Source organism: Hippocampus bargibanti, linkage group LG13, assembly GCF_051943395.1.
Source record: "Hippocampus bargibanti isolate YZ-2025 linkage group LG13, ASM5194339v1, whole genome shotgun sequence".
NCBI lineage: Eukaryota > Metazoa > Chordata > Actinopteri > Syngnathiformes > Syngnathidae > Hippocampus > Hippocampus bargibanti.
This window is the reverse complement of record NC_142746.1, coordinates 18,360,545-18,424,095: the sequence shown is the minus strand read 5'-3', so window position 1 is coordinate 18,424,095 and position 63,551 is coordinate 18,360,545. Positions and strand designations below refer to the sequence as shown.

The following is a 63,551-nucleotide window of genomic DNA, read 5'->3' as shown; positions in this document are numbered from 1 at the left end:
TAAAATACCCAAAACATGCAGTATGATATTTTTTATTCAAATGCAAAACACCAATAAAAATGACTTAAAGTGTCCAAAATCTGCAAAAGAATTGAGCTGCGAATTGGGCATTTTCAGAAAGTCCCGCCCCCAATTCGTTACGGCACGCCAAAGACGTCTTGCATTGCTGGAGAATCAAAACAATGGCTTCAGATTCGGAGAATATGCTTTCTTGTTACACATCCAGTTATGAATATGATTCAAATAGTTCTGAAGAGGAAAGCATACATGTTTGCAATCGATTAAAGCATTCATTCAGTGCCATTTTGAGGCAACATTGGGGGGAAATGTATCACCATAAAAGAGGCAGAAAATGGCGACCAAGCTCCTGTGAGGAATTAATCAGCCCGTTTCCACAGGCTAATAAATTCCTTACATGGAGCTTGGTCGACCTCTTCTGGCTCTTTTTGGTGCAACACGAGGTTTTCAGACCAAACAAGCATTATCGTGATGGAAGGACTGCTACAATGTGTCCTTTTTTCAGTCAGGGGCGTTCCTTCAGTGACGTCACGTACGGACTTGTCACCAACTCAAAAACAAGACTTCCGGAATATTCAGTGCGAGTCTTAAAAGGTAAAATATAGCTATACGCGGTGGAATCTTTGTTAAATACGCTGAGTAGAAGTCATTTGAAGCCATTTTACAAATTATGGACACAACTTGTCCAGAGACGTCGGTTGTCCTTGAATGGTGATGAATTCAAACACAACTCAAAAGGTGCCAGATGTCTTTTTGTTGTAAAATGGTTAGACTACTTTCACAATTATTGTTTTTTTTTTTACACTACTACTCACAATAATCCCAATTGTTATTGTTTTTGTTATTACGATTAAGGCAAAAAAAATGAAAACAATAATATAGATTTTTTTTGTACACTACTACCCCTATTAATTCCCATAATTAAAATAAAAATGAAAATAGAAAATGAAAACAATGAGCTTATTTTTTTCTGTACACTCCTACTCATAATTGAATTTGGATTGGATTTGCCTTTATTAGTGTCGCAGTGGAGAAATTTACATTTCACAGCATAATAATTCCAATAATAAAAACCAATAATCAAAATAAATAATGAAAAAAAATGCGATGATTATTTTTTCTGTACACTCTTACGTATAATAATTCCAATAATAAAAACAAATAATCAAAATAAATAATGAAAAAAAATGCTAGGATGTTTTTTTTCTGTACGTGTATTAGTGCACGTTGCTATCCTTTTAATAGCATGTCGGGCATGGAAAAATATTCAATTATTTTATACATTTCAATCATCCTTTTTATAATGATGCTCATATTTTTTCATGCAACATGATGCATGAAGAAGCAGTAAAATATGTAAGAAAGGGTTATTGATAGGGAATTTTCATCTGTACTTTCCAATCAAACCACCAGATGGAAGTGGATCCCACAATGTTGTGCACAAGTAGTTAATTAACAACTACCCAATACACTAGTAGGCCATGTGGCCATAGTTGCCTCATTCTGATCTCTGTCCTTTCTGTTAATCTCTGAGAATTGCCACGTCCTGCGACACCGCTTTGTCATGTGATTCAATGGAGTCGATTTTTGGATGTGGATGTTTGGCAGACTGTGTCGATGCGGTTGCAATACTCGGGCTTCTTGGTCATGGCTGTTGACCGAAGGGGGTTTAGTAATTTGTTTCAGCACCGTGGACAGCAGCTTTTTTTTTTCACACTGATGATCGCCAGTGAAGTTCATCATCTATCCATTTTGTGTAACGCTTGTGCTCACAGAGGTCAAGGGTCAACTGAAGACTAGTCGAGTTAAGTACACTCTAAATTGGTTGCCACTTAATGTATATGATTTACAATCGAGACAGTTAGTCGATAAGGTATGTGTACGTTTTTGACTCAAGCACTCCTGATAAAACAGATGCATACTTAGGGAATACATGCAAACTCCACAAAGGAAGAATTGAGTCAAAATTCAAACTGGAAGCTCAGAACTATGTGGTGGATATTCTAACTGTAATCCATTGAATGGACACCATTCATATTACTGTTAGCAGTAGAGCACCGTATTTTCCAGTGTACTGTATACGGTGCACTGGAGTATAAGGTGCAAGGAATTATGCATTTTTTTTAACTTTTTCCATATATAATGCACACTGCATTATGAATGAAAAAAGATTTCCAAATATAATATATATAATATATTGATAGAGATTAGACAGAATTAGAAGTTATATTTAAAAGTTTCATGCTTAGCTGGCCAACCAAACAATAGGCCCACAGTTAAGGCGCAGATGGCCACAGTGAATCTGAGTGAAACAGACACAATCCAGTTAAACTGCCATCTTCGTCTAGGAGATCTGGCCTTGGACAGAATTTAGGACTTGGGAATCTACTTCGTCACAGGAGGACTTGAAATTCCCTCACAGGAAGAGCTCATTACCCAGGTTACAAATGTATCAGTTCATGGAATAGCCAACCAATTAAAATACCTATGTTTTATTGCTTATAGCTGCTGGTGCTTATAACATGCAGTGGTGTGGTATTATAATCAAGAAAACTATGTTTTACGAATGTATCACTTTACTTTGCATATATACTCTCAATAAATAGCTTGGCAGAAGGCTGCAAAATTCAGGCGTCTGTCATGAATGGCTACGTCTCCTGCCGGCAGTAAAAGACATTTTTTAATTTTTTTTTTAATTGTATTTTTTTTTAATTTCCAAATATAAGGCACACCATATTACAAGGCGCTACTTCTTCTTCAGGGGGGAAATGGAGTCGGTGCCTGCTAAAAGTAGTAGCGAGACCTGTTTTGGCTCAATATTACTTTATATATATGGCATACCTGCGTATAAGGCACAGAGTCATCTTTTGAAGAAAATAAAGGCTTTTGGGTACGCCTTATACACCAGAAAATACGGTAGTATTAGCCTTTGTAGTAAAACGTTCCTGCTGACATGATGACATTAAATGTTTTCTTTTTACCATTGACACAAAATATATTGATCCACAAGAATGAGTTTCAATGAATCCAGTCATTCTGTTTGCAACATGTATTTCTTTTTAACTAATCTGACAAAAGATTTAATAACGTAATAACGTATAACATTAAACATTTAAACATGGTAATAATGACACGAATTATTTTTTTGTTTGTTGTCACACTTAAAGTGTGTTAGCCGTGCTGCTATTTTTAAAATATATATAATATATATAAATACAATACAACTTCTATTATTATTATTATTATTATTATTATTATTATTATTATTATATAAAAACGACAGTGTGAAAAATAGAACATTGGACATTCCTTTGTTCTTTTTTTTAATTTGCACATATGTTTCCATGAGCCCTTAAACCACAGGTGTCAAAGTCAAGGCCCGCGGGCCAAATCCGGCCCGCCACATCATTTTTTTCGGCCCGCGAAAGCAAATCAAACTTGTGAAATTCCATGATGATTGCTAAAATCTGAGCCAAAATTTCATATTTTTGGATGTCAACCACAATAAAAGCCATTATTCTTGACTTCAGATTTGAAAACGAGTTATTCATTAATTTGCTGTGTGCTCTATATGTAATATTTGAAGGGATTTAAACATTCTAATGGGTTCCCCAAATTCATAACGGCCCTCGAGAGGAAACCATAACTACAATGTGGCCCGCGGCAAAAAATGACTTTGACACCCCTGCCTTAAACCTTACATTTCATGTTTTTTGAATTCCACATGTAGATGCTGTGAGGTGACTGCTGGAATAGCAGAGACAGTAGTCTCTGTCAGTAGCTACCAAAGAAAGCGCCTACGTGCAAATAAAGCTCAGTCTTCACATCGGTTCCTTTTTCTGCGTGACTGACAGTTCAATTGCTCATCGCGTGTGAGCGAGAATGAAGGTCGGGAAGGAGTTGGCAGGTAGGTGTGTACAGGTGATGATTTACACTCTCACCAAAGGTAAAGTTACACTGTAACGTTTTTCTGACCCTATTGGGCTTTTTTTCCCCTTTTCCCCCCCTTTTTTTTCTCCTTTTTTTGGGTTATTTGCAGAGGTCTGAAATGATCATTATCACTTGAATCAGGTATGTTGGAGTAGTGTGGGATCGAAAACAGGCTTTCGAGGAACCCGAGTTCCCTACCCCTGTTATAGTGAATAGAGCCATCTCTTTCTTTGATTTCTGTCAGGCCTTTAGCGGAAGCATACATGACCTCTAATTACTTTCTCAGCTTATCTCGCCGCGAACTTGTGAAATACTACCGGAGCCTCCTATTTGAAACATGTAATGTAGTCACGCATATGTGCTTCATCATCCATTTGTCAGCACTGACAACTTCACTGAACACGGCTATACGCCTCTGGGGAGAGCACACAAAAAGGTTGTGATGACATAGCTTCACTTTTGACAAATGAAGCCATATTTATACAATATACTCTACGTTTTAAAAATTTGAAATAGAATGAGGTACGTTTTTCATTCCACCTTCAGTGAGTTTTTTGATCACAGGATAAATATTTGTACTTATTTATTTATGTATTTATCTACTTATCTATTTATCTGATTATCTATCTATTTATTAATTTATGCATGTATATATTTATCTATGTATTTATTCATGTATTTATTCAGTTAGTTAGTCATGTATCTATTCATCTATTTATTTATTCATTTATCTACTCATATTTATGTATTTATTTATTTATTTATTGTTTGTATTAATTTATTTCTTCATTTATTTCTTCATTTATTTATTCATTCTTTTATCTATCCATTTTTATTTATTTATTTTTATTTATTATGCTTTATGTATGTATGTATGTATTTATTTATTTATTTATTTATTTATTTATTTATTTATTTATTTATTTATTAATTGATTGATTGATTGATTTGTTTAGTCATTTATTTATTCATTTATGCAATAGAATGAGGTACGTTTTTCACTCCACCTTCAGTGAGTTTTTTGGTCACAGGATAAATATTTGTATTTATTTATTTATTTATTTATTTATTTATTTATTTATTTATTCATTTATTCATTTATTTAATTAGTCATGTATCTATTCGTCTATTTATTGATACATTTATCGATATTTATTTTAGTTTATTTATTTATTTATTTAGGTATTTTTAAATTAATTAGTCATGTATCTATTTGTGTGTTTATTGATACATTTATCTTATTTATTTTACTTTCTTCCTTTCTTCCTTTCTTCCTTTCTTCCTTTATTTATTTATTATTTATTTATTTATTTATTTATTTATTTATTTATTTATCCATCCATTTTAATTTATGTATTGATTGATTTTTATTTATTATGCTTTATTTTTTTTTCACTCGTCATGAAAAAAAAGCAGCACATGACACTTTGAATTGTATTTATTTATTGTTATTTATTTTGCTGTATTTATTTATTTATGTATTTATTTAGTTTTATTTATTTATTTGTGTGTGTAGGCATGTATTTATTTATTACTATAATCGCTACTTTTTTCCCAAATTAATTTGTGAATAACCATCATACTTTTTCTTTTTTTTTAAGTCATCATATAAAACAAAACAAGATTTTTAATGGCTGATGTAGTCTTCCAAGACATTATTTTTTTGTGCACTGCGATCTTTTGCATTTGCTCTTCTAAGAGAGGAATCAACGTACCGCGGTGTGGAAAAAGAATTCCCCATAGGTTATGTTTACGGGTAAAGTACTTTGCTCCGACTTCGGCCACCTCATTACGCCTCAGTGATGGTCCAACGACTTGCACTCCCTCTCACACCACTGCATTATTTTGTTCTTTACTGAAAGAACTGCTGCCTCTCCAAGTTCTATCGATGGGTGCTAATGAGAATCTCGATGACCTTGTAGATGAACTGAGCATTCATTGAGGAACCTCTTTGGACTTTTTTTTCGTTTCGTTTTGTTTTGTTTTTGTCTGGACCAAGTGCGACTGAGGCCCTTGCCAAAGCGTAACCAGCAGCCCGTGAAGGCATCTCCCCTCGATTCTCACACTGAAAGGGTATTTTTTCTCTTGAATTCCAAATGGACGTTCAGGCCAGACTTTTTTTTTTGTTTTACTGGAGGGAAATCTTTTCAATCCAGTTGAACTCTTGCTACTTCTTTGCAAAGAATAGGGGGGGCTTAATAAGAGTGTAACCGCATGACTGCGCATTTCGAATCAATGCCAGTTATAAAGGCTTCTCTGCTGCTGTCTGACAACAATTATCATCTGCGTCATTGTTTTAATTGAAGTGGATATATATATATATATATATATATATATATATATATATATATATATATATATATATATATATATATATATATATATATATATATATATATATATATATATATAATGTGCTAATGTCGCTAATTGCTAGACGCGCTACACTCTCAACTCAACTGAACTGTATTTATATAGTACTTCAAAACGTTATAATTAAATATAAAGATAAATGTAAAGATGAAAATATGCTACTCAATTCTGTGTATTTATTGAATTAGTGACATGCAGTGTATCAGCCAACGAGTTATCTAGCTAGCTAGCTATTAGCTATAGATCTATCTAGGTGGGTTTCTATCTAGCTAGCTATCTATTTACTCGCTATTAGCTAGCTGGATGGATTTTCTCTGAATTTGAGTTATTCCGGGTTGCTAGCTATCTATTAGCTATCTACTTGCTGGCTAGCTAGCTTTCTGTCTATTGGCTTCCGGGTTGAGTGAACACTGGCGCGTGTGGCTGCCGCTGCTCACCCACAGAAAAACTTCATCCTGTGACCGTAGCATTTTGAAAGGCGCTTATAAATAAAATGTATTCTTATTCTTATTCTTATTCTATAACATAATTGAAGTGGCTTCATGGACATATCACACACACACACACACACACACACATATATATATATATATATATATATATATATATATATATATATATATATATATATATATATATATATATATATATATAGTGAGACCTCAACTTACGAACTTAATTGGTTCCCAGACAGAGTGTGCAAGGCGAAAAGTGTGTATCTCAAAAAAAAAAATTCCCATAGGAAACCATTAAAATGGGAATAATCTGTTCCCGGGTTTCCATAAAATAGAGTAGAGGAGAGTCACCTTCCATAAGGACTGTTGGTAACTTAACCTCTGGTGCTGTTCGGTCGTGTGCTTCCGCCGAAGATCATTCCGCCAGCCGTGGTGGGTGTGTATTGTGAAAATAGTGCTTATTATAAGGTTTAATTTTCATAAATTTGATGTTTGTAAGACGAAAAGTTTGTAAATTAAGGTGTTTGTAAGTTGAGGTCTCACTGTATATACTCCAAACAATCAGATCATTAAGCTAAACAATATCATTTGGCAAGGATATTACAAATTTCCCGATTGTGGGACTATTAAAGGCCTTCTGATTCTGATATAAGAGGAGGTTTGTGCTGTTTGTCTTCACCCCCGACCTTCATTAAGGTCCTGCAGTTTTTTTATGACTTCCCATGGTTTATGTCATCACCCCAAAGTTCATTTGCAGCTCAATAGCTCAAACGATCTCAGCCATCAGTATCATTTCACCATCTTTGGTCCAGATTGTGTATTCATGGATGGAGAAACCCAAACAAATGCAGTGTTTATCCTCTGAACTGTGACTTATTTTGCCAGTCAAGTGAAAACAAAGGGTGTATAAAATGCTCAGCCACAACAGTGGGATGATCTGATTTGGAGGCACAAGGAATTGAATGTTACAGGAGGAGAGCACAGTCTGATAATATGTCTCCATGTATTCCCACTTTCTGGAAATTGATGTCATATTACAGTTATTTTTAAGCGTCATTGTTTTATTTTCCTCCTTATTGACGTCGCCCGCCTGAGGAATACGAATTTCTGCATTTCAGAAGTCTCAATGACATCATCACGGTGAAGTTTGGCTGAATGTTACAGAGATACATATTTGCACTGTATTTTCTCATTTTGACCATCTTTTTTTGTGCATTTTTTTTTTAATTGGCTGTGTTGATTTGTTTGCTTGTTTTTTCATTCGTTTCAGAGAATAATTCCTCACATACAAGGTTTCAAGGAAGTATTTCAGGAACTTGGTGTTGTGATGTGTTGTGTTTTTCCCCTCGCAAGTCTTCCTCTGTGGTTTGTTCTACAACTTAAAAAAAAAATGAAATGTGCGAAAAGGTGCAGAAGGTCCCGGAAGATGAAATATGTTAGATTTGTTCTGTGAGAACCAATATGAATAATGTGAATCTACTTTTCTTTAAATTTGGCTTTTGGTGTTGTTCATGGAACAGTTTGATACGCCAATACGAGGCCTTGAAGTTCTCCAATTGCACAAAAACATATCAACATCACACCTGTGTGCGCCTCCATATGCGTTGTTGACCAAATTGAAGTATTCCTGTCGGATGTGTCGCCGACTGACTCACGTTGAATTCAGTAGCAGTGTTGACAGCTCTAAATGAGAGTAAAAATGCATGAAAGTTCCCATTCTTGGACTGTGTTTGTGTACACTTAAAGGCACAAAGGCAGACATGCTCTAATAACCCTGAGAGAATTCTAATTACATCCTAGTGTCCCTCGCTCAGCCCAGGATTGACAGCGTGACCTCAAACTGCTGGCTCGTCTGACAATGAGAGCCTGTTAGACTCGCCCGATGGTGTAATATGTTGCATGCACCAAAAACTCTCCGACATTGTCCGTTTGATGTCTTTGTGCGCGCTGCGCTCGGCATTGTGCTATAGGATTGTTTTGTGTCAATGATTGAAGTTTCAGACAGGAAGAAAAAAAAAAGCGGAGTTGTCATGGCCATTTGAGAGGTGAGAGCTGACCCCGTCACTCAGGATTACTTATATCTCAGCAAGGCTTTGATAAATGCTGACAGTCCCATATAGCTTTTACAAACTGGTGGAAAAATACCGGGCAGTACTTTTCGTTTTTCTGTCTTTGGTGTGCGTTTGGGGCAAAGGGATGGAAACAATTGCAAATGTACTTTTTTTTTTACTTTTGGCATCAGTTGCTGAGGGGGATATGCTAAGCTTTTAGTTCAGGGGTGTCAAAGTCATTTTTTTGCAGCGGGCCACATTGTAGTTATGGTTTCCTCTCGAGGGCCGTTATGAATTTGGGGAACCCATTAGAATGTTTAAATCCCTTCAAAGATTACATATAGAGCACACGGCAAATTAATGAATAACTCGTTTTCAAATCTGAAGTCAAGAATAATGACTTTTATTGTGGTTGACATCCAAAAATATGAAATTTTGGCTCATATTTTAGCAATCATCATGGAATTTAACAAGTTTGATTTGCTTTCGCGGGCCGAAAAAAATGATGTGGCGGGCCGGATTTGGCCCGCGGGCCTTGACTTCGACACCTGTGTTTTAGTTTGAGGCTAAATGTTAAGGGTGAATGCACGTGTGTGTTGTTTGTTTCAATCTGCAGCTTGGTTTCATATTTTGCATTCTTTGTGTGGGGACATCAGTGTTATTGTCGGACAGATGTACAATGTATAGAATGTAACCAGCATTTTTTTTCCCACTTATCATGGTCTGAAATCAAATAATATTTTTTTTGCTTACCCACAATGCAAAGGGACTCTTAACTCATTTACTGCCATCCCCAAATTTATTCGGGAATTGAAAATATGACGTGGAGCGCCATTTCCAAATTTATTCTGGTTTTCTTTTTCTTGCGGGGGTGTCGATAAAGCGCTGATAAGACCTCCAGCAATGTTTTTTCCCTTCCACGAGGGGGCAGCATTTCCCTTTTTTACATGTTAGCGCTTTGTTTCAGATTTAGCTGTTGTTAAAGCGCTATATAAACCAATATGTATGTATTGCATTGTATTTTCTACAGCCGCCCTCATTTCAAGATCTAACTCCAGACCCATATAATTTAGGAATTAACTCTTTTTTTTATGATGAAAGAATGTTTTTATGCCACATTGAATGGTTACATAGTCCTAAAACTCAATATTCTATGGGTCCTGCAATTCGAGTGTGATAGAGATTAGACAGAATAAGAAGTTATCATATTTAAAAGTTTCATGCTGTTATATGCTTAGTCAACGTGTGTGACTCGAATACACAATTGAAGCACAGACAACCTGGGGTCAATCTGAGGTCAACAGACATGGCAAGTTAAACTGTCATCTTCATCTAGGAGATCTGGCCTTGGACAGAATTTAGGACTTGGGAAACTCCTTTATCACCGAAGCAATTTCCGACTTGAAACTCCTTCACATGAAGAGCTCATTAGCCAGGTTACAAATTTAACAGTTCATGGAAGAAACAATGTTTTATTGCTTACAGTTGTTCACGCTTAGAACCCCCAGGGGCGTGGTATTCTAATTAAGATAACAATGTTTTACTAATGTATCACATAAATTTGCATATACTCTCAATAAATAGCTTGGCAGAGGGCTGCAGAATTCAGGCGTCTGTCATGAATTGCTACGTCTCCCGCCGGCAGTAAAGACAATCTTTCTGGGTTCGAGTCTTTGTCCACAGTGTCCGATCGAACATCTCTGACAAAGTGACAATGACAAAAACCCTGGTACTGGAGTGGACACATTTTTGCACATTGTCTGGCAGTGAATGAGTTAATAGTTTTTTTTTCATCGAGTACAGTACAAAGAAGACTTTCAGTCTCAATAAAAAAAAAAAACAACATGAAATGCTTAAAAAAATTATATAGACATTGCTAACACAACAGCAGCCAATCTCAAATAGAGTTGATGCAATATTGTTTTTTTTTTTTGGATATTTTTTACTCGGAAGAATTGTGTCATGAGATGACATGAAGGTCCCCAAAACTCTGTGATTCTGCGATTAATGACGTCAAGAAGGGTAGTAAGGCTAACAGACAATTCTTTCTCATTTATAAAAAAGTCTTACTCAGGCTCAGGCCACTTTTTTAGTTCATCCCATGAGAAATGGGAGAAAAAAATAAAATAAAATAAAATAAAAAAACAAGTGCTCCATTTACATTGAGGAGGATTTATGAATGAAGAATAGCATTTCCATTCATAAAGATCTCGATGTTCCCAGTCTGCATGGCTGTTTTACATAAGCTACAAACAAAATTTGAAGTTTACATTCCCGTAAGCAAGTAATGAATTGTGCTAAATACACCAAACTGGACTGACGAGGTTTTAGTCTGAGATGCACGTAATGCCCTGTAATTTTCCAAGTCTTTGCAGGCAAACACCGTTTTTCGGGGATTTTTTTTTTTCCAATTACGTATACCTAACCTGTTTTCATGTGTTCTAAATAGCATGACTCCACCTCAACTTCAGTCGATTCGGAGGATGATTGTTGAGCGGTAAGATGAGCTGTCGGCGTGCTATTGTTACATCACAATCGTTGCATGCGGACGCTGTTCCGCACAAACTATGTTGCATGTGGCTTGTCACGAAAGCTCATGCAAGGGAGTGGAGAGTATGCAGAGGTACTGCAATACAGTGAGACCTCAACTTACAAACACCTTATCTTACAAACTTTTCGTGTTACAAACATCAAATTTATGAAAATTAAACCTTATAATAAGCACTAACAAGTAGCTACGTACAAATGGCTGCCTTTACAGCAGGTCCTGTATTTTGTTTTTCTACTTTTTCCTTTCCTTTCCTCTTACTTTCATCACTTTGCTGCTGTGAATTGTAAATTTCTCCACTGCAAGACTAATAAAGGCTAATCCGATGCAATCCAATGGAAAATTTGTTGAGCAATTAGCAATTTGAAGATACTGTAGTCATCTTCATTTTTTTTTTTTTTTTTTTTTACGTGTACTTACCTCCTCCTTTTTTTCCGTTCCTCTGGACATAGTTACCAACCATTGTTTTCATTTGTTTACTTGTTGCTAAATGCCATCAACAAGTGATACTATTCTTCCTGCGCTATTGCTTTCATGCAAGTTGTCACACAAGGTGGTGTCAGCTAAATACTGTCTGGTAAACTGGGTCTACACTGAGTGAAAACAAAGTACTTCTATGACTATGATATTTGGCATAAATTGGGAAATCAGAATTATAAGTCAACTGTTTAGAAAGTTAACCACAAGAAGGAAAACAATATTTTATTTTATTATTATTATTAATATTTCATTTCATTTTTTTATGCGATTGAAAGTGATGATCTGAAGGAAGGAACTGGAAGAGGTGGTGAGCAGTATGTGGAGGGTCCAAGACAATTTTGCCTTGCCCTTGTCTTCCGAAAAATTGGTGGGATTGAAAGGTAGAAATGTTTGTCCTTTTGAAAAATAATTATTTTGTCATCATTCTCCCGTGCTTTCCCTATTTGTTGCTTTTTACGACATTATCATGAAAATGAAACAAATCCTGAATTTCCTGGAGATTCGGCTTAATTATAGACTTACAACAAAAAAGGTGATGTCTTGAGAAAGACAATAGAGCGGCAGTATAAGGCAATAAGACACAAACATAATAATTTATATATATAAATACCAATAGAATACAATGATTTGGCACCATTATCTTCAAAATATAATCTACAAAGACAGGATATTATTTATTTTTTGCACATTATCAACTTTTAATTTTATGGCTGCAAAGCATGCCAAATAAAAAGGCTGAAAGGTGGAAAAATAAGACTGGGAATGTTGAGAATGCTCATCAAACACCTCACAACTTAATTGAAACATTGTATAATTTCCTATTTTTCCTAAATGTAAACTTCAAAAGGGATCCTCTCACTAATCCCAAATGCACTACTGTCCGACAGCTCACCCCGCATTCCCCGTGCTGGTTCATTGGCTGGTCAGGAGAATTCAGGTATATCGGAAAGGGGCGGGGGGGCTTTCACAAGTCTTACATAAGAATGTCATTGGAGGAAAAAGCATTGTAACCACTAAAAGAGGCACCATCTTGCCTAACATCATGTTGTTTTCGTTTGTGTGGGCATGCCTGCTCGTGTGTACGTGCTCATGTGTACGTGCATAAGTATCCGTAAGAGGCATAGCTTGACGGGAGCAAAGACGTCACGGATGAATTATCTTTCCATTCCAGAAGAAGTTTATCTTTGAAATATATTTATAGAAACCAAAGACAGAGATGTGCCAGTGATTACCAACCGCGGAGAGATGACGACAGATGGCGGCCCTAAAAATGTATCCACTATCTATCATTTAAGTAGTCTTAAAATCACAAGTTAATATTATATCATCTTGACGTGTCTATCGATGCCAGTAAAATAATAACTTATGGGTGTCTTTGAATATTTTTGTAGTAAGCAAATGTGTTTTATGTTATCGGCCCTGAAGTGAAAAATGGGTGCCAGAGTAAAAGTTGGGAAGCACGTAGTCATGAATAGCCAAAATAAACACATCAAATGGGCTCTCAAAAAAAGTGATATTCACTCATTCGTAACCAAAACATAATTGTGGCCGTTTTCTGTTCAGTGGTCCTTGAATTCATTACAAATCCAGCTTTGTAACGTGTTTATTGGTAATTAAAGTAAAAAAAGAACAACGCCTTTAATAATTCAACGTATTTGGGTGATTCATGGCTACCTGAGAAATGGTTCATGACTATCTTGCCACCCACCAAGATAAAAGTAATAACGTTCAGTGTGTGCGGCACAAGCAGCATGTGTGGCAAACATGTCTGATAAGCTCCCTGGCTCGGCCGTGACCCTGCGCACGAAAGAAGATACGTAATTGGATAATGGCAATTCAAGCTTCTTATCGCCATCAAGGGGTTGTAAAATGAAAGTGCAATTTAGTTTAAAAAAAACTACAATTCCCAGGTGAACTAGCGTCCATACTATCACAGTACTTCCGTACTTTCTGGAATACTTCCGTGCTCTCTTTCTTACCTCGCAATGGACGGTCACTCTGTAAAAGCTATATTATTTGACTTGGACAACACGCTCATTGAAACAAATCGGGCAGGCCATTTCGCTTTACAAAAGGTGGTATTCTTTTGCTCAAAGTGTATTTTTGTTTCATTGTCAAATGACGATCAAGTTGACATGTTTGGGATCGGATGGGTTGCGTTCAAATTCAATGGGGAACACATAACCATCGCGGTATCCTCGGCTGCTAAATAATTAAATTCGTACTACTTAATTTTGTTCCCAATCATGAAGATGCGCTTTAGCATTCTTATTCAGATTGGCTGTTATTTTGTTTAAATATACCGGTTCTAGTGCATTGTTACATAGATAATTTAGTTTCCCAGTTTATCAAGTGGTGGTGCTTTTTATGTTAATTACAACACCACGTGATCGAGATTCTGTGGACCGATAATGATTCTCGTATGGAGGTCGAATTGTATGTTATTGTATTATTTTTAACATAGTAAAGTAAAGTGAAGCAAAACTTGACAGCTTCCGCTGTTGTTAAAGCGCTATGTAAAACAACATGTATTGTATTGTATTTATTTTAAAATAGCTAGCCCACACTTACACAGTATTCTGGGAAAATGGTAAAAATATTCACAATTTAACTTTGAGTCCCCCAAACAAACATTTCTGGACACTTTTTTTGTGGTGTACTAGCACATTGTAATTAAAATGGTGTGTGTGACTTTTACAGACCTATGAACTTTTGAAGACCTCCTTGGCTATTGACGATGACATCATCACCGATATTTGTGATAAGTTCAAGCAGAAACTTATGCGTGAGAAGTTTGATCCTGCTGATGGCAAATCTATAGATGAGGTCCGAGTGGGTCACTGGGAAGACAGCATTAAGGAAAGTGTGGAGGGCCCTTTGTCGCCTACCCTGGCAGCTCAGTGCTACTATCTGTGGAAAAATAGTCGATTGGATCTGCTTAGTTTGTCCCCTGAGATATCAAGTCTTCTGAAACAACTTCGTAGGAAATACAAGCTCCTGCTCTTGACCAACGGCAATACCCAAACACAAAGGGAGAAAGTAGAGGCAGTCGGTTGTGAAAGCTTTTTTGATCGGATTGTCGTCGGGGGGGATCATGTCGAGCAGAAACCCTTCCCCTCCATCTTCAAATTGTGTTTTGACTTGCTGCAGGTGGAACCGCAGGATTGCATCATGGTGGGAGACTCACTGGATACTGACATCCAGGGAGGGTTTGATGCTAAAGTACGTGCGACTGTTTGGATTAACAGTGCAGGTGTTGCTCTACCTGTTGGTTCAGTGACACCTGACTATACGCTTTCTACCGTGTTGCAGTTGGAAGATGTTTTGACACGACTAAATCAGGGACAAATGCTGTCATAAACATGTGATGGAGAATAAGAAGTTATCATATTTAAAAGTTTCATGCTGTTATATGCTTAGTGAGCATGTATGACTTGAATACACAATTGAAGCACAGACAACCTGGGGTCAATTGAGGTCGACAGACACATCTTGTTAAACTTTCATCTTCATCTAGGAGATCTGGCCTTGGACAGAATTTAGGACTTAGGATACTCCTTTATCACCGGAGTAATTTTAGACTTCACAGGAAGAGCTCATTAGCCAGGTTACGAATTTATCAGTTCCTGGAGAAGACAATGTTTTATTGCTTACAACTGTTTGTGCTTAGAACTCAAGAGGTGTGGTATTCTAATCAAGAAAACAATGTTTTACTAATGTATCACTTTAATTTGCATATACTCTCAATAAATAGCCTGGCAGAGGGCTGCAGAATTCAGGCGTCTGTCATGAATGGCTATGTCTCCTGCCGGCAGTAAAAGACAATCTCTCTGGGTTCGAGCCTTTATCCACAGTGGGCTTTCTTATTTTGTCAAGGTTGTTGTGAAATATGAGAATAAAATGCGTACCTACTGCGATAAATGTCTGTGTCTTTGTCTAATACGGTCAGCGAGTGGATATCAAGTTAACATCACATATTTGGAACTGTCGCGGCTTGGAATTGAAGCGGATTTACGTGGGACAGGAGATGTGAGACAATCTTTTCGTCAATGAATGCTACAGCTTCGTGTTTGCTTTCAACATTTAGCTTGTAGCAGTTGTGCGCATTTCTCCCTGATCCACTGGTGAAAAAGACGCTTTGATCCTAACTAGAACTGCTTCATACAACAAAGATGGTGCAGAAAGTGACTGCCTGTATCTTTTGTATGGTGTCACGTTATTAGTTTTGTTGTTGTTTTGACTTCAAGATGGCGACGCGAGAGTGGCTCCCTTCACAGAAGGTCCTCTAATATGTTTTCTACTTCTTCCTTTCCTTTCCTCAATCACTTTGCTGGACTGAAATCTAAATTTCTCAACTGCAAGACGAATAAATCCTAATCCAATCCAATCATTCCTAGATTGTTAAAAATGACAACGCACACACACACACACCTCTCACTTGTAAGCGTCATCATGGATTATGACGTCACGTTCATGATCACATGGCATGACATCATAGAGTGGTTATGGTGCTGGATGTGATCTTCTTGACATAAGGAAACAGTACTAAATGGGGTTTTTTTATTTAGTATTTTATTTTTTTATTTAGATATTTTTGATATAATAAAAAAAATGGCAATGGGTGTCAACTCAAACTCATCAACTGAAGCTGGTAAGTGATTGTGCTTGTCTCATCCATTGTCAACATCTTTTTTACTGACATTCTGTAACTGACACTGTAATAGATGTGTCTATTGCCATTTGCAGATCAGAAGAAAAAATCAAAATCATTTGAAAAGCTACAGTCCGACATCCTGAGTAGTAAAACAAGTACCTACCTGGTTAAGGACTTAATTGGGGAAGGAAGCTTTGGTAAAGTTGCCCATTGTGTAAACTTGGACACATCGCAGAGCGTAGCTCTCAAAGTCCTTAAAACCAAGTCAAATCTGATATCCAAAATGGAGGTATAATACCCGACATTCGCAAATAGTGATTATCTAATTCAGTGTTGCGAGGTCTCACAATTGTTTTATTTTCTCCGCAGATCAAAATGCTCGAGATTGTCAGTGTCCTGGACCCCGTAAAAAAGAGCATTGTGAAGTTCATTGAAAACTTTGAGCATGAAGGGTATACTTGTTTGGCTTTTGAAATGCTAGACATGAGCCTTTTCGATTTTGTTGTCAAGAAACGGAAGAAGCCATTGTCTGTCAGTGAGATACGGCCGATTGCGCATCAGGTAAAGTGATCATTTAATCATATCAATGATATACTAAATATTGCGTTTCTTAATTGTTTTTTTTCAATTTGGACAATTTAAAAATGTCCCTTTGAAATTGTGATGTGTCCAAGGATTGCATCTGTGTTTATTTCCTCCTCTTACCGTGAAGTTGCTCACAGCCTTTGAGGCCCTGAAAGGTATCCGAATCATTCACGCAGACCTGAAGCCTGATAACATCATGCTGGTGAACCATTCATGTGAACCCTTCAGGGTTAAATTAATAGATTTTGGCTGCTCCCTCCAGAGCTCTGCGGTGACCATTGGAATGACCATACAGCCTATGGGATATCGGTAGGTTTCATTACTCTCAGTTTGTTTCCATTTAACCTCAAAGGTTGACTGCGTTCATGGTTGATTTGGCCTGTGGTGGACTGTCAAATCCTGCAAATCCTTCCCTGCTAGCCTAAAAATATCAGAATCGCGGACTGATGTTAATTATATTTTGTCCATGAATTCTTATTAAAAAATTCCAACTTGTCTTTCAGCTTCCTTTCATTACTTTTCTCCTGCTGCGCTGCTTCCAGATGTGTGTTTTCGTATTTAAGCATTTAACCAATCACATTTTCAGCCATCAGTTGTTACCAGGGTCAGAAATCTACCTGGACGCCTTCACAATCAATTCTGCGGGCCCAAATGTGTCCATCAAACTTTTGCTCTAACGAATCAGATTTCGTGTTGACAATCCAAAAGGGGCACCAACGCCGTTTTACAGGCGCTGGTCAACGTCAGTTTTCGCACACTATGATTGGCTACTCACTAGCCAAATCATATTTTGTGAAAACTGCTCTGATCACAAGCCGCTAGTGACAAGAACATACTGGCCAGAGCTAGCACACTGTATCGGTAGCTAGCTGCATAAGCAAATATATTTTGTTGATTTAATAGCAGTTTTGTCAACCCACAAAGGCTGAAGGAGAAGGAATGGATTTGGTTGGAGATTTACTGTTAAAGCCATTTTCAAGACAGACTTTTAAAGAAAAAAATGGACATCTTTAAGAAAGGCCGGACAGTTATTTTGGACAGTTATTTCCTGGCTAATGGCACCCTCCAGTGGACTTGTAGTAAATCACACACTTTTTTCAGTCTGGATTGATTCAGAGGTAGCACTACTGAAGGCCTAGCATTTTTATTATACAGTAAAGTGTATTGTTTTCATTACAATACAATAGCACATTTATTATACGTAAAATAAGGTATATTTTGGGTAGCTTTACGGCTTATTTAGTAGAAAATCATGTTTTATGGGGACCTGGGAACGGATTATTCTGATTTTAATGGTTTCCTATGGGAAATTAATTTTTGGGATACACACTTTTCACCTTACACACTGTCTGGGAACCAATTAAGTTCATAAGCCAAGGTATCACTGTATTCCATTCCAGGGTCAACCAAATTAATTCCGCGAGTTCCCATGAGACTAATGATTAGCGTTACAATTGAGTAGGAGAGTTTCCCAGGTGATTTTAGGCAAGAAGCTAGCCCACCACGATGTAATGATTTGTATTGATGCATTTCGTTTGACACTGAATCATTATTTACAGTGTCGCATTGACTTGGTGTGCATCTAACTTTTGAGGTTCCAATGGATGTGCCTGTAAACAAATGGTTAAAAATGAGATTCAAATGTACGTGTTTCTGTTGGTCCTGCAAACAGAGCACCCGAGGTCACCCTCGGCCTCCCAATCTCTGAGCAAGTGGACATGTGGGGTCTTGGCTGTGCTCTCACATTCTTGCACATTGGCCATCATCTTTTTGCAACCAATTGCGAGTATCAGATGGTAAAAAAACACAGAATATGTCACCTGTTATAACTGACATCCTGTAAAGCTATGAAATAAGAGAATGCCAGATGACATTGAACATGTTTTGTCCGTCAAGATGAAAACCATCATACAAATACGAGGACAGCCAGCCGACTCGCTCCTCATAGCAGGCAAATACAGCCAGAAGTACTTCACCCACTTAAACTTTGAACAGTGGAAGCTAAAGGTAGTAATTCAAAACCGTCTTGAATTTTAAACATCAGTTTAAAAAACGTTTTTTTTGTCCTAGACTCCAAATGAATATAAGCTGACAAACGGAGAAGAGACAAAAACATGGAAGATACGACTAAAGTCTCTAGATGCCTTAAGAACTGTAAGTGGTCCACTTTTGAGAAGAAAAATCTATAACTACTTGAATTTCAAGAACTCTTTTCCAAAATGCTGAATGAATCCATATTGATGATTCTTACTCATGATAAGAAAATTGACCACCATATTTAACAAATACGAAGCTGTAATTTTAGTCTATTCAAAGAATTAATTGCCTCTGTTTGAAAATGTTCGATAAAACATACCAGTATCCTCACACATTAGAAAGACACAACCGGGTCCATTTTTATCAATAAGCTGTTCTCGTTTTAGAAAAGAGCTCTTCATACTGTAGTCCATAACTGGATCAGCCATCTTTGTTTGACACTCAGCAGAGCCAAGGGGATGCAAAAGAGGTGCTCAGCGAATTTGAAGATCATAATGAATTTGTTAGCTTCCTAAAAAGCCTTCTAAACATTCAAGCTGAGAGAAGAATTGCTCCGGCGGAGGCGCTCAAACATCGCTATGTCTCTATGGCTCATCTGGTTCATGAGAGTCACACCAGCTCGTAGTAAGTCAATTTATCGTATTTCATGAGGTGAACCTTGTAAGGCCAAATACTGTTATCATGGCTGCTCTTGGTGTGGACTTTATTCGCTTTCACCTAACTCTGTGTATGCGAATCTTTTTATCGTTGTGACAATTAATCATTGTTCTCATCCACCCTGTCCTACAAGACTATATTACTTCAACATGACAAGGAGGTCTCTGTACTTTAAGGTAGTGGTGGTTAAATGAAGCTTTCATTAAAAAAAAAAAAAAAACTTGTGCTATATTTTTTTTCTTACACTTCATGTTTCTCTTGGTTTGAAAATCAAGACTAGTGCAATGGAAATGTATTCCTGTTCTACTGCATTTTAAAGGACAACCGAGGTCTCGGGACAAGTTGTGTCCATAATATGTAAAATGGCTTCAAATGACTTCTACTGAGCATATTTTACAAAGACTCCACCGCATATAGCTATATTTTACATTTTAAGACTCGCGCTGAATATTCCGGAAGTCTTGTTTTTGAGTTGGTGACGAGTCCATACGTGACGTCATGAAAGGACCGACAAAAAGACATTGTAGCAGTCCTTCATCACGTCAATGTATTTTGCTGTACTGTTTGTCTGAAAACCTTGATGTTGCACCCAAAAGCCGCCAGAAGAGGGCATCCAAGCTCCATGGAAGGAATTTATCAGCCTGTGGAAACGGGCTGATTCATTCCTCACGGGAGCTGGTCGCCATTTTTGGTTGCGACATTCCCCCCTGCCCGTTTGCCTCAAAATAACACCGAAAAATTTCATTTATCGATTGCAAACTTGTATGCTTTCCTCTTCAGAACTATTTGAATCATATTCATAACTGGATGTGTAACAAGAAAGCATATTCTCCGAATCTGAAGCTATTGTTTTGATTGACGTCAAGAACTGGGGCGGGACTTTCTGAAAATGCCCAATTCACAGCTCAATTTTTTGCAGATTTTGGACACTTTAAGTCATTTTTATTGGTGTTTTGCATTTGACTAAAAATATCATACTGCGTATTTTGGGTATTTTAGATGCTATAAAACGTTTTTCTGATGTCAGTTAAGAAACAAAAAAGTGACGTCAAATGCCACAAATTATGGACACAACTTGTCCGGAGATGTCGGTTGTCCTTTAAAAGCTTTCGCAATTTGAGTTAACTCACCACACTCCCTTGTTTTGAATCAATACTTTAATAAACTTTTTATTGTGTATTTATTTATTTTTATTATTAGTAGTATTATTTCCCATACAAAATATTCAACCAGAGTACATATGAACAAAGAGCAACCTCGAAGAACAAATATGGAAAATCAATCATGTTGAATGACAGAGGCAACAAAATACGCAATTACCTGTTGTGACCTCTCTGCCTCAAATGGTCATTGTTAATGTTTCATCATTGAAATACTATGTTGTTTGTGTGCAAGTTGCATTAATAACTGGCTGCTCTTTTTCAGTGTGGACAACGCTTTTGACCAGATGCTGGTATGCCCGATTGAAGGCTTTGAAGAGGAGCTCATTTCAGACAGCGAGGATGAGGACAAACCTTCATACAACTTTATTTTGCACTCGTCGTGTTCCTCTGACGGAACAGCAGGCATGGGACGTTGGAGCAGTAGCAATTCATTAAACAAAACAGCAAGAGACAATGGACAAAATAAAGAGAAGGCACTGGAGTCGGTACAGGCTAATAGACAAAACGACCAGAATGAGGAACAGAAGCACAACACTGAGAACATGCCGGTTTTTGTGTGCAGTGGTTGTGGAAACCTGTTTAGGAAGTAAATATTGACAACAGACTCATGAAGAAGAAAGCACGTACAGTACACACTTTTCAGATTCCCACGGATGAACAAATTCCCACTGCCACCATTTCTTTTCCACTGTTTTTTTTATTTCCTCACTCAACATTTTCCATAGAGCCCTTAAAATTTAAGATTTATTTAAACCTTAAATACATCATTGTTTTTCGACGGGGGCAGGTCATATCAAGAGAATATGATGGGTCTCAAATCTCAAACATGCACAGTGTACCACATGATGTCGCTATCTGAAGACGGGTCCACCGGCTTAGTTCGGAAAGGGATCAGGTCAAAGCCCCCGTACCGCTCAGTAGCCAGATCGCGCCTGTGAATAGCCGTTGCAAGACAGCCTGAGCAAGCCTCCCGCTTTTACCCCAAAAATACACATCATGGCCGTTTACTTACATTAAGAAATTTCGTTTTTTTTTTGTGGAGAACAGAATACAGACGTGTAGTTCTCAAACGATCCGGCTTGAAATGAACGACTGGAGCCGCTTTAGGAGCCGGTCTTTCTCCCCTTCGGTTAAAACCGCACGTGATTGGTCAGAATCCATGGTAGAAGAGAGATGGGAGGAGTTTCCACACTCCGTGGACAGACAAAAGACAAAAAAATGGCAATCTTCGCGAACCGGGATGCTGCTTTTTTTCTTTTTTTTAATATTCACATTCAGAGATTGCACAATTTTGTTGACAGTTTTGAGATGGGTCTTTGTTTTTGTACTTGATATATTTTTGTAGCACTGTACTCCATGTTGAGTATGTTCGGAAGAATATGAAATGTAAAAAAATGATATATATTATATTTTTTACATTAGTAAATCGTTTTGTATTTTATTATACATTTTTGGGGAGTAAATTAATTAAAACAACGAAAAACTGGAGCGCCATTTGGAGGTCGAAGGAGCAGGAATTCCCATCACGAAATAGAAAAACGGAAACCAATCGTGCGCATGCGTAAATGGTATTCCCACCTTTCCCGCCTTTTTCTGGCGTTTAAAAACCCCGGAAAAAGAGCACCACCCGGAAGTACCGCAGAGCCGAAATACAGGTATGTAATTAATGTTTCTCACGTTTCTCATGTCGAAAGATGTCAAAATTGCACTGTGTTGTAAAGTTGGATTGAGTTGTATCACATGTGTACATTGCTTTGGTGTATTCTGTTACACCGTTTCGTGCATAAGCTTTTTTTTACATTGTCGCCTTTGCTGCTCGCTTCTGCTGTTTGCATTGCTGTCTTGTCATTTGTGTTCGATTGCATTTGGATTGAGTTGTATCACATATGTACATTGCTACGGTGTATTCTGTTACACCGTTTCGTGCATAAGCTTTTTTTTGACATCGTCGCCTTTGCTGCTCGCTTCTGCTGTTTGCATCTGCTGTCTTGTCATTTGTGTTCGATTGTTGCATTTGGGTTCTGCTTTTTGCATTGTTCATTGAGTTGAGAAAATGTGGACGCAGCCAACAGCGTTTGGTTGGCTCTTTCGATTTTGTTGTGTCAAAAAGCGTTGTTGAAATGATACGAAGAAAGCATTTTTTCACTTGAATCTGATACCTCCGCCGTGAGGTCGACGCGCTAGCCACTGTGCCTTGCTTACTCTGTTGTGATTTTGCATTTTGTGTTTGAAATGTGATACGGTGAGTGGTCATTGAACGCTCACCGATTTGTGCTGCTATGCATTTTAAATGTCTTATTTTATTTTGTGGTTGCATCAGTACTGTTTGATTCATGTTCTGTGTATTGTTTTTTCTTCATGATTTGATATAAATGACCGACTTTCTATATATTTATTTTGTGGTTGCATCATTGCTGTTTGATTCGTGTTCTGTGTATTGTTGATTTCTTCATGATTTGCTACAAATGAATGAAAATACTCAAAGGCATGCCGTTTTTTATCACTGTGTATACACTTCAAGTGATCTCTTTTTTGCATTGAAGGTTTATTAATTTTGTATTTATCCTGTATTGATTTTGTCTTGTTTTTTTGTGGTAATTATTTGACTAATATTGCTACTGGGTGGTCGTAATACTTAATTCTTAATTAATACATATTAAAAAATACATTTTTATTTCAAGTGCCTTTTAAAGCTCCAGAGGGCACTTTACGGTCAAAGACAAGCATAGATACAACTATCACTAAAATATAATTAGAAATAGAAACAAAAGATAAAGCTACACAGCAAATATTATTTTTATTGTTGGATTCTTCCGATTTGCCGATTGTCATACAAGTGGAACGGAAAACGTTTTTTTTTCAAGCCTGACGTGGAGGTAAGTGCTCGGCATGGAGGTAGGTGCTAGTGTGTAGATACTTATTAAAAGTATCTTATTGTTGCACACACTGTTGGTGGTGCATCAGTAAAGGTAAGTTAAACAGTTTTCAATCATTCATGTCTGCTGGAACCGTTTCAGACGAGCTTGAAAAATGACGAGTTAACAAACGCGAAGTGTTTTGGAATTCATGCAAGCTAGAACCGTTTCCTAGGAACTTGAAAAATTACAAGCTAACAAACGCTGTGTGTTTTTGGAGGTTTTGAAAAAGCTATTATACGCGTTCCAATGTACAAATGTCAATGTGTGGAAACCCTTGCCTTCATTCTGGACTCCTTTGTCCAGAATTTGAGGGTGTTTGGCCATCTCTATGGCTCTATTTGAAACCACAAATGTGGAAACTCTTGCCTTCATTTTTGACTCCACGGTCAATGAAGGTCTTGCCAGCTGGATGGCCTTTTTTCCCCCTCCGTGAGCCGTCACCTTACCGTGGTGGAGGGGTTTGCGTGTCCCAATGATCCCAGGAGCTAAGTTGTCTGTGGCTTTGTGCCACTGGCAAACGGGTCCGATGTGAGGGACCAGACTAAGAACGGCTCAATAGACTTGTTATGTTGGATAAGATCAAAGTTTATTTTGCCCGGATGCAGGACGCCCCCTCCCTCCCTCACACCCGGACCCCCAACATCATCCTCGTGGGCAATAAGAGTGACCTGACCTGGTGTGATTCAGACAAGTCTCAGTCGATGGTAAGTCACAAACGTGAACCTGAAAGCAAATTTAATAAGATGCATCTTTTTCTATCTAATACCCTTTTCTCTTGTTTCTCTTCTCATGTATTTTTTTGTCTTTTCTCTCTTTCGCTCAATCTTTTTCTACCCTTTTTACTTTCTCAATTTCTTTCTATATTTTTTTCTATTGCTCTTCTAGATTTTTCTCTTTGTCTATATTTTCCCCTCTTTTTCTACCCTTTTCTACAATTTTCATGGTTTTTCTCAATTTCTATTTTCCTTTTTTTCTCTTGCTCTTCTATATTTTTCTCTTTTTCTATATTTTCCTTTTTCTACCATTTTCACTGTTTTTCTCAATTTATTTCTTTTCTATTTTCTCTCTTTTTCTCTTGCTCTTCTAGATTTTTCTCTTCTGTTTTCCTTCTTTTACTATCCTTTTCGCAGTTTTTCTAAATTTCTCTTTCTCCTTTCTTTTTTCTCGCTCTAGATTTTTCTACATTTTCCCTTTTTCTCACCTTTTCACTGTTTGTCTCAATTTCTTTTCCATTTTCTCTTTTCTGTCTTCTCTCTTCCTTTATCCTTTTCTACCCTTATCACTGTTTTTCTCAATTTCTTTTTCTACCATTTTCACTTACAGTGTTCTCTTTTTTTCTCTATCTTCTACCCTTTTCTCTTTTTCGCAAATTTTCACTTGTTTCTCTTCTACCTTTCTATTTTCTCTGAATCTTCTATCTTTCTCTTTTTGTGTTTCTTTTTTTCTCTTTTGTATTCTCTGTTTTCTCCTTTATTTTTCTACTTTTTCCCTTGTCTTAGATGGCATTAGGGTATTTTTTTTAAGATTTGTTGAATGAGACAGAGTTAAGCGGGGCTCACGTTTTTATTCTGGAATACAGTTTGACACACAACCATGCAACATTTGAGGAATCACGTCAGCAAACAAACACTTCTGTAACGCTCAGTTTCACCTCAGCTCATTGACTAATTCAGATCGGAGCACACAATTTTACAATATATTTCACATACAGCATTTCATCTTTGGTTGGGATGAAGTTAGATCAAAACGGTGAAACAAACAGGAAATTATGATGTACAAAAACAATTAAGGTTTTGTTGACCAAGAAATGGACCAATTTAAGGAGAGACAAACGCTTTTTCAAACAAAACGCACCCAAAATCACCTCAGACAGCTTTTGCCCTTGTGGTTTAGGGAAAACAATTTTTTTTACAAAAATAGAACAAACAATAAATCTACTGTTACATTATTTACCTACATGCTAGCAAAATAACACAAAAAACTAATTACATAACAGCCCTTTCATCTTTTCAGCTACAACCGGCCCATTCTAATGAACACGGGATCGCTTATATTTTGTAATTCATAAATAAATCTGGGCAGTCGAGTGCTCATCCTGCAGACCCAATCTCTATTTTTCACAATAAATGATAATACTACGCAGGGAGTTAAAATTAAAAACACATTTTAACGGAGGACAAACAATAACTAAGAAAATACCAGAAGCAAACATTCCACACTAAAATAGATTATGAAATGAATAAGATTATGTTCAGGCTAATTACTAATATGTCTTAAGGGACATAAATAAGAACTCAGTTGGTGAGATAACCGACACTGTTCAATTGAATTGGAACCAGTGTGAATACTGTCGTTCACTGGATAAAGTTGCAGTAACCAATGTGCATCTCCCAACACACTGGTAGAGAAATTGGTGGGTCGATTACATTAGCAGTTTCACGACTGGAGATTTAAGGCACAAGTTTAATCTTGATCATCTTGTTTTCTCAAATAAATAGAGTAGACCATCTGCAGATTGAAAACACACATGCGTGAAAGATGATGGACGATAAATGCTGAAATTACAATTGATGGCATTTGCTTCTCCTTCAGGTGACGACAAGGAGGCGGTGATTGTGCTTAAAGTCGAGTAAAAGGACCAATGTGAAGCGGTCCTCTCAGTTTGGGTGAGGCGCAAACGTTTGTTGAGAACAGGGAGGATGGAGAGGAAGAATAAGGCGAAGACGATGAACAGTCACCGCTATTGTTCAGCGGAAAGACACTGGAAATGGCTACATCCACGATGCCTTGACACAGTTCAGGATACAGTTTCCTACAGGTGAAACATTAACACAAGACAGTGTCAGTAGGTGTATACCGGGACAGTGATACCTTGGCTTTCGAACCTAATTGCTTCCCAGACAAAGTGTGTATCCCAAAAATTAATTTCCCATAGGAAACCATTAAAATGAGAATAATCTGTTCCCAGGTTCCCATAAAACATACTTTTCTAATTTTCTGAGCCTTAAAACTACACAAAATATACCTTATTTTATGTATAATAAATGTGCTATGTTATTATAATTAAATAAACTGTACTGTATAATAGTCATTTTATTTACCTTTGTGATGGTCGTTGATAGAATGGAGTGGCCGGTTTCATCAGCATTAAACACTTGATGAGGAACGTAACCTTCTTCTTTCAGCATCTTGAGGAATGATCCCTTGTAGGTGCTTTCTCTGTGATAATTTTATCTAGTTCCTCATCAATTGTGTTCTGTTCAGCTGGGTTGATAGCTTTTTGCATCAAGTATACAGGTGGCTTGTGCGGGTTGTTTGTGGAGCTTGATTGATGGGATATTTTAACCTTGCACTCTGCCTTTGAACTATCAAAGTTGAAACTATCTCACTGTCGTCTGCCTGTCTCTTTGCATTGTATTTTGGACGGCCCACCCTCATTTTAAGTTCATATAACTCCAGACCCATGTATTTAGTAATTAACTTTTTCTTCTTGATGAAAGAAAAGATTCTAAAGTTTCTTACGCTGCTTTGAATGTTTATGTACTCCTAAAACTCAATATTCTGTGGGTCCTGGAATTCAAGTGACAGTGACAAAAACCCTGGCACTGGAGCGGACACATTTTTGGCAGTAAATAAGTTAATTACCGTGACACTGGCTGAAATGTGTGTTTTTTCAAATATGTTTTTCTACTGACTGTGCACAGGCCGGCGCTCCGTTGATTTCAATGAGCCACACTTTGAAGTTAACGTCCACCATGAAGTCGAATCCAAACAGCTGGAAGCTCTGGTAGGAAAGATGCTTGGTGCTGATTGATGGTTCAATGCATGACAGACAGCTCCTGCACAAGCACACAATCAAATGTTTTCAGGTTCTATTCAGAAATCGGCTTTATGGGCAAATTGTGGATGGTTAAATCCAGTCTAAAATATAACACATTGTTTCATTTAATAATAATAATAATGTTTCTTTTCCAAACGCCTTTCAGAACACCCAAGGACACTTTACAATTAAAAGAACAATACACATAACAATAAAATAATGTAAAAGTAATAATTCAATGTATTTTTTAACCCATCTAAAACATTAAATTAAAGCAGTTTGTTTCCCCAATCCCTTTCCAAATTGACCTCATGTCCGAACACAAAATTAGCCACTTAACGATTTGTGCAATGAACAGCCGCCAGCATTTTCCACTCCGTATCCAAAGCACAGTGTGCAACGAACCAAAGGTTACAAAACATGTGTTTTTGTGGGCCAATGCCATCGTGGAATAATAGGAGGAAGTTACAACCACTGCTGTACATGTGCAAAAAGGACTTCTATATGAATTACTGAGTCTCAGAAGGGCCGGTTTACTTTTGAAGATAATCTGTAATGTGAGCACGATCTTCGGATTTTAGGTAGAATCAAAATCGGAAAGCCTTTAATAGTCTTTATATCGTCCCACAATGGGGAAATTTGCAGTCCACAGCAGCAATTTGAAAGTGGAAAAAAAACAAAAACTATTCTGATGTGTGATGACTCTTCTTTCATCAGAAAAAAATAATTAATTCCTAAATTATATGGGTCTGGAGTTATATGATCTTGAAATGAGGGTGGTTGTCCAAAATACAATGCAATACATACATATTGGTTGATATAGCAACAGCTGAATCTGGAGCAAAGCGCTAATATGGAAAAAGGGAAATGTGTGTCCCCTTGTGGAAGGGAAAAAAACATTTTCATAGGCCATGGCCAGCACTTTATTGGCACCCAAGCATGAACAAACAAAACCCGAACGAATTCAGAAATGGCACTCTACGTCATATTTTCAATTCCCAAATAGATTTATGAATGGCAGTGAATGAGTTAAAGATACATTTATTACACTTGGCCACAATTCTTTGTTTCTAAATATCTTTTCAGCTGTTTTGTCAGTTATTTTATTTATTTAAAAAGCAATCTGGACCTACTTGATGATTTGCTTGATCTGAGGCAATATGGTGGACTCCAGGGCGACGCTGTGAGTTTTGAGCAGGTACACACGAAACTCGTCAAAGAACATCTCGTTGCCTTCCTCATACCGACCGTAGTTCTGTGAATGCTCTTTCTGGATACAGTGATTGGTCAGGTGGCTTGTCATGTTTTGAAGATCAGAGCTGTTATACGACTCAGAAGAAGTCCGCAGCACACCTTCCCGATACAAATAGATGTTGTAATGGTGATCCACAAGAACCCAGCTCCTGGTAAAAAAAACATAAACTGTTAATGTAGAGCAATGTCAACTTTCTTTGCAAGCTTCTCCAAAATATAAAAGACATGCCTGATGTCAAATTTGCGATGTCCAGGCTGGAGAAGTAAAGGTTTCTCCAGGTACTTCTGAATAACATGAACCTGTCCTTGATTGTCGATGTACTGCAGTAGTTGGTTTGCATCGTGTGATATCAGAATACCAGCACCTTTTGGAAGAAATTGTATTGTTTTAAAGATGCATGTCAATATAGAAAGTTTCTTGATGTCTGCTTTAAAGGACAACCGACACCCCGGACAAGTTGTTTCCATAATTTGTAAAATCACTTCAAATGACTTCTACTGAGCGTATTTTACAACGATTCCACCACATATAACCATATTTTACGTTTTAAGACTCGCGCTGAATATTCAGGAAGTCTTGTTTTCGAGTTGATGATGATGCCTGACGTGACGTCACGGAGGGAACGCCCCTGACCAAGAAAGCGACACACAATGCATTTTGGGTACTTTGTTTGGTCTGAAAACTTCGTGTTGATGGCGAAATTGGAAGGAAAACTACATAAATAACGCGATGGTGAATCGTTGTGTGTTGCACCAAGACTACTATTTGACACTAGTCGACACAAATTCCCAGCAGATAAATCAGCCCATTTCCATCGGAGCTTGGCCGCCATCTTGTGCATTTTCTGGGCGCTACATTGGTGTCCAGACGCCTCAAAATGAGACGGAAGGACTTCTTTAATCGATTGCAAACATTTATGCTTTCCTCTTCAGAACTATTTGAATCATATTCATAACTGGATGAGTCACAAGAAAGCATCTTCTCCGAATCTGAAGCCATTGTTTTGATTCTAGAGCAAGAGAAGACATCCTGGCGTGACGTCACGAACAAGGGGGCGGGACCTTCTGAAACTGGGCATCTCCGGTGTCATTTGGAAGTACTTTTGGGACAATTTAACTCATTTTATTGGTGTTTTGCATTTGACTAAAAATATCAGCCTGCGTGTTTTGGGTATTTTAGATGCTATAAAACGCTTTTCTGATGTCAGTTAGGAAACAAAAATGGTGTCGGTTGTCCTTTAAGGTCAATGTTCTTTGCCTTCACGACTGTTAAGATGCCATGTGCTCAGGTAAGAATGATCAATCCAGTTGTATCAGACAAAAGTGTAATATTCTACCTTTAGCTCCAGCAGATGACTTGGCTATCCACACAGTCCCCTCCCCACTTTCTTTTTTGTTATGATAAGATGCCAAGAAAACTTCTCGCTCATCCGTCTTGGGATTGCTCTTCAAATGACTGAGACCATTTGTCGCAGGGAGCCACAGGAGTGTTGAGGTTGGTGGGATAGATGATGTACGATTCCGGGAACCAGTTAGATGCATCAGAGAGCTCTGGGCTGGTCTTTATTAGCCTGATGATTTTAAAAGTGGTTGATGGTTTGCTAATGTCAACATTTGAATAATTCATTGGTGGAATAAAACGTTTTGCTATAAAGGCAATTGAAACAAAAAGATACATACTTGACCAAAGACGCCTTTCTGCAAAGCTTGTCTGCCCCTCTATAGTAATTGACCAGCTGGACCAGACCTGGTTCATGACCTACAGTTCCAGAACAAAAAAAAAACAAACATATTTGAATGTTAACAAACTGCACAGTAAGTGCTGCAAGAATCCACACGACGCCCAGGGCTTGTTTCTCTGCAGTCACTGCAGCTGTCTCGTTCTGAGTGGGTGGACACCAAATGTAGCGCACGCAGACACTGTTTTCATAAAAATAGCAAAAATGGAGCAAACATACATTACCTAGACGCCCATATGGTAATCTATTCCGTTCTCCAAGCATCAAATTGAATCTGGGGTTATCTCTTTTCAGCCTCTTCCACTGGCCAGTAGAAAGGAGGATTTTAGAAACTTCTGCATAAACGGTGCTGTTGTCGTCCCGGGTAACAAAAGTGTACATCTGAGAAGCCATAATCCCACGTCGGATGGTATTACGAATATCGTTGAAAATTATTTGAAGCAAAACAACTTTCCTTGCTGGAGAGTAACTTGTCTGAGAGACAGCAGCACACAGAGGGTCAAGTGTTATCTCCTCTGACCGGACCGGGCCATGGTGACGATGAGTCAGGCATATCCTGTCCAAACGTCTACTTCACAACGAAATCAGAAGATCTATACCAAATCCAGGCATGTCGCCACTATGTTACAACGAATTATTAACAGTGAATATGCAAAGAGGCCTTAACAGAGACCAACCCAGCAGTGTCCGGTACCACACAAGGGTGTGACTGGGACCAGACAGCAGTTCCAGACTTTCCAACATGGGCCGAAAAGCTGTCAGCATCCGGTTTTGGCTCACGTGGATTGCTGCTAATTTGTCTGAAGTAATTTAAAATATGATATGAACAAACTACATAGCTACTTAACGTATAGACAATCAACAATAATATTTATTTACCTAACAACGACATGCGTTCCGAGTCTAATGATATCGCCAGCTGTCGCAAAATTACGAGTCCCTCGGTCACTGTAGTTTTTGCTTGAATTTAAAAACACGTTAATTGTTTTTTTTAAATCGGATATATGATAATAAATGAACTAAAAGGTTGTATATATCATTTATATACATATTTGACGTCTTTCTAAAAGCACATTCTTTGTTAGTACGTGTAAAAGTGGTGTTTAACGTCATTATGCACTTCATTTCCCAGAATGCAAAGCGAAAGAGGAAACGCACATTGACCAGTTGGGCTTTATACACTTTCCAACACAAGATGGCACTCCAGGGTTCATAATCGTTGCTGGCACAGTCGAAACTTTTTGACTAAAAGTGATTCGCTAAGTGTGCAAAATTCAGCGTTGAAAATAATTAATAATTGAATTTTTTTTGTGTGTGTGTGTGTGAATGACCGGAAATACAACGGTTAATTATTCACATTCAGGTATGTCGAATTTCTTCGATGTGATGTTTAAAGCGTGTTATCAGCGTGATTGTGTTTTAATGTATTTAAGTAACTCTTCTTTTTTTGGCTTCTTGCAGTCCGCTGCCAACATTTTTTTAGAAACGGTAAGAACACCTGTCTTTCTTCGACCGCAACGTAGTCACAGTGAAGCCGAGCCAAGCGTTCCGTTGGCTTCGTCATATTTCCGCGTCATAGTTGACGGGAGACCTTTAGTTGTTTCTTTGTCTCCGTCTCTATCCTGTTAAGTGTTTTCATTGTGTCACTTGACGGCTTGCTAAACCTTGTTTCGACATTTGATAACAATGCTCTGTGTTGTGTTTGTTTGCACTGTGCTCTGAGTGTAAACAAAACCCTGAAAACAGTGTGCACACCCTGCCAATGCAAGCGCCACTGCCGCCTATTGTATTGGAGGTGCAATTGCACTTTATTCTCGGACATTAAAATAAAATAAACAAATAAATACACAGATAAATAAATAAAATACAATTAAAAAAGCATGTTCCCCTAGATCAATCGACCCCCCGTGCCCCACTATTTGAAAGCACAATTGTAAATGTTCACTGAATGGTAGTGGCGGGGTGTTCAAGACAACCGGAAGTGATACTTACAGGAAGCAAATGCCGGTACAAATAGTTAAGCATTCACACGTTTTAAACTTTACGTTTCATATGACGAATACTTGCTGGTGTGGTGTTTATTCTAAGTAATCACAGATTGGAGGCATACCGCCAAAAGTAAGTGGGGTGCTTTTTTTGGTCATTTTGCGTTGCATACCTTGATGTTCACTGTGTTTACTTTGTAAGCTGACGGTTGCATCCGAGCGTGAACTAGGTGTCACGTCAGTCCACAGTCTACTGTTGAAGTCAATTTTCGAACCCCAATTTATATAACCTGTCAAAAAATAGCTTGTGAAATAAGAACGAAAGGAAACAGTAACTCAAATAAAACTGTATAGTGCCTCTTTGCAATTGTTTTATGATGATACTCGTGCAGCGTGTTCTACCGGAAATGTGTGTTGTCTGTACTTGGCAATAAAGATGATTCTGACTCTGATGAAATAGACTGTTAAATTGTCAAACTTGTTACATAAAATCAATTAAGTTGGACCATTATTTGTGACCTAAAGGAGAATTTGACATTGCGTTTACACTATCATAACGCTGTAGATTACCTGGAGCCATATTTTTTTCTTTGCTGAGGTGTTGCATTTTTCATCACTTAAACCCCATCATCTCGACCAGGCTGGAACAACCCAGGCATGAGTGGCACGCACCTGGACGAATGGCAGAGGAGGTCCTTTGACATTTCATCTGGCAATTATACACCTGAACAGATGGCCGATGCCTACCGGGCCCACATCCTCTCCATTCAGTATGCATGGGCAAGTTCCAACCTTTCTGAGGCCGCCACGGGTAGCCTGCTCAGGACCTACTCGGAGCGCTATGCTGCAGTGCTCGACTCAGATGAACCCCGCACGGGGCTGAACAACTATGCAGAGAGCGCGCTTCATCTGGCTCGTAATCAGAAGAATCACAGCGCCAAATGGGAATCGTCCCTCACCTTGGAGCACATGCTCGACTTGCCCTGCGTGCAGAAGATTATTCAAGTAAGTGCAGAGGGAAAAGACTCCCTGGTGGCACCAGCAGATGTTAACATAGCTGTTGGACAAGAGAGCAGCAACACCAGCAGGTCTTTGTCTGCTTCCATTGCTGCGGGAAGGTCAGAAGGCACAACTTTCAGACATAATTGTCCGCCGCAAGCAAAAATAGAGGTGAATAGCCTAGCCGCCGCTTCTGTAGACATACAAAAAACCTCTGGGGACCTGTCGAATAATATGTACTCATCTTTAAGCACAAGAATACAGCCGGTGTTTACTCACTCCAATCCATCAAAGCGTAAGAATTTTTCTCATCCAGATGCAAGTGAAGGCAAGGGTCCACAAGCGGGGTCTGACATAAGACCCCCATTTACCTTCAAATCAGCTCATGAGCTGTTAATATCGGATCAAAACAAGAAACATTTCCAACAGGCCCAAAGAGGAGCGAGTTCTGCCGCGACAGCAACTGTAAAAAAATCCCTAGGAGCCAACAGGCCCCGAAACGCTCTTGCCAAATTTGTGTCGCCGACGCTGCGGCAGGACGAAGAGGAGGGTGCGCCAAGATCAAACTCCAAACATGAATGTCAGATTACGGATAAAAATCTGAAAAACTTTGATCCAAAGATAGTGGAGTTGATCATGAGTGAGATCATGGACCACGGACCCCCTGTGGTGTGGGACGACATAGCAGGCCTGGAGTTTGCGAAGACAGCCATAAAGGAGATTGTTGTTTGGCCAATGTTGAGACCGGACATCTTTACAGGCCTCCGGGGTCCACCGAAGGGAATCTTACTGTTTGGACCACCCGGCACTGGGAAGACGTTAATCGGCAAATGTATCGCTTGCCAGTCAGGTGCCACGTTCTTCAGCATCAGCGCTTCCTCGCTTACATCCAAATGGGTTGGTGAGAGCGAAAAACTAGTGCGAGCCTTATTTGCCATTGCCCGCTGTCACCAACCTGCTGTCATTTTCATTGACGAAATTGACTCGCTGCTGTCTCAGCGCACTGACGGCGAGCACGAGTCCTCACGCAGAATCAAGACCGAGTTCCTGGTTCAGCTGGACGGCGCCGCCACGGCTGCAGAAGACCGCATCCTAGTCGTCGGGGCCACTAACCGTCCTCAGGAAATCGACGAGGCTGCCCGTCGTCGCTTAGCCAAGAGGTTGTACATCCCCCTTCCTGAAGGTCCTGCCCGGCAGTTGATCGTAACCAACCTGCTGTCCCGAGAGAAGAACCAACTGACAGCGGAAGAACTGGAGTGCATCGTAGCAAACACAGACGGCTTCTCCGGCGCAGATATGACGCAACTTTGTCGAGAAGCGGCTTTGGGACCCATTCGTAGCATCCAGCTAGGCGACATTGCCACTATCACGCCGGCTCAGGTGCGACCGATCCTCTACAGCGACTTCCAAAATGCTCTGAAGACGGTGCGACCCAGCGTTTCATCTAAGGACCTGGAACTGTATGAGGAGTGGAATAAGACATTCGGAAGTGGTCGATAACTTATTTACACCCAGTCTGTTCATATGAACACAGATAAATTCATTAAAAAAATCAAAATAAAATCAAAATAGAGTATAAAATAGGTTCAAACATATATATATATATATATATACAGTAAAGTCTCGTTATATCGATATCGGATATATCGATAGTCCCGGTTATATCGATACTGTTTCTATGCACGCACAGAGAAAATTACATGCAAACAGGGACGGATATATCGATAGTCCCGGTTATATCGATATTTTTTCGGACTCCCTTGAATATCGATATAACGAGACTTTACTGTATATATATAATGAACAATAATTAATGTGACGAGAAACAACATGAACGCATTTGAAAATGAATTTATCCGTGTTCCACACGCTTGGCGTAAATGGTTTAATTCACACAAGTGGCTTGGAATTTTTACATCGCCTCGTAAATAATTATCCTTGTCACCCACAGGTGGATAAATATTATTTCTATGGCAACTGAGCAAATGAAGCTGTTTAAGTTTAGTTACCAGTATTTTGTTTAGAAATATGAATCGTGTTCACAAATGTTCCAATGTGAGGTTTACGTTGCTGTTTAAGTTGACTTGTTTTGTTTCTGAAATACGAATTTTCCAATGTAAGACTTGTTATTTAAAGTTTGTGTTTTCAAAAATTCAATAAAATAAAATGAATGCTCTTAGCCGATACTTTTTTATAGCAACACAGAAAAAACACAGCATTGTTTAAAATGTATTTGCCTCTTAAATTTACTATGTTTTCTGGAATATAAGACGCACCTTCAACGAATGACGTATTTAAAAACATTTTCCATACATAAGGTGCACCGCATTATAAGGGACATCTTCAACGAATCAATGAATCCTTTTGGCTTTTCCCTTCAAGGGGTCGCCACAGCGAATCAGTGTCCTCCATCTTCAAAGGTTGGCCTGTTTGTTTTGGCCAATCTTTTTACGTCGGATGCCCTTCCTGACACAACCCTCTGTATTTATCCGGGTTTGGGACCGGCAAATAAGACACTGGCTTCTGTTCCCTTGTGCCTACAGAACAAGCAACTCTTATGAAATTAATAAAAATAGACATATAGATACAGCTATATAGCTCTATACATACAGATAGCTAGCTAGATACTGCTAGCTATCCAGATACAGCTAGATTGCTAGATACAGCGAGACGCCGCTAGATAGCCAGATACAGCTTGAGCGCTAGGTACAGCTAGATAGCTAGATACAGCTAGCTAGCTAGACACTGCTAGATACAGCGAGACACCGCTAGATAGCCAGATACAGCTTGAACGCTAGGTACAGCTTTTGAGCGCTAGGTACTGCTAGATAGCTATGTACAGCTAGATAGGTACAGCTTGAGCGCTAGGTACAGCTATATAGCTAGATACAGCTACATAGCTAGACACTGCTAGATACAGCGAGACACAGCTAGATAGCCAGATACAGCTTGAGCGCTAGGTACTGCTTGAACGCTAGGTACTGCTAGATGGCTAGGTACTGCTAGATGGCTATGTACAGCTAGATATCTAGGTACAGCTAGATAGATAGATACAGCTAGATAGCCAGATACAACTAGCTAGATGCTAACAGCTAAAAATCATTAAAAAGGTGTCGTTTTCCGTACAGAAGGCTGATGATGAGGCACATGGACAGTTTGAAAAAAATCTTTTAGGTGCGCCTTATAGTGCAGAAAATACGGTACTTGACACTGGTAGCAACAGATGGATTTGTTAATCATCTCCACGGAAATTGAGTAACACGCACAGTATCCTAAGAACTGTCCTCTTGCGTCCCTCTCCTTCCTCTTATGAATAAAGACAGTCCGGGACAGTCGTTACTTCAACACATCCCGCTCATTGAGCAATTCTTCCACAATATTCCGAGTACTGACTCGCATGATTCCTCCCACGTTCCTGACCACCACTTTTAAGAAAGTAAAACTGACCGCAATCTGATGAAAGGTTTTCAGCCAAGGGCCTCGTCAGTCACTCGCACATCCCTCAGCATAGGTGGGCGGGGGGACAATTATAGAGTGTATAAAATTGTCATGTATTTTTAATGAAATGATCTTTGCAAATCTGGAAGGCCATGAAAACAGACTTTCATTTATTTTTCATCTTTTTGTCAAGCCCCCTCATCAATATTCAAGACTTATGTGGCTGGCCACTGTATTCAAACTTTGTTGCTTTCGCCAGCAGCGACATTGGTCACACAACCCCTCCACACCCCTCCAGCTGGCATCATGGGGACTCCTCACAGCTGGACTGGGACAGATGTATAGAATTCCTCTGGTGCTGCTTGGGATCCGCTCAGTCTGGAGTCCAAACTGTGACATATGGTGGTCGCTTGTTTTCGTAATTTTGACTGTGGTAATGCACGAATGACTTTTATCTGAGCTTTAAAAGCAACATTTTGCTTCAATTGTGTCATTCCTCACAGTTAAAAAAATGCCTTTTATTAAGCACTAGAAATAGTGATATAAATTATCATGTTACTATTTTTGTAATCAAATTTTATCTTCAGCCTTGTCGTAAATATCATGAGTGGGAGCTATTTCAAATTAAAAGTATGGATAAAAATGTATTATTTTAAAAATAAATGACGACCAGCATTGATAGATAGGGTGACTGAGAAACGAAAATTAACTATCAAATTTCCCTATTTTTCTGTGTATAAGACGCACCCCCAATGAATGGTGTATTTGTAAACGTTATACATACATACTGCACACCGGAATATAAGGCACACCCCCAATGAATCCTGTATTTGTAAACTTTTTCCATATACTGTATAAGGCGCACTGGAGTATACGGCGCACCCTCAATGAATGGTGTATTTGTAAACTTTTTCCATATATAAGGCAAACCAGAGTATAAGGTGCACCTATCTATCTATCTATCTATCTATCTATCTATCTATCTATCTATCTATCTATCTATCTATCTATCTATCTATCTATCTATCTATCTATCTATCTATCTATCTATCTATCTATCTATCTATCTATCTATCTATTTTTATTCCATGAGTATACATGCAAGACAGAACATCCTGCTATTGTATAGCAGGGCTTGCTGGATCGGCTCTCTCATGCAAATGTAGGAACTCCTCATTTGGGTCCCAGTCAAGCGTGAGGCCTCAATGCTGCCCACAGCTGTCTCCCATTTCTGTTGAAATCTTAATGCCATTTTTTTGCCATATGTTTTGGAGGGTCAATTATATTTTACTATAGACAATTGTGCGCAAAGCTTTAATGATTATTGTTCTTATCATGATGTTTTTTTTTCTTATTTCCCTAAATTTAATACATCTATAGACTGAAAAATTGTCTTGATTTACCCAAATTTCAAGTTCCATAATCTCATTGTGATTTTTCACTGGAAAACAAATACATTTGACAATATTGTGGCTTATATAAAATATCCTTTATTGATATTTTTTAAAGCAAGAAACTCCCACTCAGCCACAAAAGGCTTAAAACAATTGTTAAAGAAATGAAACACATTTTCAATGATATTTTTTCCCATCTTTGCCTGACAGCAGCTGTAATTTCGTTCACCATAAACACATTTAATACAGTTGAAGAGGAGGAGTGGAAAGTATTATATTGATAAAACATCAATCACTGTAATAAATACAAAGAAAACAAAAACAAATCGGCAAGTTAAAAGTCATAAATATAATGTGAGTTGCTACAAGAATGCAGGTTGTAAAATGAACTTGAACAGTTGTTATCTACATTGATTGATCGTATTCTGTACAGATAATTATGATAGCTTGCATCTCCATATTTGAACACGCTTTTAAATACAAATATGTTTTATTTTGGACTTAAAAAAAACAAGAAAATAAAGTTGCTGCTTGTTATACGAAAAAAAAGTTCCATATAAACACATAATCCATCAGAATATTTACATACTGCAGGATGCGGTGCTGTATCGGCACCGCATTCTTCCATTCGTCTTCACTGAACGTCATTGAATTTGTTGGCTTGTTTATTTACTTCCAACACTTTAATATTTGAACTATTTAAACTCTTCTGTTTTAAAGGACAACCGACGCCTCCGGATAAGTTGTGTCCATAATTTTTAAAATCACTTCAAGTGACTTCTACTGAGCGTAATTTACAAAGATTCCACCGCATATAGCTATATTTTACGTTTTAAGACTCACGCTGAATATTCAGGAGGTCTTGTTTTTGAGTTGGTGACACGTCACGGAGGGAACACCCCTGACCGAGAAAGCGACACACAATGCATTTACGGTACTTCGTGTTGATCCGTGCTGATTGCAAAATTAGAAGGAAAACATAAATAACCCGATGGTGAATCAATGTGTGTTGCACCAAGACTACTATTTGATACTAGTTGACACAGATTCCCAGCAGACAAATCAGCCCATTTCCAACGGAGCTTGGGCGCCATCTCGTGCATTTTCTGGAACGCTACATTGGAGTCCCGATGGCTCAAATCGATATGTTATTGATATTATACATATTAATTGGCGTGACGTCACGAACAAGGGGGCGGGATCTTCTGAAACTTGCAATTTCCGGAGTCATTTTGAAGTAATTTTGGGACACTTTAACTACTTTTTATTGGTGGTTTGCATTTCACTAAAAATATCGGCCTGCGTGTTTTGGGTATTTTAGGTGCTATAAAACGTTTTTCTGATGTCAGTTAGGAAACAAAAAAAAAAAATGGTGTCGGTTGTCCAGCCAGGATTTCATAAGCGCGGATGTATCTATTATGAGCATCAGAATTCAGTAGCGATGCTCCCCTCGTGTTATGTGCGAAGAGAACTCATATCGGTCTTGACTGCGATGGCCACAGAGATTGCATTCAAAGGGGTCTCTGAAGCCGTGGCAGCCCATGTGTATGGTGTACATGACGTGGTCCAGGAAGAGAACGCGACAATGTTCACACCTGTATGCCCGCACCTGTTCACCGTCCGCAGTCATCACCTTGAAGCCCTCCGATGCCATCTCCATATTAGCCCGAATAGCCTCGTACTGTCGTTGCTGCTCCTCCTTCACGTGAGACAGCGTGCCGTTGCGCACTCCCGAGGTGATGTGGTTGGTTAGATAGATGAGACCGGAAGCCGCCCCACCTGCTCGATCCCCACTGTTGCTCTCCGTGTCGGTGGAGTCTTGGCCGCTGTGGCTCGGCGAGCCATCTTTCTCGCTAGAGGCAGACTTGGACTTGGAGAGCAGAAGTAGATTCTCAGCCGCACTGTCCTTGGCTGACAGGTTGTGAGCCATTCCCGATTGGGTCTCTGGGGTTACTTTGTGCAGGGGGTAAACGGAGACCATGCCCACATCAGAAGATGAAGCTGGGGAAGGCTGGACCAAGGGTCGGAGTGACTCTGCCCCCAAGTAGCTAATGGCACTGTTGATGGCCTGGTCGATGACGTGGGGCTGAATTAGCTCCCCTGGTGCTCCATCGTAGGAAAGGTCTGACAGGCGCTTTTCACCTGAGGAAACACACACGTGTTGGGTCTTACAGATATCAAAACACGATTACCTACATCATGAAACAAACAAATCTATAGCTAAGTGCTGTTTTAGTTGCGCTCTCAAATGACCATTCCAGACCACATTGCGAATTTTAGATCCACACATAGCAAACTAAGAAGCAACGTAATGGACACACCTTCAACAAGTAACAGGCCTATTTGTCATTGAAAATTCCATAAGAAGCTCAAGATCAGTCTATGTCAAGTTCAAACTTCTGTCGGACTCAGTCTGTCTGTTCTGTTCAATGTCAGGTGTCAAACCCCGGTCCTCTGGGTCCTGAGTCTTACAAATTTTCCAAGTCTCTCAAGGGAACAGGCTCAATGGACACACCTGATTCAAATGATCAGATCATCAGCAAGCTCTGCGGAAGTCTGACATTGAGCCTGTTCCCATGAATCAGGTGTGTTGCAACCGGGAGACTTGAAAAATATGTAGTACGGTGGCCCTTGAGGACCAGAGTTTGACACCCCTGGACTATGCAATCCGACAATTAGGAACATCATTCTGAAATTACGATGGCCTTCTACAGCAAGCAACTGTCGAGCTTGATATAAGCTCCCTGTCCGTAGATTACTTCTAATCACAAAGCACATCAATTTGTTAGATAAAAAAATAATAGCAACGAAACAATTTAGTGACCTATCATGACGCTACCTTGACTACAAATGTATTGACACAAAGGAAGCAGATTTCAGCCCTTACCCACAAACTTCTGTGGCATAGTGCTTTTACGCTTAGCTACATTATTAGCTAGCCTGTCTAGCACCAAGGCTCTGTCAGATCCCATCTGGTTTAAGTCTTCCCTCTGTTCTTTCTGGCTGCTTTCTTCTTTTACTACTGGAAAGCAAGACAGAGAAGGAGGTTTTAGAGTCAAAATAGGTGCCGTTTGGTTGAAAAGTGAGTACTAATATAGGGGGGCTTCTTCATTGGGACAGTTTTTGTTTTCCGCTGACTAGCGCGCTATTTTGATCAATGTACTTTTACTTTGCGAAAACAGGAAATCTTACAGAGGTCTGAGTTTCAGCTTTTACACGTGGTCTATCATGCATGGATGGATGCTAGGGTTCAAGATTCAGTACATGTGAAATACACAAACTTGTAACCTATATGTGTAGTACAACCTGAACTATTGCTGCTTCTCAACTGTGCTGTGCTGGATAAATTAAGTAAAATAGGTCAGGGATATTCGGGTGAAATGGAAGGCACACACGAGGCACCGACCTGTGTATATACTGTTCTGCAGGCCCATGCACTGAAGGTAGTTGTGACATCGCTCCTTGTGCTCTTCCAGAGAGCTGCGCTGCTTGTAACTACGTCCACAGTAAGCGCATTTGTGGGGTTTTCCAACTGTAAAACAACAACAAACAATCAACAACCTTTTTTTCATTGATTCATTATCCGAAACGAGTTATCCGGATTAGGGTCATTGCGGGCGCGAAAGCCTATCAAACAACCATTTGCGCTCATGTTCACACTCAGGGGCAATTTGGAGTGTTCAATCAGACTGTGGGAGGAAACCGGAGGACCCGGAGAAAACCCACCCAGGCCCGGGGAGCACGTGCTAACTCCACACGTGCTAACCACTCGACTACTGGGCCGCTCAATCAACAACCTATGCAATAAAATGAAATTGATTTTCAATTGACTTTTTAAATTTCCTGATACAGTTTTAATGAGTAAAAAATCACTTGGGTGATTTTAGGGTCATTTTAAAAAATACGTTTAACTGTTTATTTTTTCATAGGATCTTATGTTGATCTAGCTGGCTATCTTTTAGCTAGCTATTAGCTAGCTAGCTTTCTATCTACTTGAGTTGTTCCAGGTTGAGTGAACGCTGGCGCGTGTGGCTGCCGCTGCTCACCTACAGAAAAAAACTTATCCTGTGACTGTGAAGTGACCTTGAGAGTTTTAAAAGGCGCTTATAAATTAAATGTATTATTATTACTATATTATAGTTTGACAGACCTTTCGGAAAAGTTACAGTACTGCCTTATTTTATAATAATAATACTACATGTCATTTATAAGCGCCTTTCAAAACTTTCAAGGACACTTTACAGTCACTGGATATTTTTTCTGCGGGTGAGCAGCGGCAGCCACACGTGCCAGCGTTCACTCAACCCTGAAGTAACTCAAATAGATAGGAAGTTAGCTAGTTAGCTAATAGATACAGTAGTATTCCATCTTAATGAGTTGACAACAACATCGAAATCTGTAAGCGAACATATCATTAGTTTATAAGATTATGCAAAAAGCGTTATATTGAGTCAATCAGAATTTTTTTTAAAATGCAAATCAGATAAATGGATAATTTTACAATATTTTAATTCTTTTACCAGGCTGAATTTCTGCAAATAGACAGAATTTTACATAACTGACCAGAATGGGTCCGCAGGTGTCCGGTAAGAGCATCCCTCCTGCGACAGGCGTAGCTGCAGAGATGACACTTGAAGGGTTTTTCTCCAGAGTGGAGCTTAATGTGACGCAGCAGGTTTCCCTTCTGGGTGAAAGAAGCACCGCATTGGCTGCACTGGAAAGGACGTTCTCCTGAGAGCAACAAAACAACACGGAAAATAATATAAAATATAAAAAATATATATTTTTTGATGGCGTTTGACGTGGTTGCGGACCAAATGTGTGTTGTGGAGGACCGGAAATGTGGGCTCATTGTGTTACAAGTAGTGATGTGTTGTTCGCGAACGAGCCGGATCTCTGAAATGAACGAAGAGAGCCGGTTCCAAACAAGGAGCCAGAAAGGGGAGCCGACTTTTTTTGTCCTCTATTCCCCGCCCCCAGTCATCGGTTAAAGCCGCACGTGATTGGTCGATATCCGTGATAGAGGAGAGAGGGGAGAATTACAGACACACACAACAGTGAGGAGGAGAGGGGACGTTAGGGTAGACAGGTGGACAAATGTTATCACATTATGCTGTTATTATTATTCAATTATTAGAATTTTTACTAGGTGGTATGATAGCATTTATTAAGATCCATTTCCAACGGAGCTTTGGCGCCATCTTATGCATTTTCTGGGACGCTACATTGGAGTCCTGATGGCTCAAATTCATACGCAAGTACTTCTTTAATCGATTGCAAACATGTATGCTTTCCTCTTCAGAACTATTTGAATCATATTTATAACTGGATGAGTAACAAGAAAGCCTCTTCTCCAAATCTGAAGCCATTGTTTTGATTCTAGAGCAAGGCATAGACGTCCTGGTGTGACGTCATGAACAAGGGGGCGGGACCTTCTGAAACTCGCAATTTCCGGGGTCATTTTGGAGTAGGTTTGGGACACTTCAACTCATTTTTATTGGTGTTTTGAATTTGACTAAAAATATCAGCCTGCGTGTTTTGGGTATTTTAGATGCTATAAAACGTTGTACTGATGTCAGTTAGGAAACAAAAAAATGGTGTCGGTTGACCTTTAGGCAAAAAAACTAACAAACAAACAAACAAACTGAGGAGCCATTTGGGAGCCAAAAGAGCCGGATCTTTTTAGTGAGCCGAGCCAAAAGAACCGGCTCTCTGCAAAGAGCCGGAATTCCCATCACTAGTTACAAGCATCCCAGGAAAGAGAACAAGTGAGATAATGAAGCCGCTCAGAGGCAGTGTGTGTGTTTGTGTGTGTATATGTGAGTGTGTTTCCACAGTGACGCTCCATCTCTCTGCCCCATCAACTCTTAGCGCTCTGATCGAACAAGAGCCTCTCAGACTCTCGTAATGCACCATTGCCTGGGTCAATTTGATCTGAAAATCTCATTTTTGTTCCTCTTCTTCATCTCTAAAATAAGAGCAGCGCATCACAATGCAAATTCAACCTCATTTGAATAAAGTAAAGGAAACACTTTATGTTGAGAGCCAGTCTTCCTGATCAGCGCTCCTGGAATATAAACCAATATCCAACCTCCCCGAGTGTTGTGGCATTCTGTGAGAACCTTTTAAATGTGGCTTTTTTTTTCTTCAAAGCCTTCACCTCAATAAAATAAGTATCACCAGTGAAGCAGCAAAAATATAGAAAAGAGGAAATTCATTAAAAATGCATTTCAGGAGCAAAGACTCCAACCACTGAATATTTTCTATTCAAATCGGCAGCACTTCATTATATCCTTTATTGTACTTTCATTTACATTAGTCAACTATTCCGTTATTCCATTTTGAGTGTCATTAGTTTGTACAGCCTGACAGTTAAATGCCTTTTTCAAAAATGTTCCCCATCACTGACTCTGTGAGAATATGAATTTACAATTTTTGAAAAACTTTTAATAGCTCGTTATATTTGTGACTGCACAAATATCCTATTTATTTACTTTAGGGAGACTTTTTTTTCTCAACTGGCAAGTTTTTTTCTTGTTTTTTTTTAAAGATAATTTTTGCTGCTTGATTGCTCAATAATATGATAAGTTACTATTTACTTGTCACGTGATGTTCCTCGGTTCATTTTTTTGAGCATGCTAATGGTGACTTTAAACATGATAGGACAAATCTGCATGCACACACACAGCCAAACACAAATATTTTCTCTATTATGATTGTTTCCGATAGAATGCACAGACACTTAAAGGACAATCGACACCTGCGGACAAATTGCGTCCATAATTTGTAAAATAACTTCAAATGACTTCTACTGAGCGTATTTTACAAAGATTCCACGGCGTATAGCTATATTTTACGTTTTTAAGACTCGCGCTGAATATTCAGGAAGTCTTGTTTTCGAGTTGATGACGATGCCTGACGTGACGTCACGTCAGGAACGCCCCTGACCGAGAAAGCGACACACAATGCATTTTGGGTACTTTGTTTGGTCTGAAAACTTCGTGTTTATGGCGAAATTAGAAGGAAAACACATAAATACAGTGAGACCTCAACTTACGAACTTAATTGGTTCCCAGACAGAGTGTGTAAGGCGAAAAGTGTGTATCTCAAAAAACATTTTTCCATAGGAAACCGTTAAAATGGGAATAATCTGTTCCCGGGTTTCCATAAAATAAACTTTTCAACTAAATAACTAAATAAAACTACACACAACATACCTTATTCTATGTATAATAAATGTGCTATTTTATTGTAATGAAAGAAATACACTGCATTGTATCATAAAGTCACTTTATTTACATTTGTGATGGTCAGTTATGGCTTGATGGAATGGCGTTGGAGGTCGAAGGTCAAAGGGAATTGCTGTTTGGAAAGAGAGGCGTATTACATGAGGACTGTAATTAAAGAAATAAGCTGTGCTATAAAATAAAGTTTTATTTACCTTTTTGATGGTCGTTGATGGCTTATGGAAGGAGAGTCACCTTCTATAAGGACTGTTGGTAACTTAACCTCTGGTGCTGTTCGGCCGTGTGCTTCCGCCGAAGATCACTCCGCCAGCCGTGGTGGGTGTGTATTATGAAAATAGTGCTTATTATAAGGTTTAATTTTCATAAATTTGACGTTTGTAAGACGAAAAGTTTGTAAGTTGAGGTCTCACTGTAACACGATGGTGAATCGTTGTGTGTTGCACCAAGACTACTATTTGATACTAGTTGACACAAATTCCCAGCAGACAAATCAGCCCATTTCCAACGGAGCTTAGGCGCCATCTTGTGCATTTTCTGGAACGCTACATTGGAGTCCTGATGGCTCGAATTTATATGGGAGGACTTCTTTAATCGTTTGCAAACATTTATGCTTTCCTCTTCAGAACTATTTGAATCATATTCATAACTGGATGAGTCACGAGAAAGCATCTTCTCCAAATCTGAACTCTCTGAAGCCATTGTTTTGATTCTGGAGCAAGGCAGTGTGTGAGCATTGGTGACGTCACGAACAAGGGGGCGGGACTTTCTGAATCTGCCCAGTTTCCGAGCTCATTTTGTGGCAGTTTTGGGCCACTTTGTCATTTTTATTGGTGCTTTGCATTTGATTAAAAATATCAACCTGCGTGTTTTGGGTATTTTAGATGCTATAAAACGTTTTTCTGATGTCAGTTGGGAAACAAAAAATGGTGTCGGTTGTCCTTTAAACCAGCGTGACTTTCATGCCAAAAAAAGTGAGAAGACAACTGTTTTTTTGATGTCTCCATTTGTCACTAACTAAGGATGGAGCCACACCTTATCCATCCTCTCATGCAAACATTGAACACGGGTGCATATGGAGGGGATGATTTATCGCAGGTGGCTTACCAGTGTGGCTTCGCTTGTGCACCATCAACACATTGGGCCCAATACAAACTATCCCACAGATATCGCACTTGAGCTTCCCGTTGGACAGACGGATTCCGCCGGCCGAGGAGAAGACTTTAGATTCGGAACTCGGCTGCGAGCCGTTCACCTTGGCCCCCGAGGCATCGATCATGCGCAAGTCTTCCGCGCACTCCTCCTCCTCCGTGCCATTCATGTCACAGGCCAGCCCATTGTCCTCATCACTGCGAGCCTCAACTTTAATGTTACAGGCTGGAAAAGAGGGCAGGGGGGAGGGGAAGGGCCACGGTTTAGAAGAACAGCAAGATTCCGACATGGATGCTGTCGAGCACAGGTGTCAAAGTCAAGGCCCGGGGGCCAAATCTGGCCCGCCGCATTATTTTTTTGGGCCCGCGAAAGCAAATCAAACTTGTGAAATTCCATCATGCTTGCTAAAATCCTAACTTATTCATTAATTTGCTCGGTACGTAATATGTGGAGCGGATTAAACGTTCTAATGCAGGGGTGTCAAAGTCATTTTTTTTTGCCGCCGGCCACATTGTAGTTATGGTTTCCACCTCGTGGGCCATTATAAATTTGAGGAAGCCATTTATTCATTTAATCTCCTAAAGAGCATTTTCTTTTTGTTTTTAATAAGATACATAGCTATGAGACGGTGGTATGTAAAAAATAAAAAAATGGGCCGAATAACATTAGAGAAAAAAAATGCATGCTCATTTTTTATCCCTTCACTTGAACTAAATGGGGCAGTTACTCCCACTCTGTTCCATTCAGGGAGGGAGAACGCTGGGCGAGCACTGGACAAGCACTGGGCGAGTACTGGGCGCCTCACCTTCCGGTGAGACCCCACCTCCATTTAGCCACGTCAGGGGCCCAAGAGCCACGTCAGGGGCCCTTCCCTTTTCCACATGTAAGCATTCCAAAACGCAAGGTGTCCTCCTCTCATCATAATCATCATCATTATCATCATCATAACAATAATAATCAATATAAAAAATAATACTAGTAATATATAGTATGTATATATATATATATATATATATATATATATATATATATATATATATATATATATATATATACAATGAGACTTTGGTTTACGAACCCCTTGGCTTACGAACTTTTCGGTTTACGAACGTTACATTCATGACAATTTTACCTTGGCATACAAACTATTCTTCGGGATACACACGGAGCTGCCACAATGAGTGATGTGTCGTTCGCGACCTAGCCCGTTCTTCTAACAACAAAATGGCAGCCGACTGCACTTATTTCTCTATTCCCCGCCCCCAGTCTTTGGTTAAAGCCACGTGATTGGTCAAGAGCAGCAATGGGGCATGGGGTTATAGACAGAGAGAGAGAGTGAGGCCGTTCTCCAAAAAACAAAATGGCGTCTTCGGTTAAAGCCACGTGATTGGTCAAGAACCCAGCAGTAGGGGGGGGGGGGGGGGGTTTAAACATTAAAGAGACAGGCAGACAGAGAGAGAGTGAGACAAAACACTCACACACACGAAAGGGAGATGACAGAGTTTTAAACCAAAAAAACACATGTGAAAAATAAAAGAAAAAACAGGTTACAAAAAAGGTTAGAAAATGGATAGAAAACTGTGAAATTAATACTCGTTTCAACTTTGAAAATTCAAAAGCAGAGTGTAGACTGGAAGGTTAAAATATCCCATCAATCAGGCTCCACAAATAACCCGCACAAGTCATCTGTACACTAGATGCAAAAAGCTATCAAAGCTAAACAGATCACAATTGATGAAGAACTAGATAAAATGATCACAGAGAAAGCACCTACAAGGGATCATTCCTCAAGATTGTGAAAGAAGAAAGTTACGTTCCTCATCAAGTGTTTAATGCTGAGCAAACCGGCCACTCCATTCCATCAAGCCATTAACGACCATCACAAAGGTAAATAAATTGACTTTATTGTACAGTGCAGTTTATTTCTTTAATCATAATACTATAGCACTATTTATTATACACAAAATAAGGTATATTTTGTGTAGTTTTAAGGCTTAGAAAAGTAGAAAATGATGTTTTATGGGGACCTGTGAACGGATTATTCTCATTTTAATGGTTTCCTATGGGAAATTAATTTTTGGGATACACACTTTTCGCTTTACACACTCTGTCTGGGAACCAATTCAGTTGTTTTTCATGTGTTTTACTGATTTACACTCACGATTCAATTTGATATGATCATTGTTCACTGTGGCCCAAAAGTAACGTGGTGGTAGGCCGGGCAAAAAGACACACACTGGGCACTTGAGCATGTCAACTCAACGATGAGATCATCACACACCATCAAAGTTTGGTGAAACGAATGACAGCGAGATAAACAGGAAACAGAGACACAGGAAGTTGTGTGAAATGAAGGAGTACAAGCGGTGACAGTATATGATCAACACGATGTTTTCAATCGGTCAGAATCTGTGTGTGTGAACGGCGATAACAAACTCTGAAAACCATGGTTTTTATTTGATGTGTTATTTTCCCCAGAAAAGAGAAGTGTATTTTTTTTTTTTTTGCTTATGAGCAACCTTTTCCTTCTTTCCCACCACACGACTTTGTTAAGAGAATTGACAGAGTGATCATGCAAGTTGCACGGTTTTGCGGTTTGCGTGTCATGTTCACAGCTTGATTTCCCCACGCTTTCAAACCCTTTGCTTTTTAACAACCCAAGAGGAAGAAGAGTGTAACATTTTGGAATCCATGGAAAAGGGGAAGCTACAGAAAGAGGGCCTGTCTAACTGAAATAAGAATTATGGAGAAGTGACAGAAAGGGAAGCTTGGGAAAGGAATTGTCAAACATCTAACTGAAATAGGTTGACTTTTCTTTTTTTCCCTCTCTCTCTGATTCTCACATTTATAGAGACAACATATGTATCAATACAGTGAGACCTCAACTTACAAACACCTCAACTTACAAACTTTTTGTCTTACAAACGTCAAATTTATCAAAATTAAACCTTATAATAAGCACTATTTTCATAATACACACCCACCACGGCTGGCGGAGTGATCTTCGGCGGAAGCACACGACCAAACAGCACCAGAGGTTAAGTTACCAACAGTCCTTATGGAAGGTGACTCTTCTTCCATAAGCCATCAACGACCATCAAAAAGGTAAATAAAACTTTATTTTACAGCACAGTTTATTTCTTTAATTACAGTCCTCATGTAATGCGCCTCTCTTTCCAAACAGCAATTCCCTTTGACCTCCAACGCCATTCCATCAAGCCATAAATGACCATCACAAATGTAAATAGTGACTTTATGATACAATGCAGTGTATTTCTTTCATTATAATACAATAGCACATTTATTATACATAGAATAAGGTGTTGTGTGTAGTTTTAAGGCTTATTTAGTTGAAAAGTATATTTTATGGAAACCCGGGAACGGATTATTCCCATTTTAATGGTTTCCTATGGGAAATGTTTTTTTGAGATACACACTTTTCGCCTAACACACTCTATCTGGGAACCAATTAAGTTCGTAAGTTGAGGTCTTGTCTGTATGCAACGTTACTCCCTCGATGAAAAGGTTTCTTTAGCCGTCATCTGTACTTCTTTGAAGGTGTCGGACGTTTCGCTTCTTATCCAAGAAGCTTCGTCAGCAAACTAAAGTCTTACTGGTAGTTTCGCCCCTATATATATATCCATACTTAGAGCCGAATCTACCAGTAAGACTTTAGTTTGCTGAAGAAGCGAAACGTCCGACACCTTCAAAAAGTACAGATGACAGCTGAAGGAACCTTTTCATCGATGGACCACTCCTGTACGACTGAGAGCTTTACACAGATGTATGCAAGCTTACCTCGTCCTATTTTGTCCTTTATTTTTTCTGATTGACACAATAGGAAAAGACGAAAAACGCTGCATAAGCACGCCTATGCAGACGCGGCAGCGCTTCCGTAGTAGTTTTTTTTTTTTTTTTTTTTGCTGCCGGTTTTGCACAACTTGTTGAACTTGTCAACATGTAGCATGATATACATTTTGTTACGTAAATACATTAGATCAGAGGTCCCCAACCCCCGGGCCGCGGACCGGTACCGGACCGGTCCACTAACTTTCACTTTCCCTGTGGTCACTCTGGTCTGATGATCAGCTGTCACTAATTTGCTTTTCATATTATATATATATATATATATATATATATATATATATATATATATATATATATATACAGTATATATATATATATATATATATATATATATCCGATTTTATATATATATATATATATCGGTCATACCAACTAGTAAAAAATATTACAATTGAATAATAATAACAGCATAATGTGATAACGTTTGTCCACACACCGTCTACCCTAACGTGCCTCCTCCCCTTTCTCCTCACTGCTGCGTGTGTCTGTAATACTCCCCTCCCTCCTCTATCACGGATATCGACCAATCACGTGCGGCTTTAACCGAAGACTGGGGGCGGGGAATAGAGGACAAAAAAAAGTCGGCTCCCATTTCCGGCTCTTTGTTTGGAACCGGCTCTCTTCGTTCACTTCAGAGATCCGGCTCGAAGAACCGGCTCGTTCACGAACGACACATCGCTAGTAGCGAGCAGCATAAAAAACACATTTTTTGTGTTGATTTAATAGCGTTTTTGTCAACCCGCAATGGCTGAAGGAGGAGAAGATATGGATTTTTTTTTAGAGATTTACTGTTGAAGCTATTTTTAAGATGGACTTTTCAAGAAAAAATGGACATCATTAAGAAAGGTCGGTCAGTTAATTCCTGGCTAATGCGAGCCACTGGTGGACTTGTATTAAATCACATCACACTTTTTCAGTCTGGATTGATTGAGACTGAGCACTACTGAAGGCCTAGCGATGAAATCTACGGCTTACCACTGCTCTATCCTGGTTTGCAGATGTTGGGAAGCAAGCGTCAGAGACAAATAAAGCGCACGGCAATAAAACGATCGCGGGTCTGTGTGGATAAATGTTATCCTTGATTTGCAAACAAAGGAGAAGCAAATCCCGTGGCAGAAGCAATTGGCACATTTTGGTGTTGATAGATAGCAGATATGGGAAGTTAGATAGCAAATGTTCTTGTCTGTTGTGTGGAAACATGCGTAAGCCTGCCGGCGGTTCCTGTTACAAAGTTGTGGAATCATGCGTTTAAACGACACAAACAAATCCAATGCACAAACAGCCTCTCCAATTACCTTGAAAAAAAACTAATTCACTGCCAGATGATGTGCAAAAATAGGTCCACTCCAATGCCAATGCCATAGCTAGTTATTAGCTATCTATTATCTAGCTCTTTCTATCTATTTGAGTTACTTCCGGGCTGGCGCGTGTGGCTGCCGCTGCTCACCCACAGAAAAAACATTATCCCTTGACTGTAAAGTGACATTGAGAGTTTTGAAAGGTGCTTATAAATGTAATTTATTATTATTATTATTATACTAAAGCGCACTGAATTACAAAAATCACCATAAATGAAAGACATACAGTATTTTGAAAAGTTTTTATAATTTATTTAAGATGCGCCACATTATAAGGTGCACCTACAATGAATAACATCCTTTAAATCAGCGGTGTCAAAGTAATTTTTTGCCGCGGGCCACATTGTAGTTATGGTTTCCTCTCGAGGGCCGTTATGAATTTGGGGAACCCATTAGAATGTTTAAATCCCTTCAAATATTACATATAGAGCACACAGCAAATTAATGAATAACTCGTTTTCAAATCTGAAGTCAAGAATAATGACTTTTATTGTGGTTGACATCCAAAAATATGACATTTTGGCTCAGATTTTAGCAATCATCATGGAATTTAGCAAGTTCGCGGGCCGAAAAAAATGATGTGGCGGCCCGGATTTGGCCCACGGGCCTTGACTTTGACACCTGTGCTTTAAATCATTCCACATATAAAATGCACCAGATTATAAGGCGCATGGTCATTTTTGGAAGAAAAAAATTGAAGGCTTTTAGGTGCACCTTATAGTGAATAAAATACGGTAAAATTATAATGCTTGTGTAGTGAGTGTATGTGTGTGTGTGTGTGTGTGTGTGTGTGTGTGTCTTTGTGTGTGTGTGTGTGCAGGTGTACGATGATTCTGTCAAACTTGTTGGCCTCGCTCCTGAACTCTTTATCTCCCAAAGTGTTGAAACTGCCTGATGGCAACTTTGTTTCTGAGGAAACTCTCACACATCCTATTTCAGTTTCCTCTCAATTTTTATTTCACACTGCGTGCTGCTGATCTTTACCGTTATCTGGATGAATGGAAAAACACAGATAGGATAGAAGTTTTTTTTTTTTTTTTTGTTTTGTTTGTTTTTGGATGCAGATAACAAATAAACTGCATTTTTGATTGACATACATGCTTGTTCAACCACTTATCCTGTCGTGGGTGAATTGGAGTCTATATAATAGTAATAATAATAATAATAAATTTCATTTCTAAGCACCTTTCAAAACTCTCAAAGACGCCTGTGCGCCATCTTGTGCATTTTATGGGCGCTACATTTAAGTCCAGACGGCTTAAATTGATACGGAAGGACTTCTTTAATCGATTGCAAACATTTATGCTTTCCTTTTCATGACTATTTGAATCATATTCATAACTGGATGAGTAACAAGAAAGCATATTTTCCGAATCTGAAGCCATTGTTATGATTCTGGAGCAAGGCAGTGTGTGAATAAGGGGGGCGGGACTTTCTGAATGTCATTTTCAAGCTCATTTTGTGACAGTTTTGGGACACTTTAAGTCATTTTTATTGGTGCTTTGCATTTGACTAAAAATATCATACTGCGTGTTTTGGGTATTTTTGATGCTATAAAACGTTTGTCTGATGTCAGTTACGGAAACAAAAAAATGGTGTGGGTTGTCCTTTAACCTCAGATTGCTTGATCTTCAATTAAGAAACCCGGATAAAACCCACGAAAGCACAGCGAGAGTGCGCTAAACCAATTTCAAAAATCCGTTTCTCTGTAATACCTTTGTCCCCTCTGTTGTGCTGCTGGTGGGCAGAACTCGCCGAAAGGTCCTCAGGGACCGCCATAGGCTCCTCTGCGTCCTCAGCCGCTTCATTGGCAGGGGAGCTGTCTCGGCCTTCTGCGACATATATCAGAAAGCTTCCGTCACCCACCAAGACCCCCGAGCGCGTCTCTCGGGAGACGAAAATTACCTAGTTTAAAAGTTGTTTGTTAAAGCTCAATCACACGGTAGTTTCTTACCTGGCATTGGGGCCATTTCCTGAGTCTCCTCCGTCTCCATGCGATGCAAGTACTCTAACGGAGGAGGGGGGACAGATTGCCATGTGAAAGTATGTACATTTAATCAAGAATAGGGAGAGGAAACATTACACAAAACCGAAAAGGGTTCAAGGGTGCGTTGTCGCCACGTCACCTCGCTGAGATCAATCTTGTCGTCGCGGAGTCACGGGCGTTCTCGCCCGTATTAGTTTGCAAAGAATCGCAGACAATTTCATTTACAAGTCTGAGATCAGAGAGCGGCCGGGACGACTTGGGGCTGATGGGCGGACAGCCTTTCAGAGCACATTTGTTATTTATTGTTAATTTCCTGCCATTCATGCCATTGAAAAAATGCAAAGTGACCGCGGTAAAATTAAGCAGAAAATTAACTGGCCTCAGGTCACCGAGGAGGTGTTCGCTTGCCGTGCTCAGCTGATCAACGCTCATGTTTTCTCTAATTTACCCAGCACGCATGGCTGAGTTCTGGATTCTCGGCGCATTCACATTCCAAACCCGAAAAAGATGAGGCCAGGCAAAAGGGTGTCAGCAATCCTGACATCGCCGGAATGGAATAGATTACGATTGAGGGGGAGGAGTCAAGAGAGCAAATGTCACTGGAAGATGGAGAATAAAGTCTCAAATTCAAAAGAAGCGATTTTCATAAAACAGCTAAATCCTTCACTAAACCGATATGGTGGTGCGAGGTTCAATTTGGATCGTTCGTACAACAGCCTGCTTAGGCAACATAGGATTAGTAATACTGATGAGGTGATACCGGAGGAAGTGGGGCAATCAGGCCAGTCGTTATTCAGGACAAATGGACAAAATCCGACTTCAACGGACAGTCAGGACGGCGGAAAAAATCATTGCCACCGCCCTACCCACTCTCGAGGACTTGCACACTGCAAGAATCCAAACTAGGGCGCGGAAAATCCTACTGGACCCTCCGCACCCTGCCCACCACCTTTTCCAGCTACTCCCCTCAGGCAGGCGCTACCGATCCATGCGCACCAAATCCAGCAGACATTTAAACTGCTTCTTCCCCCAAGCCAGTAACTCTTTGAACTCTTTCAACAGTAGCCCAAATGGAACTGTATAGTGCCACTTAGCAGTTTTTTTTTTGACGACGATACTAGTGCAGCGTGTTCTACCGGAAACAAATTCCTTGTGTGTTCTACATACTTGGCAATAAAGATGATTCTGATTCTGATTCTGACAATCAGTGGACCCGCAGGGAGTAGTCCTCTGCTCACCCCAACCTGAGAGCAGGGACCTATCATAGCAGTGTTAGGCGCCGCCATGTCTGGACATTAGGGATATACAGTAAAGTCTCGTTATATCGATATCGGTTATATCGATAGTACCGCTTATTACGATACTATTTCCATGAACGCAAGGAGAAAATTACATGCGCGCAGGATCGGATATATCGATAGTCCCTGTTATATCGATATTTTTTCGGACTCCCGAGAATATCGATATAACGAGACTTTACTGTATATATAGGGCCGATACTACCGGTAAGACTTTAGTTCGCTGAAGAAGCATCTAGGATAAGATGTCCGACACCTTTAAAAAAAGTACAGATGACGGCTGAAGAAACCTTTTCATCGATGGACCACTCCTGTACGACCGAGAGCTTACACAAAGTCTCAGAATGCAAAGAAGAACAGGAATGGCGGAGATAGCGAGAAAGAGAAAGCAAACGGGTCCAAGAGGCTCTCCTTCGGCCAGGACTGAATATCTGAGGAGTCACCAGTGCTCGTGGCCCCATGAATAATGGATGGCCCTCAAGCCTGAAGCAGATGGGGCCGACAGCCTCGGCCTGTGGGCGACGCCACTTCAAGAAACCCTCACCGGGGTTCGCCGCCGCCGCCTGGTCCAAGCAGCCACACGGGGGGGAAGTGAAGCTCCTGAAAATAGCGAAACAAGCCCAAGGGAGAAGGGGAACCTGGGCCTTCCTGTTTCGCTAACTAACAGATGGCTCCAGACATTTTGGAACAAATAGTGGGAAGCGACCGGGCTTGCGTGTCGCAACACTAACGCCATTTTGCGGAGTCAAGTCAGGAGCTTTTGCAGACACCCGAGTGTTATGAGAGGAAGGGGGGAAAAGGTCGCTGGTGCAGATTGATGTACTGGGCTTCAACTATCAACTATCTACTAGCTGGCTAGCTAGCTTTCTATCTGTGTATTTAATAGTGACATTCAGTGTATTAGCTAACTATCTAGCTGGCTATTAGCTATAGAGCTATCTAGGTGGCTAGATATCTAGCTAGCTATCTGTTAGCTATCTATTAGCTATGTATTAGCTATCTACTAGCTGGCTAGCTAGCTTTCTATCTGTGTATTTAATATTGACATTCAGTGTATTAGCTAACTATCTAGCTGGCTATTAGCTATATAGCTATCTAGGTGGCTAGATATCTAGCTAGCTATCTGTTAGCTATCTATTACCTATGTATTAGCTATCTACTAGCTGGCTAGCTAGCTTTCTATCTGTGTATTTAATAGTGACATTCAGCGTATTAGCTAACTATCTAGCTATCTATTAGCTATCTACTAGCTGGCTAGGTAGCTTTCTATCTATTAACTTTCCGGGTTGAGTGAACGCTGGTGCGTGTGACTTCTTATTCTTAATCTTATTCTGTAACTGTAAAGTGACGTTGAGAGTTTTGAAAGCGCTTAGAAATGAAATTTATGATTATTATTATTAGAGTGATACCTCGGTTTACGATCCCCTTGGCTTACGAACTTTTCGGTTTACGAACGTTACATTTATGAAAATTTTACCTTGGCATACGAACTACACTTTTGCATATGAACTTTTTTCGTACACGGAGCTGCCTCAATGAGTGATGTGTCGTTCGCGAACGAGCCCGTTCTTCTAACAACAAAATGGCAGCCGACTGTTTTTGTCCTCTATTCGTCGCCCCCAGTCTTCGGTTAAAGCCGCGTGATTGGTCAAGAACGCAGCAATGAGGGGAGGTGGTTTAAACGTTAAAGAGACAGGCAGACGACAGCGAGAGTTTCAACTTTGATAGTTCAAAGACAGTGTAGACTGCAAGGTTAAAATATCCCATCAATCAGGCTCCACAAACAACCCGCACAAGCCATCTGTACACTTGATGCAAAAAAACTATCAACCCAGCTAAACAGAACACAATTGATGAGGAACTAGATCAAATTTTCAGAGAGAAAGCACCTACAAGGGATCATTCCTCAAGATGGTGAAAGAAGAAGGTTACGTTCCTCATCAAGTGCTTAATGCTGATGAAACCGGCCACGCCATTCATCAAGCCATCAACGACCATCACAAAGGTAAATAAGATGGCTTTCTTATACACTACAGTTTATTTCTTTAACTATAAAACCATGGCATGTTTACTATACGTAAAATAAGGTATATTTTATGTAGTTTTAAGGCTTAGAAAATTAGAAAGTAGAAAATTATGTTTTATGGGGACCTGGGAACGGATTATTCTCATTTTAATGGTTTCCTATGGGAAATTAAATTTTGGGATACACATTTTTTGCCTTACACACTTTGTCTGGGAACCAATTAAGTTCATAAGCCAAGGTATCACTGTATTATTATTATCAACGCTCTTCTGCATCTGGAGTTAGCGGAGGACAGGCGAGGGGTTTGTATTCTCCGGTGCCCTTTTTCTGGGCAGATGGTGCATGGGTGCGCACTTTTCAGCCAAAACCTACTTCGCAAAGACGTCTAGAAACTATGCTGCACGTTCAGTCGTCAGGAAGTCGGCATGCGTGCATGTTTGCGGGGGTGTGCGAGAGGCGCTGGAAAAGTTTTTGGTCTGAGTATCAGTGAGGAGAGGCAGGAAGAGGCTTGTGGCTTGACAGAAGGTTGCGTGCAGCTACGTATACGTGTGTATGTGCTGGGGGACCGGGGAAAGGGGGGCAGGGAGGCATCTTCTCATCGAGAGGTGCAAACTGCTACACCAACAACAAGGGTGGAGATGAGAAAGAATGAAACCGTTAACAGATACTGCGGGCTGCACCAGTGAATTCTGGATACCCGAAAAAAGCCCACAAATAGCCGTTTGTGTGTGTGTTTGTTTCTATGATAGCAAATGAATAGCAAGCATTATTCTGTATCCACTCACCGGCAATAATATTAAAGGCATACATGCACAATGTATTGAAAGTCGATACAAAAGCTGTCATCAATAATTGAAACTGATTTTCAAGTTCAATATCTCCCGCATTTAATTGCATGTTTTACATGTCAAGTTTATTTATTTATTATATATATATAATATTATATATATATATATTCATATGTTCATATATATATATATATATATATATATATATATATATATATATATATATATATATATATATATTTATATTATTTGTTCATATATATATATATATGTTCATATGTATTTATTTAGTTATTTGGTTAGGTATTTAGTTAGTTACTTGTGCATGTGTTTATTTATTATTTACTAAGTCTATGTATGCATGCATGCATGCATGCATGTATGTATGTATGTATGTATGTATGTATGTATGTATGTATGTATGTATTTATTTATGTATTCAGTTGCTTAGTTATTTAGTTAGTCATTTTGTTAGTTACTTGTGTATGTGTTTGTTTATTTTTTTTAACGTATTTATTTAGCTATATATGTGTGTATGTATTTATTTGTTTAGAAGATGACATAGCTTCGACTCCGATAGACAGCCAAGGGTATGCATTTAATTATTTGGTTATTTAGTTAGTTATTTAGTTAATTATTTAGTTAGTTACTTGTGTAGGTGTATTTATTTATTTATTTTGTTATCTATGTATTTATTTATTTTGAATATTTGTATGTATGTATATGGGTGTGTTTATTTATTTATTTGGTTAGTTAATTAGTTAGGTAATTGTGTATGTGTTTATTCATTTTTCACTTATTTATTTAGTTATGTATGTGTATTTATTAATTTAGTTCGTTATTTAGTTACGTGTGTCTGTGTTTGTTTATTTATTTATTTACTTAGTTATTTATTTAGTTATGTATGTATGCATGTTTTTATGTAGTCATTTATTTTTAATGTTTGTATGCAAGTATGTTTGTGTGTATATATTAATTAATTAATTTATTTATTTATTGATTTTGTCAGTCAGTCATTTAGTCAGTTATGTGTGTGTTTATTTATTCATGTATTTATTTATTTATTTATTTGGTTAGTCATTTAGTTAGGTATTTGTGTATGTGTTTATTTATTTATTTATGTATTTATTTATTTATTTATTTGGTTAGTCATTTAGTTAGGTATTTGTGTATGTGTTTATGTATTTATTTATTTGTTCAGTCATTTAGTTAGGTGTTTGTTTGTTTGTTTGTTTGTTTGTTTGTTTATGTATTTATTTATGTATTTTACAATGGTATGGAACTGCAATTCATCATATTGAGAGATATGCCCTAAATAAGAAATAAAAAGAAGAATAAGAAAGCCTTTAATAGTCCCACATTGGGAAAATTTACAATTGGGTAACCGATTTGGTGTTTTAAACGACTGAGCCGCCAATTAAACACACATATCGACATTTCTCTCATGGTACATTCAAAAGTAAATATTAATTTTTCAACGTCATAATTCTTGGTACTATCCTTGTATTGTATCTTGTTGAATTAAATCGAATAGAAATGATGAATGAAATTAAATAAGTACAAATATACACTCAAACACACGCTCACACAGTCGCATACACACACGGCCACCGATGCAATAATTAAACCATATTTCAATATTTGGCCTTCTACAGCATAAATAAAAATCAATCAACAAAACAGGTCGTTTTGTTTGAAATCAATTAGAAAATATTTAAAACAAACGAAAAAAAAATACATTTTTGTATGAGGAATCCATATTGTGGTTATGTCATTGATATAACAAAAAGGCAATATTCATTTTTGGATTTGTGCCCGACGTCTTTTTTTTTTTTTTTTGCATAAAACAGCCTTTATATGACTTCCAAAACATGGATTCAAATTTAAAATTATCCTAAAAAATTGGATCCTCTCGGTTTTATTAACGAGACGGTGAGTTGTATGTTTTTCGTCCATGTGTGCGTGCATGTGATCCTATAAAGCGTCACTACAGTAATTCATAAATGTATGGATGATATCAGCGGGTTGACAGAGTTAGCAGATGTGTTCTGAAGGGGCCCGGTGAGGGGGCCACAGGGTGTAATAGAGGTACACTCAAAACAAGTTTCCCTTCATTTGCATGTGATACACTTGACTAATCCGCTATTCAGACACTGCAATCATTTTAATAACTGTCTGTCTTACACTGTCCACTGCCCTCCTACTTCTCGTTCCTCTGACACCACGCACACACTTTCAGCACTTCTGCTTCTTTCGATTAAAAAAAAAAACAACTCATTTTTGCAGGTGCGTTTTGAAGTTTTAAATAACAACAAAAATGAACTTATTTTTTGAGAAGTGTTTTTTTTTTTTTGTGTGTAAAATATCAGATTTATACCAGTTTAAATAACAACAAAAATGAACTTATTTTTTGAGAAGTGTTTTTTTTTTTTGTAAAATATCAGATTTATACCAGTTTAAATAACAACAAAAATGAACTTATTTTTTGAGAAGTGTTTTTTTTTTGTGTGTAAAATATCAGATTTATACCAGATTTATACTAATTTATAGGCTTATAAACTTACTTTTTATTAATTGATTTGACATGACCTAACTTGAATGCTGTTTAAAATATGAATTAAATTGAAACAAATTGACAAATTGATCCATAAAGTCATTATTAGTAAATTGCTATAAATTATATTATAAATTAAATTATAGTAGATATTATTTATTATTATAGTAGATATTATTTTATTATATTATTTTTTTATATTCACTTCATCATCTTCTAAAGTCAAAAAGCAGAACATAAGGGGCTCTTTCTTATAATAATTAATAATAACCATAATAATAATAATAATAATAATAATAATAATAATAATAATAATAATGATAATAATTTAAAACTTTCAATATTTCATAAATAATTCAACTAATCCTATAAAAAAAATACAATTGTTCACCAGTGTCTTCAACTTAGAGCATTTAAACAGCCTAACGTTAAGCTTAGATGTGCAGGAAAACATCATATATGAATAATTTTTCAGAGTCAAAAGTTGCCATTAAAGCCATATTGTTAGATTCTGAAATTCGCACTTTTATAATGTACAAAAAGTAGCAAAGATAAGCATTGAACCGTACTCTCTGCGGTGGTACGGCACATCCCTTGCAACAGGTGTTACAAAAGGAGAAAAACTGATGAAGATGTCTAAAAAATATATATATTAAATTTGAAAATATAAATGAATATAAATAAGTGTCATAAGTATTTTTTTGCTCATTATTTTAAAAACCTGGATCTATATTTTTTTCCTCCAAAAAGAAAAAAACACATGGAAAATGGGAAATGCCCCAAACATTCCTCTAATATAAGTGACTGTTGTGTACAAAAAGTGATTTTAATGTCAAGCCTTTTGTAAAATATCGCACGTCGATGCAACATAGCAACGTAAAAAAGACGAAAAGATGAAGACGAAGCACCTGTAGCTAAATTCCATAGGAGCTTTTTTTTTCCCCCAGCAGGTGCCTGCCCTCCCTCAAAAACCTTCTAAAAGAATCACACCATCCCATCTCAAGCTCTCGCCCTTCATTTAAAAACCGCCGAAACTCTCACAGAGCCAAACGTGAGTGTAAGCCACTTTACCTGCTATTCCTTGAGTTTGCAATATGAAGTTCTTCCAACTGTCCCCGGCTCCATGTGCAGAAGGTCGCAGCGCCGCGGCCCCATGGAGCTGCGCCCTCAGTCCCTCCCCTCTCCACTGCACTTCCTCGTTCCAACCCAACATGACTACACTGTCCTCCACTGAGGCATTTTTGCTTGCTTTTATCCACGGGGCCCCGGCGTGTGGCGGCGGGGCGTCTTGGCACTTGCTTTGTGCCGTGCCAATAAAAGCTGACACCCAGTAGACCATTACTGGCAGCCATGCATGAGATGGGATGAGGCGCGTGTACCATTCATTGTTTATTTATTTCATTCACACCGAAGATGCTGATGGAGGATGGTGAGGGTGGGGGGGGGGGGAGTGGCACCTCTCACTTGTATATTGGATGGCTCGCCTTCTGTCACCTATGGCACGCCGAGGCAGCCCATGAAACTTAGTTTCTTACCCACTTAAAGGACAACCGACGTCTCCGGACAAGTTGTGTCCATAATTTGTAAAATGGCTTCAAATGACTTCCCCTGGGCGTATTTTAATAAGATTCCACCGCATATAGCTATATTTTACGTTTTAAGACTGGCATTGAACATTCAGGAAGTTGTGTTTTTGAGTTGGTGACGAGTCCCTACGTGACGTCACTGAAGGAACGCCCCTGATCGAAAAAAAGACACATTGTAGCAGTCCTTCCATCACGTCAATGGATTTTGCTGTACTGTTTTGTTTGAAAACCTTGTGTTGCACCCAAAAGCTGCCAAAAGAGGGAGTCCAAGATCCATGGATGGAATTTATCAGCCTGTGGAAACGGGCTGATTCATTCCTAACAGGAGCTGGTCACCATTTTTTTTGTGGGACGCTACATTGCAGTCCAGATGCCTCAAAATGACACGGAAGGACTTCTTTAATCGATTGCAAACATGTATGCTTTCCTCTTCAGAACTATTTGAATCATATTCATAACTGGATGTGTAACAAGAAAGCATATTCTCCGAATCTGAAGCCATTGTTTGGATTCTCCAGCAATGCAAGACGTCTTGGCCGCCTCCCCCCATTAATCCTTCCTAATCATTTTATAATAGCAGAACATTACATGCCACAAAACATGCACCCACTAAAAATGGGTAATTATGAGCCAATTATTAATCCATACCCATTGGCCACAATTTACTCTTGTAAAATCATATCAGACATAAATGATCATCAAATCAGACAAGCCATATCATATAATGAGCTAGATGATGGAAAATTGACTTCTGATTAGCGAGTGGACAAATTACTGGATTGTCTGCAATACTCATCAAGTGTGAAATTAAACAAATGAGGAAATTAAATGAATGCTGGTTCAGCGCTTAGCATTGTCAACTTCACAGTGCTGAGGTCGTGAGTTCAATTCGAGGTTTGGCCTCCTTGTGGTGAAGTTTGCATGTTCTCCTCGGGCCTGCGTGGGTTTTCTCCGGGTCCTCCGGTTTCCTCCCACATTCCAAAAACATGCATGGCAGGCTGATTGAACACTCTTAACTTGTCCATAGGTGTGAGTGCGGATGGTTGTTTGTCCCTGTGTGCCCTGCAATTGGCTGGCAACCCGTTCAGGGTGCCCCCCCCTGTCAACTGCCCAAAGACGACTATGCTTTGGCACACCCCAGCGACCCTTGTGAGGATAAAAACAAAAAAGTGACATCAGAAAAACGTTTTATG

General features: G+C 38.9%; 5 protein-coding genes and 1 long non-coding RNA gene across 14 annotated transcripts; 3 read left to right on the top strand and 3 right to left on the bottom strand.

The window, feature by feature from the left end:
• The first annotated feature begins 8,264 nt into the window (after positions 1–8,264).
• Positions 8,265–21,558, top strand: LOC148889608 (homeodomain-interacting protein kinase 1-like). Of its 4 annotated transcripts, none has more exons than XM_089012470.1 (8): positions 8,265–8,821; positions 16,879–17,070; positions 17,222–17,403; positions 18,767–18,890; positions 18,991–19,101; positions 19,165–19,248; positions 19,577–19,755; positions 21,214–21,558. In XM_089012470.1, the coding sequence occupies exons 2-8, from the start codon at positions 16,885–16,887 to the stop codon at positions 21,539–21,541; spliced, it is 1,194 nt and encodes a 397-aa protein (XP_088868596.1). In that variant the 5' UTR covers positions 8,265–8,821; positions 16,879–16,884; the 3' UTR covers positions 21,542–21,558. The 4 variants fall into 4 exon arrangements, 3 of the variants coding, with proteins under 3 accessions (XP_088868596.1, XP_088868595.1, XP_088868597.1); XR_016116949.1 differs by lacking the exon at positions 8,265–8,821 and adding an exon at positions 15,963–16,798 and having other exon boundaries at positions 19,518–19,755; positions 21,214–21,355; XM_089012469.1 differs by lacking the exon at positions 8,265–8,821 and adding an exon at positions 15,963–16,798.
• On the top strand, positions 13,783–15,772 carry nanp (N-acetylneuraminic acid phosphatase). The gene is made up of 2 exons (XM_089012472.1): positions 13,783–13,930; positions 14,556–15,772. The coding sequence occupies exons 1-2, from the start codon at positions 13,841–13,843 to the stop codon at positions 15,213–15,215; spliced, it is 750 nt and encodes a 249-aa protein (XP_088868598.1). The 5' UTR covers positions 13,783–13,840; the 3' UTR covers positions 15,216–15,772.
• A 37-nt stretch (positions 21,559–21,595) lies between the features above and the next one.
• On the bottom strand, positions 21,596–23,233 carry LOC148889607 (uncharacterized). Its single transcript, XR_016116950.1, has 2 exons — positions 21,964–23,233; positions 21,596–21,883 (listed from the first exon to the last, which is right to left on the bottom strand). It is a non-coding gene; the product is annotated as an uncharacterized LOC148889607 (long non-coding RNA).
• A 2,185-nt stretch (positions 23,234–25,418) lies between these two features.
• Positions 25,419–31,596, bottom strand: ttl (tubulin tyrosine ligase). Its single transcript, XM_089012590.1, is given in 8 exon segments — positions 25,419–26,681; positions 27,565–27,708; positions 28,823–29,092; positions 29,173–29,308; positions 30,281–30,419; positions 30,421–30,514; positions 30,624–30,702; positions 30,907–31,596. Coding segments are annotated over 8 exon segments (1,224 nt in total). The 5' UTR covers positions 31,076–31,596; the 3' UTR covers positions 25,419–26,488.
• A 290-nt stretch (positions 31,597–31,886) lies between these two features.
• Positions 31,887–35,845, top strand: fignl1 (fidgetin like 1). Of its 2 annotated transcripts, XM_089011832.1 has the most exons (3): positions 31,887–32,045; positions 32,144–32,170; positions 33,308–35,845. In XM_089011832.1, the coding sequence occupies exons 1-3, from the start codon at positions 32,009–32,011 to the stop codon at positions 35,164–35,166; spliced, it is 1,923 nt and encodes a 640-aa protein (XP_088867958.1). In that variant the 5' UTR covers positions 31,887–32,008; the 3' UTR covers positions 35,167–35,845. The 2 variants fall into 2 exon arrangements, with proteins under 2 accessions (XP_088867958.1, XP_088867959.1); XM_089011833.1 differs by lacking the exons at positions 31,887–32,045; positions 32,144–32,170 and adding an exon at positions 32,628–32,800.
• A 2,733-nt stretch (positions 35,846–38,578) lies between these two features.
• Positions 38,579–62,156, bottom strand: ikzf1 (IKAROS family zinc finger 1 (Ikaros)). 5 transcript variants are annotated; one of them, XM_089012048.1, is made up of 8 exons: positions 61,844–62,156; positions 54,074–54,127; positions 53,835–53,951; positions 46,850–47,119; positions 43,062–43,229; positions 41,905–42,030; positions 41,386–41,520; positions 38,579–40,640 (listed from the first exon to the last, which is right to left on the bottom strand). In XM_089012048.1, exons 1-8 carry the CDS (start codon positions 62,109–62,111, stop codon positions 39,931–39,933), a joined length of 1,848 nt encoding a protein of 615 aa, XP_088868174.1. In that variant the 5' UTR covers positions 62,112–62,156; the 3' UTR covers positions 38,579–39,930. The 5 variants fall into 5 exon arrangements, with proteins under 5 accessions (XP_088868174.1, XP_088868173.1, XP_088868175.1 ...); XM_089012047.1 differs by having other exon boundaries at positions 41,386–41,517; positions 61,844–62,002; XM_089012049.1 differs by lacking the exon at positions 41,386–41,520 and having other exon boundaries at positions 61,844–62,002.
• Positions 62,157–63,551: the final 1,395 nt, after the last annotated feature.

Excerpts from the sequence above, each read along its gene's own strand:
- ikzf1 (XM_089012048.1), bottom strand. The coding sequence starts at position 62,111 with ATGGTCTACTGGGTGTCAGCTTTTATTGGCACGGCACAAAGCAAGTGC. Across the intron at positions 54,128-61,843 it reads GCAAACTCAAGGAATAGCAG|AGTACTTGCATCGCATGGAG; the intron begins GTAAAGTGGCTT and ends CTCCTCCGTTAG. Across the intron at positions 42,031-43,061 it reads ACACCTGCGGACCCATTCTG|TTGGAAAACCCCACAAATGC; the intron begins GTCAGTTATGTA and ends GTTGTTTTACAG.
- fignl1 (XM_089011832.1), top strand. The coding sequence starts at position 32,009 with ATGACCGGAAATACAACGGTTAATTATTCACATTCAG. Across the intron at positions 32,046-32,143 it reads GGTTAATTATTCACATTCAG|TCCGCTGCCAACATTTTTTT; the intron begins GTATGTCGAATT and ends GGCTTCTTGCAG. Across the intron at positions 32,171-33,307 it reads CCAACATTTTTTTAGAAACG|GCTGGAACAACCCAGGCATG; the intron begins GTAAGAACACCT and ends CATCTCGACCAG.
- LOC148889608 (XM_089012469.1), top strand. The coding sequence starts at position 16,580 with ATGTGTCTATTGCCATTTGCAGATCAGAAGAAAAAATCAAAATCATTT. Across the intron at positions 16,799-16,878 it reads ATCTGATATCCAAAATGGAG|ATCAAAATGCTCGAGATTGT; the intron begins GTATAATACCCG and ends TTTTCTCCGCAG. Across the intron at positions 19,249-19,576 it reads CTCTAGATGCCTTAAGAACT|CAGAGCCAAGGGGATGCAAA; the intron begins GTAAGTGGTCCA and ends TTTGACACTCAG.
- nanp (XM_089012472.1), top strand. The coding sequence starts at position 13,841 with ATGGACGGTCACTCTGTAAAAGCTATATTATTTGACTTGGACAACACG. Across the intron at positions 13,931-14,555 it reads GCCATTTCGCTTTACAAAAG|ACCTATGAACTTTTGAAGAC; the intron begins GTGGTATTCTTT and ends TGACTTTTACAG.